The sequence below is a fragment of the Mustela lutreola genome, chromosome 5 (assembly GCF_030435805.1).
Source record: "Mustela lutreola isolate mMusLut2 chromosome 5, mMusLut2.pri, whole genome shotgun sequence".
Classification (NCBI taxonomy): Eukaryota; Metazoa; Chordata; class Mammalia; order Carnivora; family Mustelidae; genus Mustela; species Mustela lutreola.
Window position 1 is genome coordinate 148,356,935 of NC_081294.1, and position 72,089 is coordinate 148,429,023.

Consider the following 72,089-nt stretch of genomic DNA (forward strand, 5'->3'; position numbering starts at 1 on the left):
GTTCTTGGTTTTTTTCCTCTTAGCCCTTGGTTCTGCCCTCTGGGGGCAGGTCACTGAAGGTCATTCTTAGAATGCAGCCTCCCATAGCAATGATATGATTTTTTGTGTAGCCCACACTTCAGCTACCTTGAGGAATTTATGGCAGATACATAGCAACACATGATACCGTGATAAGCGTAATACAACCCAAATGTTTGTAAAGCTGATAAAATGGTCCCCGGGTTTTCAAGCACAGTGATATTAACCACCACATGTCAGATTATGAGTCACTCCCCCAGCAGTGAGCTCATACTCATAAGAAGATGACTTCTTGAAGCAAGAAACTTCCACCAGGAAAGGTCATCTGATAGGTGATTATCTCAAGAACGAAACATGAGGAAATCAAAGCACTTAAAGAGAAGTTTACAGTCAATGCTTTAAACAAAGTCCACTCCCATCTCCTTCAGCCAGGGGTTCTCTAGAGTAGTCAAATCTCATCAATAAGAAAAAGCCAACTGAATCTCATTTGCGTTTGGGTCATTAACTTCCTAATAAAAAATAAGAAATCACCAAGATCTGCTCTAGGCACAGCGTCCCCACGTGGAAGGCTCTTTAGAGGGGAATTTCGGCAGTGGCCATTAGCTTAAATCCTAGAATGTTGGAGAGCACTTCCATGCAGAGCATCTTGGGTGGGACCTTTGGACAAAGTCGTGAGAAGACTGATACAGGCCAAAAAGAGAGAAATTTAAGGATCTGAAGCAGACAGAGTAAAGGGAACCACCTAGTAAGTGAAACGTAGAACATAATCACGATTCTGATTCAGAGGGAATCTTTGAGATTTCTGAATAGAGTAGAGGGGATAATAGTGTTGGAACAGCAGGCCAGAGATCACGTTCGCAACAGAGCAGAAAACGGACTAGTGGACAGAAGGAGGAGAGGACAGAGGGGAGATGTGACAGTGATAATGTGGACATTTCGTTCTTCATAAAACAATGGTCTGGGCCCCCTGTCAGCACAGAATGTTCTCTGGGGCACTTCTCCAGTAGCAGTCGTGGACTGGTGCTAATATAACCATATTTTCTGGTCCAGTCTCTCCTGTGAAGCGGGGGGCAAGCATGACAGTGGGTCATTGTTGCAGCTACGACCATGTGTAAGGTTCTGTGAAGATTCAGCATGTGGTTGGAGACACACACGTATTTAGCCAGCAGGGACAGGACAAGAACTCTGGGTTTGGCCTTCTTAGATAATCGAATGGATACTCTTTATTGAGTTCCTCCTGGGTACAAAACACTACATTGAGTGTTTTGCAAATATTAGCTCGTTCAGTTCTCAAAGCAATCCCTTGGCAGTAGGAACTTTCAGCCCATTGAACAGTTCAGGAAACTGAGGCTCCAAGAGCTATTGCTGTTTGGCCCAAGGACACAGGATTAGTTGGGTGTGGTTGGCTCTATAGCTCTCTGTATACTTTTCTTCATAGCTTGTCCATTAAATCCAAATGATCTGTTACATGTTTGTCACTCACACCAGACTGTCAGGCCCGAGGACTCTGTCTTATTTTGCACCTAGTACCCGCCATACATGGGTGTTGACCTGAACTCTCTGCCTTTGAGGCCTGTGTTCTTGTCATCCGGCAGGTGTGCTAACTCCCCAAACTCAGTAGCCTTAGGAATGTTGTAAAAGTGTGGCAGGGACACAATTTTCAGGCCTGGAGGCAAGGAGAGTGCAGAGTTTTAGAATGCCAGCTAGAAATGACCTATGTTCTCTTCAGAGGAAGTCATTCTCGAAATCCTTCATCCACGCAAATTCTTTTTATTTATTTTTAATTTTTTTTTAATTTTGTAAAAAGATTTCATTTATTTATTTGACAGAGAGAGATCACAAGTAGGCAGAGAGGCAGGCAGAGAAAGAGAGGCCCTGCTGAGCAGAGAGCCCGACGTGGGGCTCAATCCCTGAACATTGGGATCATGACCCAAGCTGAAGGCAGAGGCTTTAACCCACTGAGCCACCCAGGCGTCTCTCTTTTTATTTTTTTAAAGATGTTATTTATCTGTCAGAGAGCACAAGCAGGGGGAGTGGCAAGCAGAGGGAGAAGCAGGCTCCCTGCTGAGCAAGGAGCTCGGTGCAGGACTTGATCCCAGGACCTTGGGATCGTGACCTGAACCAAAGGCAGACTCTTAACCGACTGAGCCACCCAGGTGTCCCCGTTCATGCGAATTCTTGATAAGGAGGAGAAACTGGACTCCATGAACAACACCATTGTTATAGAGACACTGTTACAGAAATTCTTTGTTCTTTTAACATCCTCTCCCCTCCCCCTCCCAGAGCACACAGAATCACAGGAGAAATTGGGCAAATAGTTGTGTCATGTGTCCTGTGTTCTGGCATTCCTGCTCGTCACCAGGTAGCCAAAGGGGATGGGATGCAGGCCCAGGGAACGCGCAGATGAGCAAGACAGTAATGAAGGCCTCCCAGCCACCAGGAGGGCTCCAAATTAGTCTTTCAAGGTAGATAAAATACAGAGGACAATTCAGACCTCCAGGCAGCACGGTGTGAAGTAGGCATTCCCTCTCAAAGCGTGGTGTGTGAGGCCAAGTTCAGAGCAAGAGTGTGTCCGGGAGGCAGGGTCAGGATACCAAGATGGCGGGTCTGAAGGCTTGGAGGAGGAATATGGTAAGAACCAAGGACGGGGGCAGATGGAGGCCAGATTCTGGAGTGCCTTGTCAACCACATTACTCCTTGTAGCTTTCTCCCTAAGAGCAGCGAGAAGCCCCCAAGGAACAGCCTGACCTACGTGCCTTCCTCTCTGGGCAGTGAAGGGAAGTATGAGCTGCAGAGAGCACATAGGGAGTTAGGGGAGGAAAGCCTCCCTCTGTGAAGATTAATAGGACCACCCTGGGAAGCCCTAGGACTGCATTCATCACCGGGTTGATTCTCTGCCTGGCAAGACCTACTTTGCATCCATCATGAGTCTGTCTGGACACTTCCTGAGGTTAGAGTGAGGTGAGTGGCGGGCTGGCTTTGCCTACTCCTGTGGCTTGTGCCATCCAGACTCTCTCCTCCACTATGCTCCACTCACATTGGCATTCTTTGACTTTCCTGAGAGCCTTGGGCTCTTTTTCTCTCTTTCTTTTTTTAAAATTTAAATTCAATTAGCCAACATACAGCACATACTTAGTCTCAGACGTAGTGTTCAATTATTCATCAGTCGCGTACAACACCCAGGGCTCTTCATAGCTTTTCTTTTTGTTTTTAATTTTGCAACAAGCCCTTGATCAATGATGTTTGCTTACCTCCACCCCCACTCTTTCTCTCTGTTCTGCTCCTTCCCACCAGTTAACCCTTGTTTCTCCAGCTTTCTCCCCAGATGTCTTTTCCTTGGGGCAACGCACCCTGACCCCTGAGAACACGTCAGGTCCCATTGTGTGCGCTCACAGACATCCCATGTTTCTCCTTCCTAGGTGCATATCGCTGTTCGTATACATTATGTTTAATTGTTCCTGCTGTTCAAAAACCTTTGAATACCGAATGAATGAAATCTTACTCAAATGGGCTGAAGCCCAACATAAAAGAGGTAGGAGGAGGGAGGCACTGGTTCACAGCACGGGGAAGCTGGGACAGGGACGGCATGACTGGGAGCATCATGGTCCATGGCCCAGAGCTTGGGTTCTGCACTGAGACTGTCTGGATACCGACTCCACCTGCCACTGGCCGACTGCCTGTGTGGTCTCGTCCAAGTTACTTCACCTCTCCATCCCTCAGTTTCCCCCTCCGTGTCCCAGGCCGTCCAGTGTTAGGAAAATCAATCAAGCAACCAGCCTTGAGCTTTTCTGGACAGCCCCTTACACAGAGAAACAAGAGATAAATGCTCACTGTTGGGGCACTTGGGTGGCTCAGTGGGTTAAGCCTCTGCCTTCGGCTCAGGTCATGGTCCCAGGGTCCTGGGATCGAGCCCCGAGTCGGGCTCTCTGCTCTGTGGGGAACCTGCTTCCCTCTTTCTCTCTCTGCCTGCCTCTCTGCCTACTTGTGATCTCTGTCTGTCAAATAAATAAATAGAATCTTAAAAAAAAATTCTTTAAAAAACATGCTCACTGTTTTCATCACTGTGACAGCGTGTCCTAGTACTCATTAATGAGGAAGGAAACTGAGGGATGAATACCTGGTTTCACATTTCTGGAACGTCTTCTCCCATCTCTTCACGAGGCTACAACCTCCCAACCTCCTTTCGGGTCTTGGCTCGCACACCCCTTCCTTGAGGTTGGGGCTCCCCTTCTGAGGAGTAGGTGAAGAGGTGGGGTTCTGCCCGCCCACACATTGGGTTTGGTCTGGAAACTAGGGCAGAGGCTGAGTCTTCCTGCCCACAGTTCCATGTGGGGCCTGATGTAGAAACAGACTCAGACTCAGCGGTGAGTTACATGATCCTAACTAGGGGACCCAGTCTGGTGGTTTTACCCCCCAAAAACCCACACCCTGGATATTGTTGTTTATTCTAAGGGCAGAAGAGACAGAATTTTGATGGGGAAGGGCTCTTGTGGGAAGGAATAATATGGGATTCTAGTCGCAGGACCTACTGAAGAGATCGATGCCTTGGATTAGAGACAGGGTGTGGGTTTGCTTAGCGGCATGTTGTTAGGAAAGTGGAATATGGACAAATCAGGCTTTTGACTCGCTGATCTGCAAGGCAGACCTTGAGACCTGGGTGAAAGACTTGTATTCGGGATAGCCCCCTGGCTGTGGGGCCAGGGACTTAGCCGGGCATTTTTAGCATCCCCTGCTGCTGGCTCTCAGAAGAAACAGAAGTCCATGGTTACTGGGTGGCCCTCAGCCAGCAGAGGCTAACCGCGGCCCTGCCCAGCTTGCTCAGGAAAGCTGCATGGCCATACCATTCAAGTTCAGCTTCGCTTGCGTGGTTTCCTAAGCTGCTTCACACCCTCACTCCTTCCGAACTCCACCTTCACGCCTCACCACTCCTCTGTCTGGATTGTTTCCCAGCCCCGCAGAACTTCTGTCTGTTCCCCAGCACCCAGCCCCCTCTTACCTCTCAGTCATTTACTCTTCCTGGAACTTGCTTCACCTCTTCCTCTGTGACAGCTTCAACCAACCCTGCCTCCGGAAAGCTCTCCCCTGAACCCACGTGAGCTGCTTCCGATGTTCCAGGAGGACACGTGGGAGGTGAACTCGCTCATGCGCACTGTGTCCCAGGTCTCATTGCTGGGCATAGTGCATATCAGCAAAGAGATGCATGTGGAGAGACGAAGAGACCGAGGGAAGCCGTGAATGAATGGATGGGCGAAATATACCCATGCTCCATCAACGACTAATCTGCAGGTTGCTTTCAGTGGGGTGGGACCTAGAAGGTCGGGGTGTGTGGGTGTTGTTGGGCTGGGTGCTCTAGACTAAGGAACTGAAAATTGTCCAAAAGGCTCTGGAGAACCCTTAGGTCAAATAATAAAGTAAAATAAAATAGCAGACTGATTTAGCCAAAATACAGTAAATCCTAGAAAAGTGAGATTGTCATGAGTGGCCCTCAGCTTCAAAGACACATCTGCTAGCCTGCTCCCGAGAATTGGGCCTATACTTCTCAAGGGGAGAACCTTCCACCTAGAACACAGATTTACCACCAATGTCGTCTTCAGACAATTCTCCAAGGGCGCTCTGCTAGAACACTGAGCTCACAAAACTGAAACTTAGGGCCTTCTCCCCTTCTGACCAGCAGCATCATCCAAAATTTGACTATAAGTACAGTGGGCTATTCTGGCCATGCAGGGGCAGGAAGAGAGGCTGAGACTTCGCATGGTGCCTACCGACTAGCATGGGCCAGGCTTTGAAGAACTAACAACTTCACTGCAAATAATGACGGTGGTTCGAAGAGCCAGACGGGACCCACTCTTACAAGGCAACACAACAGTTTTGGTTAACGACTCAGGCAGCCTTTGGCCAGAGGGTTTCTAATCAGAAATATGGGGAGCTCGAAGGTGTGTCCATGAGTGGCTTCAGCAAGTGTCAAAGGAACAGAATCCTCAGCGTCAGGGTTGAGTTCAGGTTTGGGGTTGGCACAAGGTCATGGTGGATCTACCAGTTGGTGGCAGGAGAAAGAAGCAGGAAGTAAGTGGGAGGTGTCAGAGAAAGTGACTCTGTTGTAGCACTGGCCTCTTCAGAGAGAGGTCAGCGTTGAACCAATGCAGGCGCTCACAGGAAGGACCAAAAGATGGGGTGGCTGACCCAGAATCCGTGGACATTCCCTAGATGCTCAGGAAGTCACAGGGATGAGAAATGAGGTGGGACAGAGCTTCAGGGAGAATTGTCTTACAGAATTCTACACTAGGACATAGCGGATTCCACCAGCAGGACAGAGTGTGGCCTGTGGTTTCTAGAGCCGTGAGCATCTGGAAGATGTTGCAGCCACTCTAGAAATCGGGTTGTCCCCTTGGCAGAGAGAGAATCATCTCTAATGCTTGGCGGGTAGGGGATCTTCCAGCTGAGTGTCCAAGGAGGCAACTGGGAGCTTCTGTATCGGGGTGCATCAGGAGGTATGAGAGAAGGCAGCTTTGAAGTAGATTCTGGAACTGAGACAGGATGTGAAAACACCAAAGGGGTGAGGGTTGTGAGAGCCAAATTCATTTCCAGGGTTCTGCATGAACTGAGGCACCAGAAGATCATTTGGGGGCTGAGGGACAGGTGTGGTAGCTCTGTTCCCAGGGCTGAGGGAGCAGGGAGGAATGCCCTGGACCCAAGGCGGGGTGGGGCATGCTACCGGATTAGGAGTGTTCTGACTCCTCCCTCTCTGTAAAAGTGTGGCTCCTGAGACATTGGGTGGAGTCTCATGTGTTCGCAACTGACAAGAACCCAGCCTATGTGACATCAGTCTGGGCAGCGACAGAATTCAGTGCCAGGATTTCTCACTTAAATTGTGGCTCAACAGGGTGTAAACCAGGTTGGTAAATTGACCCATAAGCAATTCTTATTGGCATCATTGGGGTCATCTGTCAGTCATATAGCCAACATCCTTGGGCCTGGGCTGAATTTCTTCTTGGCTAATGGCTATCTTGGGTTTTCTGTCCAGTGAGTCCTACTGAGTAGATGCTAAGGTAATTGGAAAGAAACAGGGCTGGGATGCACACCAGTGATGTCATATTCTTTTCACAAAGTTGGAAGACAAGAAGCCATAAGACCATGTTCTCCACCTTAGAGGATGGAAGAATCATCTCCTGGATTTGTTAAAACCACAGCCTCTTGTGTTTCACATTGAAGCTAGTGAATCTGAATTTCCAAGAATGGATTCCAGGACACTGCCCCTTAAATAACTTTCCTAGGTGGTCCATATTCTTAAGATCTGTGTCCCATTCTCTAGGAAACAATGATGTGGAGGCCCATTTTGCTTCAGGAAGTAGAGATGGATTTTCATCTTATGAGGACTGTATGAAATCCCCCTTCCCCCCGTTTGGCTCAGTCATGATGGCCTGGATGCTGTTGTAAGGTGTCTGAGAGAGAGGTGGTCTTCAGACCTGAGCCAAAATCAAGAGTTGGGTGCTCAACCAACTGTTCCCCCGCAGGCGTCCCTCAGAGTTCACCAATTTTTTTTTTTTTTTTAACATCATCTGTCTGGGCAGGGTGTTTTGTGGCAAATGGAAGACTCCAGTGGGTCAAATTTCCTATTACTAGTCATTTATTTTGAGAACAATCTAAGCATCGTCCCTCTACCCTCATCCCTAACTCTGCATTCTAGTGGAAGACCTCAGCAAAATCAAAGGTCCGTGTGGGTGCATCTGTAATATTTTTCTACCTGCTCCCTTATTCACAGGAGCCAAGACTCATCCTCAGAGCGAGTTTCCAAAAAGTAAACACTTTCTCTGTTCACCAGTCCTTGGTCAGCGTGCATCTGGTCTACCCGTAAATTAGCCAGCCTATCATTTAGGTCATCCCGTACTTTGTAAATCAAGATGTTCTGTATATCCTGCCTTTAAGGACTGGACTTTGGGCTGCTTCCTAAGGAAAACAAATGTAGGTAGGTGGTTATTATTTAGAGTTTAGAAGCCCGTTGTTAGCACCTTGTATTATGATGTCATTTTGCTGAAGATCGCAAGACTCTGTCTGGATCCCTAGAGGACCAGAATGCCTTAGTTTAATTCTGCTTCCTAGCTTGCAAAAAGGGACATATTCAGATATTCAAAAGGAATTAAAAGGCCGACATCTGGAAAAGAAAAAAAGAGATGAGATGGATAAATGTTCAGGGTGGATAATTGCTAGACTCGTCCATGGGACTGGGGCTGAGGCCAGCGAATTCCTGGTGAGGCAGCAGCTATTCCTGGTTGATTAATGGCCACCCACACAGGCATGGTCAGCCAGGCAGGGGCAGGGACAGAGGTCAGGGCAGGAAGAAGGTCAGAGACTAAAGGTCATGAACACACAGGGATCATTGCCAGCTGCCCTTGATGGACAGGACTGTGTTTCTGACTGTGGCTTCATATCTGGGGGTGACTCTGGTCTCTTTCATCTGCCCACACCTGGGAGCCTCCTTGAAGCTCTTCGAGATTCCCAGAGCAGATTTCCTGCTCTGAGTGACCAATTACATCCTCATCTCCTTGAGAAATCTGGGTTGCTGGGTCAGAACTTCTGGACAGCGTTGGGTGGGCTGGGTTGGGATGTATCAGGGGGAGACTATCAGAGGCTGGAAGCCAGTTCTGGAGAATCTGCAGGCTTTTTCTCATATATTGCTTGTAGAGAGCTAGAGTCAGGCCCTGACAACTTCAGGAAATGGGCTTAACAGAGGAAAGAAGCAGATACTTTTACAATGACACAAGATTTCTAGCTTGTGATAATGGGATGAGTAAGATGATGGCACCATACCAGCGAGGGAGACTGTGCCAAGAGAAGATGATCAGAATTTGGTGATCAAGTTGCTGCCTCCTCCTCTTGCATTGTTTCAGGAAGGAAAGAGAGGCTAGACCCAAATACACAGGGAGAATCCAGAAATCTCTGGCTGAAAGAATTCTGCTCTTACTTCTAACACCGTAAGCTTCATCAGAGCTCATGAGTTTCCTTTGGAAAAGGTGAGTACCTCCTGGATGTATTCTTGCTTTAAGTAGATTGCATCCACCCAGCCTAGCTCCTCCAAAAACCTCCCAAGAGGGCCGCCGACCTAGAGAATATCAATTCTGGTGGAGTTGCACAAACTGGAAATGGTGAACTATGATGCACTTTGTGGGAGGTGGGGAGTGAGGGCTTTCCACATTCAGAAGGTTGCCTAGGGTCCCACCCTGTGTCTGGGGGGGGAGTGGGGAAGAAGGGAGGGGCCATCAGCTCCCTGCTTTCTCCATTGGGCTCCCTCCCTTCTCCCACTGCCTTTTGGCTGGGCCTACTCCCACTCATGCTTCAGGATCTGGTTTAACCACACCTCCTTCCCAGACTCGCCCAAGGAGTCTGGGAGCCTTGGCAGCTCCATCCCTTGGGCCCTCGTGGCTGTTTATATACATATCTCATTCACTCAGATCTGTTTATAGCTACATTTCTCCCACAGACCATGAATTCTTTGAAAGCAGGGATCATATATTCACTCAGCCTCCAACAGAATACACAATACGATTCAATAACTATGCATATGATGAGTGGATTTATAACAGTTAAAATCCTTCGCACCCTGGTCAGACACATGTTCGGTGTTGATTAAATAGGTTTCTCAATGGCATGGGGCACCTCTGTGCTATTTTCGTGTTACTTTTCTATTCATTGAAAGAGGTTCCTTTCATGCTTTTCTGAATTAAACTGCTGCCCAGTTTGCCACTAAAAACAAAAGGTATCTTCTTTTGTTCACTCAAATCAGACCAAATTAATGAAGATCATAAAAACCGTGCAAGCGGACTGTTTCATGGAGGTTTCTGGTTTAAGCAGAGGCCAGCAAGAGGTAAACATTCGAAAATCCCCAGGAGAGGGGCGCCTGCCTGCCTCACACTCAGCGAAGTGTGTGACTCTTGATCTCGGGGTCATGAGTTCGAGCCCCACGTTGGGTTGGTTGGTAGCAATTATTTAAAAATAAATAAACTTAAGAAAAAAAAATCTCCAGAAGGAAAACTGTAAAAGGAATACCCTACTAATTACAGGAGATTATATGGACATCCCCCCAAATCACAAGGGTGGCCAGGCAAATTTGGGGAAATTTGATGCATCATTTTCCACATTCTAGCAAGAACTGAAGAAACGTAATCTGTAGTGGGTGCCCGGTTTGGTGATTTCAGCATACTCCTTTGCTGCTGGCCCAACTGTTTGGGAAAGCGGAATGCCAATATATATGAGAAGCCAGAAGGAAATTCCATAATGCAGCCCCTGGAAATTTATCCCAAAATACATGAAAAGAAGAAAACCTATATGCTTGAAATTGTGTGTTGTTCTCATAATAAGGGCGCCCTCCCGCTGCTAGTCCAGTTGGTTGCAATCACCCTTTCAGGCATGGGGTCGTGCTGCCTCTGGGTTCCCAGTGTCCTGGGGGCCTCCTAGGGAGGTACCCTCCCAGGCATTTGTAAAGTGTTGGGTGTCCCACAAGGCCGGTGAATCAGAGCTGTGGGTGCAGGTGACACCAGACTCCCCTCAGAGCAGACCAAGTATTCACCTTGGCTCCTGGCAGTGGCTCCTCATTTTATGCCCCAGCCTTCTGGGTCCCTCCCCATTTTTCCAGTCCGCTGATTCCCACATGCACCATCTGGAGGCTCCTTAGAACTTGAGTCCAGCGTTCTTCTTGGTATATACCCCCCAGAGCATTCTGAGGCTTTTAGGAAGGCAATAATTGCTGATTAAACCAGAATCCAAAGCTTTAGTAACCAAACCAATCCCTATCCAACCAACCCAGCCAAACCAAAAGCTTTTCCTCTCCATTCAGAAAGGGTTGAGAGGAGGCAGGTGTTTCAAAAAAGAATGTAAGATCATTTAACCACGACAAAATAAAGTATTTTAGTTGATGTTCTTTAAGAAAAGTAAAAACTAAAAAAAAAAAAAAATTGAAGAACAAATATTGCTGAAATCTTTAGAAATGGAGACGACCTCCAATAGGGGATTGATGAGTAAAATTAGCGGTCCTTAAACATTTCTGTTTACTATAGGACATACTATTTACTTTCTTGCATATTTTTAGGTTAACATTTAAAACGTTTCATCGGAAGTTTAAGTAGTTGCAAAGAATGCAATTTCCTGCATACTGTAAACATTGACATTTTAAAATGGAATAGTCACTCTCTTGAATGAATCCAATACAATCTAAACACCATAGACATTATGCCTACTACTCCCCGTTTTAAAAATATAAGAAAAACCTCTTCTTTACCTACAGTATATTTTACCTAGTTTATTTTTCTCTTTACACTATAACTCCATTTCACATTCTTGCCCTTCAGGATTATATCCTAATTTCATGCATTTCTGTGTTTGGATGTATTTTTTCTATCACCCTACTATATTTCTCTGCAGTGAGAAAATATATACATTTAAACTTCAGTTTTTGTAATTTTCCTGTGGCTAAAAGACTGTAAGTGCTGAAACACTTTCTTCTAGATTGAGATATCATATTTATTAGTAATAATCAAGTATTCAAAATAATATAAAATATATTACAAAGTTTTAAAATTAGACCTAAGTATTTTTTTTTTTTTTTTACAATTACTGCATGTGTTTGTTGTTGAATACTATTTCTTACAAGAAAGAGATATAGTTTAGCATCAGGGTTTTCTGTTTTTCATTTTTGTAAATTCTAAGAATGTTTTTACCATTAATAAGTAGATGGGATTGTAAGGCGTTTTGAACTTTTCAATTCTTTGAACTCCTTCTAACTTATACAACTCATTTAGTGATCTCTAGGCCATCCTTTATTGAAAGCAACTATTTGGAAATCATATAACTTGTAGAAGAATTTGTTACACAGCCATTAGAAGTACATACTTTCTCCACACAGTCCAGTCTTTTAAAGTCCAGATAGAAAACTGACACAGGTTCCCTGAAGTTTTTACACCCTGGAATAAGGCACCCTTTTAAGATTCTCAGTGAATGAGGGTTAAGCCTTCCTCTCCCCCACTTCCTTTTTTTACAATTTGGAAAATCTATGCCTATGGTGATACAGTTGGGAAAGGAAACAGGCAGACAACTTGACCGCATTCTTTAAAGCAGCAAATCAGTTTCTGGAAGTAATATGGATGCAAGTTGAAGATTGAAAAACAAGCAATCTTAAAATGATCTTAAGTGTGCACTTACCCCTTGAAAATCCCCCAGGGGGAGCACATCCCATTTTGCGGGTCACTTACATCATCTTACTGAATTTGTAAGAGAGACAAATCAGCTCAGGCTAGGTCTTGCTTGGGGTTTGTGACTGGCGTTTATCTGCACCTTGGGAGTATAGAACTGTGACATGCACACTAAGGATAAAACAGCTAGTCCTCTGGGCTGGTTGATTGTTAAAGAAGGCTGCCCTGATCCTTTATATTCTGTTCTTCTATATTTTCTTTTCAATGCTAGTAACCTGAATTTTGGGGTACCAATGTGGAGCCTGTGTACTGACTACCTAAATAAAAAATGATTATTAAGACTGTAAAAACATAAGAAATCTTTAGAGTATGGTAAGGGGAAAAAGCAAAATATGTAGTTGTATGATTTCAGTTATGCACTGAACTACGTCAACTACAACTATAACTACAACTACAACCCAACTACATCAATTACAAAAGTACATAAATTTATCAACAACACTGTGAGTCAGTAAGCAAAAATGAAGCTGTGATTTTCTGTGTGTGTGTGTGTGTGTGAGAGAGAGAGAGAGAGAGAGAAATGTCTGACTTCAAAAATAATGATTACTTTTGTGAGGCTGGGGTCAGATAATCTGTCTAACCTAATATTCTCTTTCCCCTGGTGGTACTCAAGGAACTGGGTTTGAGTTTAAGTTCCCCAAAATAAAGTGTTCAAGAGATTGATGATCAGGTTTTTTTCCCTTTTTTTTTTTAAATTTTTGATCAGTTTTTCAAACCCTATTTACTCATCACGATTCACTACGCTGTCATTCCCAACATGCTTACACTCTTCTTCAAGCTAGTTTCATACATCCCATATCTTAACGTCATAAATGTGATAATTTTCCTCCTGCTGTGTGATAAGACTCTGCACTCATGTGCTGGTTTTACTGTTGTCAGGAGCTCGACCTTGCTGACTTAACACTGCTCTGAAATTTTACCACTTTTCGTAAATTTTGTACCTTTTAGAATCCTTACTTAAAACAAAACAAAACAAAACAAAACAAAACAAATCATGTCTGGCAGCCTCCCCCAACGGATCTTTTTCCTCCTATTTCTGTTTCTAGTGTTTTTCTGGTCTTCTGTTTTTCCGAGATCTGAGAGCTCGGTGTGTTTCTACCCAAAGGAGAGAAAGAGTAGTCCGAGAGCATTGATGGGTGTGAGAGAGGAATAGGAACTGCCACCCTTCTGGAAGTTCTGGCCGTGGGAGCCGAAGGTCCCGCCAACCAGCCTCCCGAGAAACAGGCGCGGGGAAACCCGAGCGGAGAAGCCCGCGACCCGTCAGCACCACCTCCACCGACCCCGGCCCACGCGCGGCGATGGGGCCCCACGGCCCCGCCCCCTCGTGGGGCCACGCCCCCCGGCGTGCCTCACGCCGGAGCGTCTTCCGCCGGACTGGCCGCCCCGCCCCGCCCCTACGCGGTTGCTCGCGGCGGCCGCCGCCCTCCCCCGGCCCAATGGCGCGGCTGCCGCGTCAGTGATGTGAAACCTCGCTCAGGCTTGCCCGGCCCCCGGCCCGCAGCCCATTACACCATCCGCCGCGGCATCCGCTGCAGCTGCTGTAGCCCGCGCGGACGGGGAGGGCGGGAGGCGGCTCGGCGTGGCGGGGCGGGGCGAACGGCGCGGCCGGATTCATTCCTCTGGGGCGCGGGGCATGGAGGAGCTGTGCGGCTGCAGGCGGAGCAGGCCGGCCCGGGCGGCGGCGGGGACAACGGTTTCCATTTAAGGGGGCGGCCCGAGCCCCAGCGGCCGGCGGCGGCGGAGAGGACCAGCCCCCGGGCAGGTAGTGGCTGCGGCCTGAGGCTTCCCGCGGGGAGGCCCGGGCGGGAAGGGGAAGGAGGGCGCCCTCGGGCCGCGGAAGGCGGGCGGCGGGCTGGAGGCCCCGGGCTCGGCGGCCGGCCGGGCGGGGGTCGTGGTCGCTCGGGGAGGACGGGGAGGAGCTGCCCGGGTCTGGAGAAGGTGGCGGTGAAGGTTATGGGGGGAGGGGGCCCCGGGGGTCTGGGGAACCTGCGGTCCCTGGCGGGGGGTGCGGGGACGGATCGAAATGGGGCGGGCGAAGTTCTCTAGAAGGCGGCCGGATTTCCTGAGAGCCTCGAGTAGTTTGTAAGGAAAGCGAACCTTTAGGGCGAGGGCTCTGGCGCCGGCTGGCCGCGGTTTGTGTGTCCGACCTTTTTGTTCCTTCGCGAAACCCAGTCTGGCCACCGCGAGGCCTCGAGCCTGGCGCCCTTGGCTCGCTCTCCTCTGCAGATGTGAGAGAGAGAAACACTGCTGGACCCGCGGCTCTTGCCTCTTTCGGTTGTACTCTCCCTGGGCGTGTGCAAAGCAAAAACTAGAACAAAGCTTGGCTGCTTAGGAGGCGAGAAAACCGGTTGCCTGGAGTGTTCAATTTACCGCATATAGAAGAGAAACTGCCTGCCCCCAGAACATTGGGGTCGGTGTGCACCTTTTTGTGTTCTTTCCCAGCGTGTTTGGGTGGCTTGAGTCGTCCCTAAAGTACGACCACCCCCCCAACCCCTGCCACCTGGGAGTAAGAATTAAGAAAACCCAGTGTTTTTGCCTTCACCTCTGGAAAATTCGAACCTGCTACTTTTCCTCTTCCTTTTCCTTTTTCTAGTTTGGTGCTCTGGTGGTCAGATGTCGGAAGGCAGTAAGGCGACAGACTCTCCGTGGTTTTATATCCGTTTGGGGTGCAGCGGTTGACGTTGAACTTTGGTTCCTGTCACTCTTGCCTGTGTCGATAGAGTTAAGCGGGAGCTTTGCTTTGAGGGATAAAGAAAGCGCAGCCTTTCCACTGGACATAAATGGATCTAAAGACAGCAGTGTTTAACGCAGCTCGGGATGGCAAACTGCGGCTTCTCACCAAGTTGTTGGCCAGCAAATCCAAAGAGGAGGTTTCCTCCTTGATCTCGGAAAAAACAAACGGAGCCACGCCACTCCTGATGGCCGCCAGGTATGGGCACCTTGACATGGTGGAGTTCCTCCTCGAACAGTGCAGTGCCTCCATAGAAGTGGGGGGCTCTGTCAATTTTGATGGCGAAACCATCGAGGGGGCTCCCCCGCTGTGGGCCGCTTCTGCAGCGGGACATCTGAAGGTGGTGCAGTCCCTGTTAAACCATGGAGCATCTGTCAACAACACAACTTTAACCAATTCCACTCCTCTTCGAGCTGCCTGTTTCGATGGCCATCTGGAAATCGTGAAGTACCTTGTGGAACACAAAGCCGACTTGGAGGTGTCCAACCGACACGGGCATACGTGCTTGATGATTTCGTGCTACAAAGGACACAAAGAGATTGCTCAGTATTTGCTTGAAAAGGGGGCAGATGTTAATAGAAAAAGTGTGAAAGGTGAGTCCAACTTCTTCGTTTTGGCTTTCTAAGTGTTTGCCATTATTTTCAGGAAGTCTGGTCCCTAACTATAAACAGCGGCTGCTGAGTCAGCCAGCATTGACAGACCTGTTTTGATGAGGTGTCCCTTCCAGCAAACCTTGTTGGTCGTTTCTCCCGTGTTTGAGAATTCTTTGCGCAAGTGTGGTACAAGGACCTTGGTCACGATGTTAAGGAGCATTTTTTGTCTCTGATTTGGAGGCCCTTCCAATTCCAGGGCTCCCCAGAGTTACAGGACATGTTAGTGGCAGTTGATCAGAGCCCTTAGGCTTGCACTGAATCCACCTGAGAATATACTTCAGTGTAATGTATTTTCTTAGCTTTGATTTTTTTTTTTCCCCCCCTAAGAACACTGGTGGAGTAGAAACTACTATATTTAGTGAGTCATTGTCTTATGTGTCTTAGCTAGGCATTTCGTTTGTTACTCTGCCGGGGAAGGCCAGGCCACACTGACCTGAAAGGATTAATACCAGTGGAAAAGGAGAAAATCCGTTCCCTTATTCTCTATTTATTGTGTGGCCAATAGAAAATTCTTTCACATTAGAACATGTATTAAATATAGCAGGAGAGAAAAGAGATTTTAAAAACTGCTACAATGCTGAGAGCCAGACAAGCGCTAGGTTAGACAGAAGTGGATTTGTTGGCTAGCAACAGTGTAAACACCTCTGTCCAAAAGAAGAGCTCAGGTTTACAGTTGTGTGTAATTTTCAGGGATTGTAATAAGCCTAAAGCAGCAAAATGATAGTTGAGAGACTTTTTTTGAAACTTTTAAAAACAGGTGTTTTGATCGCCTGTTTTGATACTTGGAAAATTTTTTTTTTCCTTCAGCGTATTTATTTATACAACAGCAAAGTAATCCACTGCCCCATTAAAAAAAATCCATTAAAACTTAAAAAGTAGCCTACCTATATGGTAAAAAAACAAAACAAAACAAAACAAAAAACCTCAAACAATATAAATTGATTGACGGTGTTCCCAATGACAAATCTTACCATCTGACTTCTAGACTTCCAACCCACTGGCAGCCACTATTTATAAGCCCTGTTTATGGGGTTTTGTGTGTCCTGGAGATGGTCTGTGCAGAGACTTGTCTTTTTCTTCCCCCTTTCCCTTCTGTTAGTTGATACATACAGTTTCGGTTGCGGTTTTTTTTGTTTTTTTTTTTTTTTTAAACCTTAGATTATCTTGGATGGCATTGAACTCCAGCACACAGAGCTGCCTCATTCAGTTTAGCGGCTGCACAGTATTTCATTGTATGAATCCACATAATTTATCTAGGCCCTTTTGATGGAAAGTTAGGGCATATCCAGTGTAAGCCGTGATTCTGTAAATATTCTTGAACACAAGTGTGTCTTCGCACACTTGGGTGAGAAGAGCAGTAGGGTAGATACCAATAAATGGGATTGCTGACTCAAAGACTCCGGTTGTTGTTGTGATGGTGTCTGATTGCCTTTCAGTGAGGCTCAAGTACATCATTATGGGATAGGACATAGTTATTGGAAGAATTTACTCAAATTAGTAGAATCTTTTTTTTTTCTTTTAAAGTTTTGATATGAAATGATGTGGGCTCATTGTGATTTTCTGTAATTTTTTTTTTTTTTTTTCTGGAGAAAACATAAAAAATCTTACCAAATGCCACTTAGAGAAAAACTGATACATATGTGTAGTTTTATTTTATATGCTCTTCTATAGTCTTTTTTTTAGCTTAATCAGTAATGTCTTTAATGGCATTAATTTTAGCTCCCAATTTCAATAGCCACATACTCTCCCAATGGAGTTCTCTGTTGCTTCTGGCTTTTCAGTAGGAGACAACGAGTTTCCGTAGACATTCTTTCATTTGTTCCTGATCATCTCTTTGAGTGACATTTTTGTTTGTTTTAAACATTCATTCCTTTAAAGAATGCTAGTCTTAAGAGAACGGTTACTATTTACATGACCATGTTAACTATGAGGAATGCTTTGAAATCGTTACTAGTAGAGAAAGCATTAAAAGGTATGGCCGTTTGTTGAGGCTTGTTGGATTTTTTGTTTCTTTGTTTTGGGCTTTTCGTTCATTAGCCTAATAACATACAGATTGTCGAACTTACATATTTAGGTGAAGTTGTTTTAAAAACTCTTAGGTCATTGGAGAGATGAGTAGTGGTACTGTTTCCCTGAACAGTAGTACTACTTCCCTTTCCTCCTCCTCTTTCCCCCTAATGAACTGAATGGTATCTAACTTGACTGATTACCTTTGCTTTTTTGGACGAATGTTCCTTTCATCACCATCCTCATACAGCCTTGTATGTGAGGTTGTGGTCAAACGATCTAATTCTAGAGTCTTTCCACCTCCTCCCCTCCCCCAGCCCCATCAGTGTCTAGTACTTGTGCCTTTCGAAAAAATTACACATAACATGAGAAAACAGTTTTCAAAAATTATTTTCAGATAGTCTCAATTTTATGGACATACAGATATATGATACATACATATGTGTGTGTATGTATATACATACATATGTATATAATTTTGTGTGCAGTGCTTTTACCTGTTATGGTCTCTTTTAATTTCAACAGTGACTTAGTTAAATTGGAGGCAGATTAGGATGTATATGCACCCATCCCCATTCTGATCCCGAAGCTTCCATTCTTTGGTAATCACTCTCTCACTGACTCCAGATTTTTTTTTTTATGGGTTAATGTGTAATAAAAAAGCAGGGACCAGTTAAAACTGAGGCAGGAACACTGGTGAAGGATCAATCTGATAGGGCAGCAGGAAAGGAATCTCCCCTCGCCCCCCCCCCCCCCATTTTGCTCTATCCAAGAAGTAGAAAAGAGTGATGAAATGAGGGATGAAATGGAACCGTTTCTTAGGAAATGGTATATGTCAGCTGTTGGAAATGGTTGTGAAGAAGGAAAACCCCAGTAGATTTTGCTTGGTCTGCTTAAATACTAATTGCACGTGACTTCTACATTCCATTACTTTTTAACAGGCAGTTGGCATTTGAATATACTATTTAACCTTTTTTTCCCCCATGACTTTTTAACAGGCTGTTGGCATTTCGAACAGGTTTTAACCAAAGGTGGAATTCATTCCCTAATTAAGGGAGCACTTCCTGAGTCCCTCAGCGTACCAGGCTCTTAGATTGAGGATAGACAGAGCTGAGTAAGACCACGTAACCAGTCCTTGTTTCCTCGCTCTCCAGCTCACAGCTTTGTCACAGAGACAGGCTCCTCCGCAGGTCCTTGCGCCACAGTATGCAGAGCGTGGCCTCAGTGCTTCCTTGTGTTTGATTTTTGGAATTACCTTATCCCCAACCATCTCGGTACTTGAGGGGACCCTGCTCTCACTCTTTTCCCCTGGCGTTCACAAAGAGGAGAAAACCTTGGAGATGTTTACCAGTACTTCTCCAGTTGAGCACAGTGGTTGATTTGTGAAACAGGAGAGTGGGGTTGCTGTTTAAAACCGTAGACCCCAGGGTCGCCTGGGTGGCGCAGTGGGTTAAAGTTTTTGGCTTCGGCTCAGGTCATGATCCCAGGATCCGGGGATCAAGCCCCACATCGGGCTCTCTGCTCAGCGGGGGAGCCTGCTTCCGTCTCTCTCTCTCTGCCTGACTCTCTGCCTACTTGTGATCTGTCTGTCAAATCTTAAAAAAACAACAACAACAAAAAAACGTAGACCCCAAATGAGAAGTGATTCAGCAAGCTCATCTCAGAGCTTCCACATTGATTTCACCACATCATGGTTACCGTCATCTTCCGCTCGGTTTATTGTTTCGTTTTGTTTTAATGTTGTTGGTGGATTCAGAATAGAATCCGTGGTAAGAGACTTTGGCCCTTCAGTTCTGTTTTTGCACCCAGATTCTGTTGGGAATTGAGCAGCTGAAAGTGATTTGAGTACTAGAGACCAGCAGAAGAGCTGCTCTGGCTTGGGTTGGGAAGACTGACCCTTAGAGAACAGGCTACCCTCCAGCATGGGTTCATCTGTTTAAATATCCAGAGGTTATTAGGGTATTGGTAATAAGACAATCACTGTGCATTTTCTGTAGGCAGGGCACTGTGGTGAGCATTGTGGAGGCTGTGAGAAGGTACAGGACGTCGCGTTTGTTAACTGCTGAAGGAAGAATGTGAACCTGTGCGGGATGGATTTTAGGGTTGTGATCTTTATGGGGATGTTGAACTGGGCCTTGAAAGGATTGTCAGGGTTCAGACCTGTAGAGTGCACTGGATACAGTTTTAAAGGCTTAGGAAATGGTCTAAGGAAAGGCACATTGAGAAATATGCATGGAGGGCCAGGAAGTGGAAAAGTCAGCATATTTGGACCCCAGGGCACTCAGGGCTAGATTATGAAGGACATTGACTTCTAGGTAAAGAAGTTTGATTCTTTTTTTTTTTTTTTTTAAAGATTTTATTTATTTATTTGACAGAGAGAAATCACAAGTAGATGGAGAGGCAGGCAGAGAGAGAGAGAGAGAGGGAAGCAGGCTCCCTGCTGAGCAGAGAGCCCGATGCGGGACTCGATCCCAAGACCCTGAGATCACGACCTGAGCCGAAGGCACTGGCTTAACCCACTGAGCCACCCAGGCGCCCAAAGAAGTTTGATTCTTTAGGCGGGGGGTAAGCTAGTGAAGTTTTCAGCTGAGAAATAATTGGGATCTTTATTTTCTTTCCTCCTTCCTCTCTTTCTTCTTTCTTTCCTTTTTTGTAGGGAAACCCACCTAACTGCATTCTAATTCTTTTACATTGTGAGCTCTTTAAGACTAGAGACCTGGTGTTTGTATCCATGTGTTAGAGTGTCCGGCCATAGTGGGATTTTGGTATATGAGTTTGTTGAATGAAGTAGGTTGGATTTAAGAGAGGAAGGATTATAAGCTCCTTGAAGGCAAGGACTGTTTTGCTCTTCTTTCACTCCAGAAATAAAATCCATACCTGCAGATGTGAAGTTTAAGAAGTTAAGGCCGTAATCGTGAAAAATGAGCATTACTGGTCTTCAGAAATGGAGAATTCATGTAGGCCCATAAGTGGAGCTGGCTTTAAAAGGGTTTGAGAGAGAGCTAGGTCAGGCAGTTTATTTGCCTTTTTATTACAGAAATTTTCTAATTTCTGCATAACTGGAGAGAAGAATATGACTGGAACCACTATGAACTTATCACCTTGCTTTAGTAGTTACCCGCATTTGCCAAAGTTTTTTAAAACTTTGTTTCTAAAAATTTTAAACATATTTAAAAAATACATTTCTCTCTCCTTTCCTTTTGTTTTCTGCAGTCGTTTAAAGCAAACCACAGGCATGTTATATTAGTTGTCTCCCATATTACAGGCATTTTAGGGTATGGATGTATTTCAGTCAAGAAAATGTGAAAAGAAATCCTATTATTACTACTATTTTTTTAATGCACTATAAGTGCAGAGGAATCTCAAGTAAGAAAAATCTCCCCTCTAAATTAAGAACGGTTGTCCCCAATTAGGGATAAAGAAAATGACCTTTGTCCCATTGGTAGGCTTCACTCTACTTGAGGACTCTCTGCGTGTTGGAGGCAGAAGTTGTCCATTCTTTCTTGACTTTCCAGTGTTCTCGGCTGCTGGTCAGCCTCCACACAGTTACTTTCAGAGAACAATTAGGGAGAGGGCCTTAAAACTTCCTTCTCTTCTGTGGCCTGTGTGTGTTTTGTTTTGATAATAATGTTTAAATGACTTACTGGCATCAGGTTGTCCCTCCAAGATGTGCACGTTCGTCTTTTCTGTCTCCCCTGCCATACTTCTCCGTGTCCCCAGGGTAGAAGAGAAGGTGTGTAGACTGGGTGCAGTGGGGAATTACCCTCCATGTCCCACTCGGCCTGGAGATTGGATTTGGAGCTGTGAATCCTCACAAGTGAGCTGGAGTTGGAGAAAGTAAGTAGTTCCTGAGCCCTCCTGCCCTTTCAGCTGCTCGAAGTGTGTTTCACTTACCGTTGGGGACAAGTCGTTCCCTCACCGAGTACATCTTTATCAGATTTTCGTAGATTACAGTTGTTTCTTAAAACAAGTTTTCAGTAAAAGGCAGTTCAGGAAGTCCTTGGCATTCTGGAGGCTAAGTGCTATTGAGTCATTAGGAATGTACGTGGTGGAAGCTGGAGGTGAGGAAAGGCCCAGGTAAAGAAGTCACATGAGGGCAAATCTGCCAGAAACGTGTGTCTTGCCTTTGTCCCCCACGCTTGGGGAAGAATGGCCAGAAAGGGAGTTTTAATGAAGCCTGAATTACAATGTTGATGCTTTGACATTTTGTAATTTTCACCCAATTACACTAAATATTGGTTGCTGTAGTCCGGATCCCTTAGTTCAGTTCCTCTTGGCCTTAAAATTCCACTAGATGTCAAGACCCATCTTCCAGGCGCTTTCTGATTTCTTCAAGTCATAAGAATTCAGCTTACCTCTGGATGCAGATGTTTTTAGCCTTTAACTTTGTTATGAGTGTCAAGGGCCTCAGCTGTTAAATTGCCATATGCTCCCAGCTCACTGCCTTACACAGAGAATGAATGAAGGGAAGGCACGTGGTTACCGTGGCACAGTTCGTATTCGGTTCTGTTCTGATTCCGTTTTCTTTGAACTCCTGTCCTTGAGTGTCTCTGGTGTTAAAATACACCCTAAGTGGAGGAGCCTTCTAGTGCTCCTTAGATATCCGAAGTGTTTCTCTCTCCCCTTTCCCACTTCTTCCCTTAACATGCACCATTTAGTTATTCCAGGAGTAAAATGCTTGGGATCAGGATTTTTCTGTAGTTGAATCGCAGGCCCTCCCCATCTTTAGAAGTGGCCTCTTAGAAGTCCCAGCTAGAGTTGAAGAAGAATGGATGGCAAGCACAGTAGGCTAAAAAGGAGAGATGAGAATTCTTTTTATGCATTTCCAGCAAGTCAGTTACAGTAAGAGACCCTTTAGTGGTTGCTTCTAAAGGTCAAAACTTGCACTTTTACCAGAGACACAGGTATGTTGATTTTTTTTTTTTAATTTATTGGACAGACAGAGAGATCACAAGTAGGCAGAGAGGTAGGCAGAGAGAGGAGGAAATAGGCTCCCCTTTGAGCAGAGAGCCCGATGTGGGGCTCGATCCCAGCACCCTGGGATCACGACCCGAGCCGAAGGCAGAGGCTCAACCTACTGAGCCACCCAGGCGCCCCCAGGTACGTTGATTTTAAAACAGCTTTGAGACACAATTCACATACCCTTCACCCGTTAAAGTGTTCAAATCAGTGTGTATTCACAGGGTTGTGTGGCCATTACCTCAGCCACCTTTTTATCACCCCTTCCCCACAAAACTTATATCCAGTAATACATACTCTCATTTCCCCCACCTCCCCCACCGCGACTGAAGTAACCTCTGGCAACCACTAATCTTTCTGTCCCTCTGCATTTGCCTGTGGTGGACATTTCGTGTAAATGGAAGCACAGTATGTGGTTCGTGGTGTGCTTCTTTCCCTTAGTATGATGTTCTCGGAGCTCACCCATTTTGTAGCATGTGTCAGTACTTGATTTCTTTTTATTGCTTTAGTCTTTTTATTGTATAAGCTCTTGTGTAGATAGACCACATTTATCAGTTAACAGGCATTTGGATTGGTTCTACTTTTTGGCTCATGGGAATAAGGCTGATACAGATATTCATGTGCAAGTTCTTGGGTGGTTGTAAGTTTTCATTTCTCTTGGGTGTACATGGAGGAGTGGAATTGCTGGGTGACATGCAACTCTCTGTGTAACCTTCTAAGGAACAGCTCGGCGGTGCCATTTCACATTCCTGTCAACAGTGTGACAAGTGTCCCAGTTTTTCCACACCCTCACAAACATGGGTTATTACTCTTCTCTGGGAATAGCCGTCTTAGTGGGTGTGAAGTGGTATCATTGTGGTTTTGGTTTGTGTTTCTTCAGGGTTCTGATGTTCAGCATCTCTTCATGTGTTTATTGGCCATTTGTTTATCTTCTCTGGAGAAATGTCTTCTTGTTGATTGCATGCTTTAAAATTGGGTTATTGGGGCACGTAGGTGGCTCAGTGGGTTAAGCCTCTGCCTTCAGCTCAGATCATGATCTCAGGGTCCTGGGATTGAGCCCTGCATCAGGCTCTCTGCTCAGCGGGGAGCCTGCCTTCCCCCTCTCTCTGCCTGCCTCTCTGCCTACTTGTGATCTCTGTCTGTCAAATAAATAAAAATAAAATCTTTAAAATTGGGTTATTGTTTTATTACTGAGTTGTAGGAGTTATTTATATATTCTGACTACAAGTCCTTTATCAGATACATGATTGGTAGGTATTTTCCCCAATCCGTAGATTGTTTTTTCACTTTATTTTTTTTTTTAGTAAATTTAATTTTTTTAAGAAAACGAGGGAAGTTAAGAGTAACAGAGTATCAGATACACCAGTCAAAAGAAGAGGAATGAGTGAAATGGGTACTGGTCACCAACTTAATTTTTTTGGTAAAACCTGACATAATTATGAAATGTTTCTCCCATTTCTTTTCCTTCCTTCCTTTTTATCGAAGTATAGTTGACATACAATATTGTATTAGTTTCAGGTATACAACATAGTAATTTGAGTTAAACATATGCAGTGTTCACCATAGTGAGCGTAGTTACCATCTGTCACCATACCATGTTATTACAGAGTTATTGGCTATATTCCCTCTGCTGTACTGCTGTACTTTTCATCCTCATGACTTCTCTTATAGCTGGAAGTTTTTACTTATTAATCCCCCTCGCCTATTTCACCCATCCTCCCTCACACCCTCCCTCTGGAAACCACCAATTCTTTGTATTTACGAGTTTCTGTTTTGATTTGTTTGTTTGGTTTTGTTTTTTTACAGGCGAAACCTCTATATTTGTTTTTTGCTTGACTGACTTATTTCACTTACCAGATACCTTATGGCCCATCCATTTGTCTCAAATGGCAAGATTTCATTCTTTTTATGTTTGAATATTAATCCATTGTATATATATACACCACATTTTCTTTATCTCTTTATCTGTCAGCAGACTATTAGGTTGTTTCCCTGTGTTGTCTGTTGTAAATAATGCTGCCATAAACATAGGGGTGCATGTATCTTTTTGAGGTAGTGTTTTTGTTTTCTTTGGGTAAATAAATACTCAGAAGTGGAATTACTGGGTTGTGTGGTATTTCTATTTTTAACTTTCTGAGGAACCTCCATACTGTTTTCCCCAGTGGTTGTACCAGTTTACATTGGTTTTTTTCCCCTGCTTTTTTGAAGGTATTGGTTACAACAACTTGGATTTTATTTTACAAGCCGATTTTTTTGAAATATGCAACTGTAGCTCACTTAGATTTGACTTAAACAAGAAAATTGTTAAGAAAACACTGCAGGGTTTATTGCTACCCTTTACTACCTAGATAGGAACGGAACGTTTCTGTGGGTCAAACTGTGGAATCTAGTTGTACAGCACACCCTTTTCATGCTCTGGCATCTGATGTTCTCATTTAGCATAAAAAGGAATGGTGAAGTTTCATTTTCTGTGTGGTGTAAAACAGGCTGTGACCTAACCTTTCTTTAACCTTATTTTCGTATTACATGATATAGCTGTTAGATATTCCTCATCTATTTCCTAGTGCTCCGGGTAACAAAGACCAGCAGCACAGGCGTCCCTTGGACCCAACGTAGATTGGTTGAGTCAGAATCCACATTTTACTGTGATCCTCAGGTGATTGTGTACATTAAAGTTTGAGAAGCACAACTGTATTTAACTAAAACACATACACACAAAACTTGAACTGTGTGAGGACTTTACGAGGTAGCTGAATCTGTTGAATTGATATTTCTAGAAAAAGCAGTTTAAATTATAATAGACATTTTGTATTTGTAAAACATTTTACAGCCCTTGTGAGAACATTTTTGTATCATTAAAAATAGAAATTGGGAGAGGCTTAGAAACTGACTTAATTCTGATCCTGGAGTATCTAAGTAATCTTACCCAAATTGAGATATTTATAAATTATGTGTTGAAATTCTCATAGGATTTAAGTAGTTAGTCGATTGGTAACAATGTTATGCAAACAATCATTTACTTACTATTTAGTCAAACCCAAACATTTGGTTTGGAGCAATGGAACTCTTAGGGCTCCAACTAGTTATTACTCAAAATCCTGGTGTGTTTTTGGATTACTTATTTTAGGAAAATCTTGATTCCCTTGTTAGGCACCTGCATGAATCCCTGTCTGTTATGTGGCTGCTGTCAAAAGATTACAAGTCTCTTTAGAATTAACAGCAACTGAGATTGGCGCTTTCAGAGAAATACTACCATGTTTTTTGTTGGTTTGTTGTTTTACTAAGTATTTTAATTCCAGTATAAACATACAGTATAATATTAGTGATTCAGAACTTTCGTCCATCACCTGGTGCTCATCACAAATGCATGCCTCAATCCCTGTCACCTGTTTCCCCATCCCCCACCCACCTCCCTCTGGTAACCATGAGCACTTGTGTCATTTCCTTCCTTTAGTATCCATCCCAGAAGCATTTCTGTGAATATGGCTACTTTTTATTCTTCCAGATTTTCTTAGCACTATTTCAAGGTTAAGTTACGTAGTTGAAATTAGTATATTTAGATCTTATGATTTTAACTTTCTGTGTAAGTACTTTAACAGAATTAACACTTCATGAACCATTAGCTTGGTTTTTTAAGACATGTCCATTTAACAAGCATGTCTTTTGAGAAATCATGAGAATTTTCCATAATGAATTCAGTGTCAGAAATTTTATTTTTTCTCCAAATGAACATGTTCTGAGTCAGATGCTGAGAATTGTATAAGATAGTGTTTATTTTCTTTCTTTTTTTAAGGGATTAATTAAATTTCAGTGCTAAATAGCCTTAATTTCATCTAAGACGCCTGGTAGTATTTGTTTTTGAAGTTTATGAGTTCAGTTTTTTTTTTTTTAAAGATTTTATTTTATTTATTTGATAGAGAGAGATCACAAGTAGATGGAGAGGCAGGCAGAGAGAGAGAGGGAAGCAGGCTCCCTGCCGAGCAAAGAGCCCGATGTGGGACTCGATCCCAGATCCCTGAGATCATGACCTGAGCCGAAGGCAGTGGCTTAACCCACGGAGCCACCCAGGCGCCCCATGAGTTCAGTTTTTTAATTATCTTTCTCACTCTGAGGATACAAAATTAAGACATTATGAGGTAGAGCTACTGAATCTTCCTTCATATTGTGGAAACATAGAGGCACATAACTGAGGAAAAATGCTTGAGTTGAATATTCAGTAGTATTTGACATATGGTAATATGCACCAAAATTCTAAATCACTGATGTTACCTAGCAAAAATAAATATGATTTTATTGGTCTTTGGCACGTAACTTAGCACAGACTGGTCACAAGAACATAGTAACTTGATTTTTAAATTCATCTTTTTACATTTTTTCACGAGAACTCGCATTTCCTCCTGAAAGCATAGCCCTCTTGAGTGAAATAGTTAATAGAGCAAATATAGCAGACTAATAACTCCAGAAACTGGAACGTAAATAGACTTGTCATAAAAAAAAAAAGTTTGTAAACAAACATGGAAAAATGTCCTATATACCTAGGTACAGAAGTAATATAAATTAAAATTCAAAATTAACTGTAGTGCCAGAAAGAATACTGTAAAAGTGGATTTTTTAAAAGATTGCCTGATTCCTTTGGAATGATTTGGAGATGTATCTTGTGCTGTCATACACTTGTGATTTTATTCTAAATTAGGCATTAATTTTTTTGTCATTTAGTTATTGAAGTATAATTTTATTTTTAAAGATTTTATTTATTTATTTGACAGAGATCACAAGTAGGCAGAGAGAGAGGGAGAAGCAGGCTCTCTGCTGAGCAGAGAGAGCCGATACCTCGATCCCAGGATCCTGGGATCATGACCTGAGCCGAAGGCAGAGACTTTAACCTGCGGAGCCACCCAGGCGCCCCTGAAGTATAATTTATACACAATAGAATCCATCCTTTTTAGTATATAGTTGTGTAAGTTTTGATAAACATATACTGTAGTTTATCCACCAGTGCAACAAAGATGGAGCAGAAAGTTCCTTCATGCCTCTTTGCAGTCAGCCCCTTTTCCTGAATCCACCCCCTGGCAATCACCTGTTATCTGTCATTAAGGTTTTTAAGCATTCATTTTAGTAGTGAAAATTCTGAAGCAGCGCAGATGTCCATTGGCCAGGGGAGTGTTCATGTGAACTTGGCCATGCCTCCTTACTTGAACTTCTACCATAAAGCCATTAAGAATGATGACCTAGTATCTGTGAAGTTCATGGAGACTATGTACTTGTCACTTAACAGGAGAAAATGACCAAGATGTGGGAAAAAAGCAGGTGACAGTCATCTGTGGACTGATTGTAACTTTATCAAAACATCTCTATAGAGAGACTTGGACCTGAGACAAAAGTTATAGTTGCTTTAAAATTAAACTTTTCATTTCATTTTCATAAACTTTTTTTCGCTTGTTTCTGAAGGTTCTCTTTTCTAAACTTTATTTATTTTTATTGACATAATGTATTATTAGCCCCAGGGGTACAGGTCTGTGAATCATCAGGCTTACACAGTTCACAGCACTCACCATAGCACGTACCCTCCTCAGTGTCCATAACCCAACCACCCTCTCCCTCCTCCCCCTCCCTCCAGCAACCCTCAATTTTTTCCTGCGATTAAGAGTCTCTTAACGGTTTGTCTCCCTCCCTGATCCATCTTGTTGCGTTTTTCCCTCCTTACTCTCATGACCCCTTACCTTGCCTCTCAAATTCCTCATATCAGAGATCATATGATAATTGTGTTTCTCTGATTGACTTATTTTGCTAAGCATAATACCCTCTAGTTTCATCCATGTCATTGCAAATGGCAAGATTTCATGGGGTTTTTGATGGCTGCATAGTATTCCACTGTGTGTGTGTGCACATGCATATATATATGCCACATCTTTATCCATTCATCTGTTGATGGGCATCTAGTTTGGCTATTGTGGATCTTGCTGCTATAAACATTTAGGTGCATGTGCCCTTTCAGATCACTATACTTGTATTCAGAAACTTTTTTCAGGCTTTGAGGGTGTGAAAGTGTGATGGTCATATGCTTATTAGAGTAGTTATGATCTCTCTCCTAAGACTTTACTTTTTAAACTTATTTTATTCTCAGAAGCTAAGTTTGAATCACTTTTTGTGATAATGAAGTATTAAAAATTTAAGACTCTTGCCTTAGCCTTAGTAGTATGGTAACTGCTAGTTGGGTATGAAGGACAAACTATATAGGATCTGTGGACTTTCGGACTAGAAGACCAATTTAGGCAAGAAAACTGATGTGTGTGGTAGTAACATTGTACTGTTATAAGGTATTATATAATATCATCATAGTTCATGTATTAGGAATAACTACCAGAATGAGTGACACATTTATTCACTAGGCATCCTCAAAATGCAAGTTTGTGTGCTATAAACAATGAAGTGTCTTGAGGCCGTGGAAGTTGCTTTTGAAACTTGAAGGACAAGAAGTTAAAATGGTGAAGAAGAAAGTTACAGAAAAACAAGAAGAGTGCAGAAAAACGAAGAGCAGAGGCGTGGAGGTGGAAGTGAGCAGGCCTGTCTCCAGTGCTGGGAGGGACACTTAGGATGGAGTAACAGGAAGTGTAAGTAGGGTCTCAGCTGTGTGATTGGCAGGTATTAACGATGTCTCCGAGAAGGTGTTGGCCCAGTAGGGCCCAGGGGCCAAAGCCTGCCCACCTCCTGTTCTTGTTCTGCCTGACTGCTAAGATGTTTTGTATTTTAATGGCTGGGGAAAAAAAATTAATGAAGATGAATACTTTATGACACATGAATATGCCCTGGAGGCCCTATTTCAGTGTCCATAAGTCAAATTTTGTTCGAACAAGGCCATCTCCATTAATTGGATGTATTGCCAATGGATACTCCTGGCCACGGACGGGCTGAGTGGTTACAGCAGGGACATTACAGCCTCCTAAAATACCATCGAGCCCTTCATAGAAAAAGTTGGCCAGCTCCTGGAGAGATTCACAGTGCAGCATTCACTTTGGACACGATGAGACATGAGGCTGGGCAGGTAGGGTAGGCAAATAAGATCTCAGTCTTCTCAAATCCATTTCCGATAGTGTACTTGTGTGTGTTCCCAGTAACTGAGATTAAGCTTTACTCATATAACATTTTCTGAAGCTCTGGCTTTCTTCCTCATCGCCCTCCTGCCTTACAGGGATAATGCTTTGAGAAGCAGTGTTGTAGAATTTTGAAAGCCATCTTGAAGGTTTTCAGTTGTATCTTTAGAGGAAGCATGGAAGCAGTTGAGTTGGAAAGGCACGTGATGGGGGAGTTCCATTATGAGGTTTGCCTTCTATTAGGTAGAACTTACTCATCAGATTCTAGTATGACTAGCATTTAAAATATGACCCCAGGAATGCACAGTACACTACATTGACGATTGGGAGACAGGGGTTTCTGTTTTACTGCCAACTTCCCTGCTTTCTATTTGTATAAGTATTTTCTCTGCTTTGCCTAGTTACGAATATAAGATAACGAGGGGGCAACTGCTGATACGTAAGACTCAGGAAAAGAGAAAAAATGCTGTGCTAACATATGGATACTTTTTTCCTCTCCATTATGTTTGCTTTTATGATTTGCTTCAACTTTCTCTGGGTTTAATTTAATGTTTTTCTCCTTTAGTATCTTGAGATGGAAACTGAGCCATCTTTTTAAAGGGCTTTTTTTTTTTTTTTTTTTTTTTTTTTTTAAGATTTTATTTATTTATTTGTCAGAGAGAGAGAGAGAGCAAGAGTGAGCACAGGCAGAGTGGCAGGCAGAGTCAGAGGGAGAAGCAGGCTCCCTGCGGAGCAAGGAACCCGATGTGGGACTCGATCCCAGGACGCTGGGATCATGACCTGAGCCGAAGGCAGCTGCTTAACCAACTGAGCCACCCAGGCGTCCCTAAAGGGCTTTTTAAAGCCTTTCTTCTCTAGGGTGCACGTTGAAGCACAGGTTGAGCCACGTCACACAGGATTTGTTACTTAAGGTTTTCATTTTCATCTGGTTACAAACATTTTCTCTTTTTCCATTGGGTTTCTTCTTTGACCCATAGGTTATTTAGCAGTATGTATTTAATTTTCAAATCTGTGGAGATTTTTCTAGTGTTTTGTTGTTGCTGCTGTTGGGGTATGTGTGTTTTCTACCTTGCATTGTGGACCTAGAAGAGAATCAGTACTATCAGTCTTTTGCCGTTTCTGTGCGTTTCACTTTGTGGCCAGAATGTGGTCCCTGTGTCTGTTCTTTCATATATCCTAGAAAGAAAATGGCATTCCACAGGTGTTGAGTCCAGTGTTCCTTTATATACCTCAGTTAAATCAAGTTTGTTCATGGTTTCACATCTTCTCTACCGGTATTGGTTTTGTTCTTTGCTACTGAGAAATGTGTGCTCAAGTGTCTGGTGATGGTGGGTTTGCCTCATTCTCCTCATTGTTCTGTTGATTCTTGCTCTGCATAATTCAAACCTGTGTTTTAGGTAAAAACGAATTTGGAAATACTGTATCTTTATATTGTTTTGTATTTTATTTATATCCTTGTAAAATGTTTCCCTATATCTCTAACCATGCCTTTTGCCTTAACGTCTCCTTGTATCAGACAGCTTTCTTATTTATGGTTCACTTCTGCATAGGATCTAATAAGGTATAATTTTTTTCTATTTTGTTCACTTCAGCCTTTTTCTATCCTTGTGTTGAAGGTTTTATCTCCTCTAAGCAGTTGTGCATATTTCTATTTTCAGTCTTAGAATTTGTGTCTTTTTAGGAAGCATTTAGTTTGCTTGCATTTGATGTAATTACTGATCTGTTTGGGTTTTAATCTCTGACTTTCTGATTTTTATTTGTCCTACCTGGTTTGTGTTCTTTGTCTCTGATTTTTTTTTTTTTTGTCTGCCTTTGAATTTTTTTTTCTTATTTCATTTTTTTCTCTGTATTAGAGGGTATGTAGTGATGAGATGCATATCCTCTGTTATTTGAGTGGTTACTGTACTACTTTGAATTACCAAAGGAATAACATAAATTTCTGAGTTTCCTTCTTTAATTCCAATTGCCCTCCTTACCTTGATGCTCTTGCTGTCAAGCATTTGACTTCTCTGTGTATTTCAAGCCCTATGAGACGCTTGTTAATTTTTGAAGTCATTTCTTCTCCAAGATTTACCCCTCTTGTCGATGCGTAGGCCGGTATCTCTGTGCTTCCATGTGCATCCTCATCCTTTTGCCAGTACTAGGTAGGCTGGTAATAAATACCTTGGGTTTTCTTTTTCGTTCTTACCTGAAACAGTACTTCATTCACATTGATTCTTGCTCTGGGTATAAAATTCTCAGTTGGCAGTTATTTTCCTTTAGTGTTTTCAAGTCTGTTGGCCTCTGGCTTCCTGTTCCTGGTGAGAACTTTGCCACTGGCCAAATTGTTTCTCTTGTGTAGGTCATTTCCACCTGTTCTCTGGTTGTAAAGTTTTTCCCTTTGCCTGCCTGAGCGCTGAGCTGTTCTGCTGGAGTGTGCCTTGAGGGGATTTTCATTGTATTTCTCTTTCTTGGTGTGTGTAAAACTTATTAAATTTATATGTTAATACTTTACCAGCTTCAGAAAATTCTCAGACTTTATCTCTTGTGTATTGCTCTGAGCCCATTTTCTTCCTCTAGAATTCTGGTTTACAAGTATTAGCCCTCTGACATCGTTCCCTCTGTCTCTCACTGTCTCTACTTTGCCAGCCTGTCATCTCAATGCTTCTCTCTGTATATTTTCATCTGACGGATTTTTCCAGCCACTCATTTTCTGTTCAGCTGTGCGTAATCTGCTTTTAAAGCCACCCACTGAGGTTTTCAGTTCTAGAACATCCATTTTGTGCCTTTTTGTAGTTTCCAGTGTTCTGCCTAATTCTCAGAATTGTTTTTTAATCTCTTACTTAGCTCAGCATAATTACTGTTTTAAAGTCTGTGTCTGATGACTGTATGATCAGGATCTTCTGTTGGGCTTTTCCATCATTTCTTAACTTCCTTTGATTTTGTGTTGGGGTTCCTTGATTGGGTATCAAACATTAGATAGAATATGAAAAATAATTTGAACCCTAGTAAATACGTACTGTCTAGATAATATTTTCTGCAAGTAGCATTTGTATTTGCTTTTGGCTTTTGTCTATTTTCAACTAGCAATCCTGAATTATTTATTTATTTTTTTAAAGATTATTTATTTATTTATTTAGCAGAGAGAGATACAGTGAGAGAGAGAACACAAGCAGGGGGGGGGGTGGAGAGAGGGAGAAGCAGGCCTCCCAACGAGCAGGGAGCCCAATGTGGGGCTCAATCCGAGGACCCCAGGATCACGACCCAAGCCAAAGGCAGACGCTTAATGACTGAACAATCCAGGTGCCCCCTGAATTTCTTTAGTTCAGTATTGACATGATCTTAAATTGGGTTTTGGTTCCTCCAATAGCTGGTTTGTAATTTGTCTTTAAGGACTAGGGTGCAGTTCTTCAGAGCTCTAACTCAAAGTATATGGGGGGTTTCAAAGTTCCCATTTTAGTGGGTTCTGGACTCTAGTTTTCTCCTCTGGCCCTGCCTACCTGTCAAAAGCTCCACTCAGTGTTTTAGCTGCTGGTTCCAGAATCAGAAGAGGCCATTGGAGGAAGCTTCCCTTAGTTCTGGACTTCTCTGATTTTCTTTCTTCTTCTGTATGTTGTCTTCCTTTTAGCTCTTTACATGCTGACAAACAGATTTTTCAAAATAAAATTTTCAGCTTTTTAAGTTATTTCCGGGGAGGGTGATCATACCGCTTCTGCCATTACTAGATATGAAACTATTCTGTAGGTTTTTTTTTATCTTAAGAGAAACTGTTTCTTTTTTTTTTTTCAGTGTTTGGTGTATTCTAATACAGTAGTTTAAAAAAACTGGCTTCTCTTGCATTCTTACTCTTGATTTTATGTGATTGTACAGAGCAGAATGCCATCTAAACCTCCTGTTTCTCTTATATTGTCTCTTAGAGGAAAAGGGATTCTTAATTTAAAAGAGCCTTAAAAACACATTTCATAATAGCCGTGTTTACTTGAAATTACTTTGAACAAATGAACATTAGTGTTAGTAGGGAGAGGCTCTGGGCTCTTGCAGTGCTTGCTTACAGATGCATGGCTAAAACGTTCCGTCCAACACCATTCCATTATAGAACTATGAAATCCTGAGTCAGAGTAAATGTATGCAGGTAGTGCTATAGTTGTGTAGGTGCTGTGGAAGTCTCCACAGGATGACCCAGGGGAGAGTCAGGTCCCAAGGTGCAGTAACTGGCTCTTGGAAATTTCAGTCACAAATTTGTTATGGGAAGTGGTCAGGTTTCAGCTACTTTCTAGTCCCCTGAGGCCTTCTCTGTCTCTGGAGGTGAGTCAGCTGGTCATGGGAATCGTGGTATGATAGGGACCTGGAGCTGGATCCTAAGGGGAAAGGCACTGTGTGGCTTAGAGGAATCTGCAGGCTTTTTCTGTCCCGGGGGAGACCCATTAGGAGTCTCCGAGCTCAGGGTGGGCACCCTTCCTGGAGATACCCCTGGGAGGAAAGCAGGTATTAAGCACAAACTGTATTGTTTGTACAAACAGTGATTCCCCTTATCCTGGAGGGCAAGTTTTTGGAACAGACCAGCTCTCTGATGTCCACCGAGGGCTGGCTCCGGGCAGGCAGCTCTTTCTAAAGACACCAGTGCCAGCCTGCGAGAACTCTGCTGCACTCAGCCTCTGGTGACTCACTGCAGAAATTTTCTGTAAACACCGTAGGGTGATACCAAAGGTCTATGTGATAGTTTTTGTTACAATAAGTAGTAAGATGTTTGGCATGAAACTTTGGCAGCTAAAATAGTTGTGTGCTCAGAATGTCTTGGTATGTTGCATACGGGCGTTTCCTGATGTGCCAGTGTCTGTTGTCCATTTGAATCCACGTGTGGGAAGAGCTGGACGGCATTGGAACATTTAGTATGGCTTCAGAGAATGTTTAAAAAATTAAATTACAGTGGGAAATTATCCATTACAAAGGACACTTCAGATGGCTCCTTTTAAATTTCCAGTTGAACCACCCACATATTTTTTCACATTTTACTGGACTTGTTTTTCTCCTGGGAGCTTTCTGAGGAAAAGTACTCTGTCACCGAGAATTTTGACTAAGGCAGCTGAAGTTCACTTGGCAATCAGAAATATGGAAAAAACAATTTCTGACTCCTGTTAGAATGAAACTAGAGATTACTTATAAACGTGGACCCTTACCCAGAAAGTTATGTGACAGTCTGCAAAGCTGACTAGCTGGTTAGTTGCATTTCATCACTTTTTAGTCATAGAATATGCACTTGCAAACGCTACTGAAAAAACCCAAGAGGACATGGATTCAAGTTGAATTTCATTAGTGACTTTGATCATCTTTTCATGCCTAATTTGGTCATTTATTCAACAAACTTTATAAGTATTTATTTAAACCTTGCAATGTGTCACGCTAGTCCTGGGGGCTGTGGATCATTTTTTTTTTCCTCATTTGTTTTCAAATTTAAGTCCCATTAGGGGCCCCTGGGTGGCTCAGAAGCCTCTGCCTTAGGCTCAGATGATGATCTCAGGGTCCTGGGATTGAGCCCCGCATCAGGCTCCCTGCTCAGCGAGTAGCCTGCTTCCTCCTTTCTCTCTGCCTGCTGCTCTACTTACTTGTGATCTTTCTCTCTCTATCAAATAAATAAATAAAATCTTTAAAAAAAAAAAAAAATTCCCGTTAAGGTCAGCCTGGAGCTGCCTGCTTTTCATGAGGTTCCTAAGCTACATACATGTATTCCATTGTCTCCTGCTCCCTCAAAATCTGTTATCTCTTTCTTTCCTCTCCTTAAGGTAATACTGCATTGCATGATTGCGCAGAGTCTGGGAGTTTGGACATCATGAAGATGCTGCTTATGTATTGTGCCAAGATGGAAAAGGATGGTTATGGAATGACTCCCCTTCTTTCAGCCAGTGTCACCGGTCACACAAATATTGTGGATTTTCTGACTCACCATGCACAGACCAGCAAGACAGAACGGATCAATGCTCTAGAGCTCCTGGGAGCTACATTTGTGGACAAAAAGAGAGATCTGCTTGGGGCCTTGAAATACTGGAAAAAGGCCATGAACATGAGGTACAGCGATAGGACTAATATCATCAGCAAACCGGTACCGCAGACTCTGATAATGGCTTACGATTATGCCAAGGAAGTGAATAGTGCGGAAGAGCTAGAAGGTCTTATTGCCGACCCCGACGAGATGAGAATGCAGGCACTATTGATCAGAGAACGTATTCTTGGTCCCTCTCATCCCGATACCTCTTATTACATTAGATACAGAGGCGCTGTCTATGCGGACTCTGGAAATTTCAAACGATGCATCAACCTCTGGAAGTATGCTTTGGATATGCAGCAGAACAACTTGGACCCTCTAAGCCCCATGACCGCCAGCAGCTTGCTGTCGTTTGCGGAACTGTTCTCCTTTATGCTCCAGGATAGGGCTAAAGGCCTGCTGGGCACCACTGTTACGTTTGATGATCTTATGGGCATCCTGTGCAAAAGTGTCCTTGAAATAGAGCGAGCTATCAAGCAAACTCAGTGTCCAGCTGACCCATTGCAGTTAAACAAGGCTCTGTCCATTATTTTGCACTTGATTTGCTTGCTAGAGAAAGTTCCTTGTACTGTAGAACAGGACCACTTCAAAAAGCAGACTATCTACAGGTTTCTGAAGCTGCATCCGAGGGGGAAGAATAACTTCAGCCCCCTTCATCTGGCTGTGGACAAGAACACGACCTGCGTAGGGCGCTACCCTGTGTGTAAATTCCCGTCTCTGCAGGTCACGGCCATACTGATCGAGTGTGGCGCCGACGTAAATGTCAGAGACTCTGACGACAACAGCCCCCTGCACATTGCCGCTCTGAACAACCATCCCGACATCATGAATCTCCTTATTAAATCAGGTGCACACTTCGATGCCACAAACTTGCACAAGCAGACTGCTAGTGACTTGCTGGATGAGAAAGAGATCGCGAAAAATTTGATCCAGCCCATCAATCACACCACCCTGCAGTGTCTTGCTGCTCGCGTCATAGTGAATCATAGAATATATTACAAAGGGCATATCCCAGAAAAGCTAGAGACCTTTGTTTCACTTCACAGATGATAATCTGCCTGGCTCGTCGCACTGTCGAAAGCACGGATCGCTGACAGTTGCCTCGTAAGTGAGCACTGTTGTGAGAACACCAGCATTCACTTGGCTTGACACCTCGTGCTCTCATTGGCTAAAGCATTAGAAGCATCAGCTTTCCAGGATTGGTTTCCCAGTATTTAATATAAATACACCATATAATATATTGTTTGTGAATTATTGAGAAATGGAATGTCCTACTCGAATTTCTTAAATTGTCTGCCAAAGGCTTACCTGTTCTGGTTCTGTTTGCTGTTGGGTGTTCGGGACAAAATTCACTGTTCTTCAGTGGTGTCTTTATACTTTACTGGTTTGTGAATTTTATACAATTGAAGGTCTTTTTTTTTTTTTTTCCTTTCCTGCTTCTTCCTTCTCTTGTCCAGGCTTCTTCACTCTTTCCACTTGATTTTTTTTCCTCCCCATTTCTACTTACCATCCTTCCCCCCCCCTTACGGACCCATGCTAGGTTGCACACCCTTTATGGACCTGTTACCATTTGCAATTACCATAAGTGCTTTATCTTCTCTATGCACCGGCTTAAACTTGACTGTTGTATGTTAGCACATTTTTCTATGCAGCAGTTGGTCAACTTCAACTCAAAACCTGTTACATTTGTTACAAAGTTCCTTGTTTTGAAAGTAGTACTCTTTGTAGCATGACAGTTTTTAGAGCTATAGGTCAGCTACCTGAGCTTAGGCTTTTCTGTTTGTTTCTGTGGGGTTTTTTTTTTTGTTTGTTTGTTTTTTTCCTTCTTCTTCTTCTGAGGTTTCTCTCTCTAATCCACTGAAAGTATTGTGTGCTAAATTTGGGAAACAAATCTCTCCTAACTCATTAACCCAGTTGGAATTTAGGTCTGTTGTCTTAATATAACCTGCTGTAAAAGGAAGACTCCTGACAAAGTGACCCACCTTTCATGCCGCCGGCGTTGTCCTGCTCGGGCTGATGATGTGATTAGGTGTAGAGAATTCACATCAATTTAACCTCAGAGTGTATCATGCAGCTTTAACGAGTCACATTGAACTCTTCCGCAGTCAGACCGCAGATCACTTTTAGTTACAAAAAAGAGCTACAGCATGTCAGTGGCACGGTGCTTGCCAAGCCCGATCTAGGCATCTAGGATAATTAAGGTATTTTCGTATGCAATTTACTGCCGTAGTATCCAAGGTCAGTACCAGTGTCCATCCGTCCTTCCAGCTTCGGTATACCTTTCCAAATAACTTGCATGGATTACTTTGGTCTTGGTTATTCGTCACCCTAGTTAAACACAAAAGGTTGCAGTGCTTCCTGTCCCCTTCCTGAAAGTTAGCTTGGCTCTGCTCTTCTTTCCGTACGGTTTTCTGTTTTGTCTTGTTTTTGGTTTGGTTCTGTCGGTTCCTTTCACACAGTTTCGCTAATGCCACAGAAAGGGCTCTTTCAAGAAGAGATTAAGAGAAAAGTACTAAAGAAGATTCAGGTAGTTATCCTTCAGCACTTTATTGTTATTCAGGATAAAATGTATGACGGCACATTTGCCCTGCAAATGTCTTAATGAAATTGTTCTGAATAAAAAGCTCCTTATTAGTTTGAGGAAAAAACAAACTCAAGTGTACCTGTGAGTTGAATGAGCTGGATCCACTTGGGTTTTTGCTCGCATTTTATCCTGAGGGTTGATGTCATGATCTTTACAGAGTCATCACTGCAAAGAATTGCCTTAGGTTTATTTCATCTTTATTCAGTAAAACAAAAAACAAGAAAAAAAAAAACTCATGATGAAAAGTAGTAAATAAAAATCATTAGACTTACTTTCTGATTAAGTAATTGAGGTTTAATTTTTTTTTTTTAAGGTATCCTGTTTTTACTAGGTTCTGAATTGCATTTCACTGTCGAAAAGGGTGAATGGGATGTAACTGATCATGGTTGCTCTCCAGCCTTTTGATGAAGAGCCTTGAAACCCGTGTTTACCGCGGGCAAATTTGGTGGAACGTTTGGGCTGCCACATATATTAACCATTTGTTATTTAGACACACATTCTAGAAATAGCAGACATCAACATTTTGAAATCATTTGCTTCTAACCCTCTGGTACATATGCATGGGCAACCTTTTTTTTTTTTTCTTTAAAGGGAAACTCTGTACGTGCAGTAAATCAACACTAGTGGATCCCAGTAATTTGGGGGTAAAAGATGAGCAATGGAATTTTCCAGTGATTTGGCATTTCCCCTTCCTTTCTCGGGCGGGGAGAAGAGGGCTCACGTGCTCGTTTGGTACTGCACACTTCACACTATCCAACGGGTGAACCGAAATCGTGCGGCTCTAGTGGAACTCAGGATTTCTTCACGTAGCATTTTTCCACCGCTAAAGATGGATCGCTTCAAAGTGTTCTTCAGTCTCGAGAACTGGAATGCCTTATTTCAGTTAGGATACGACTCTCCTCTGTTTGCCATCTCCCCAGATGCTGTTAGGAGCTCTTGACAAATCGAGTGGTTTGATAGCTCAGAGTTGTCTACAGTTTCATTCTGGAGGAGGTTGGTTAATAAAAGGTGACCTCAGACATTGTGAAGGCCTTTGTCAGAAAGTATTCTCAAAATTGTTTTTGACTGAATTGAAAAAGATATGTCCGTTTGTTACTTTTTTTTAACCACAAGTGAGTAATACTTAATGAGCTACTTGCACTGGTGTGAGTGGAACTAAACCACACTGTAGCGAGTGATGTTGGCTGGAGTTTCTAAGTTCTGATTCCCTTTCTGTAAAAATGCCTCGTGAGGCCTGCTGAATTTTAGATGCTCCACTCGTGATCATTCCTGGAAAAGAAATGGTCATTTTGCTCAGTTGAGATACCAGTCTACTTTATAAAGACAAGTGGATTCTAGATTTTTTTTTTTTAAAAAAAGAGTCATTTTCTTACCTGTAAACCTGACAGGGGCATAAAACCCAAATCAGCAAAAAATCAACCTGGTGCCCATTCTGACTTTGAAGTTACGTGCTTATTTGTAAAGTGACTACCTTACTGTATAATATTTTAGAGACCCCCATCTACTGTGACTTGGGAAAATTCTTTAAATTATATATGAAAAGGTCGCTCTTCAAAATCCTGTCACCCAGCTAAAACCTTAGGTTGACTTTTAGAGGAAAAACGATCCTTGTAGTTATCAGAATTGTGGGGGCCAGATGAGATAATAACCATCTTCTCGGACACTGCGACAGCAGCATTATTGCTTGGAACTTTAACCATTTTAGAGTTAGATCCTAAAGAAACTAATTGGTCCTCATCCTTTTTTCATTTTTCTTTTTTCTTTTTATTTTTTCCACCTTCATATATCACTAAACAACTAGTTTCTCCCTTTTGTCACTTCCCATTGTGTATTTTTCAGAAGTACTGTATTCAGATGCCAGCCAATAAATTGTCACATAATGGAAAATGATACGCCACAACATTCATTGTAAGGTCTAATAAAATTAAATTTGCACCAAATACAAGCGTATTTGTATTAACTTTTTTTTTAAAGTTTTTATTTATTTGAAAGCAGTGTGTGGGGGGAGGGGGAAGGGTGGGGGGGCCAAGGGCAGAGGGAGAGAACCTCAAGGAGACTGTGCTGAACGTGGAACCCTACGTGGGGCTTGATCGCATGACCCTGAGGTCATGATCTGAGCTGAAACCAAGAGTCGGGTTTTGGTTGGGCACCCCTTGTATGAATTCATCTTTGATTGATGACGTCTTAATGCTTTGATGGTGTGCTTCTGTTTTAAAAAATACCTACTTGGTAATTTACGGTCCATGAGAAGTGTTAGAGCATTTATTGTTCATACTTATATGTAAAAAAAGATGGTTTTTGTACAGTTTGTTCTGATTTCTTTTCCAGTGAAGACCACAGACACTAAGTTATAGAAAGGCTTCTGTTGTTCAGTGCATGGGAGAGCGGCTGCTTTTAACTCCTACTCTTGTATTTTAACTGGTTTGGTATTCAGTATCAGAAGTATGTCAGAAATACACATTTAAATACAAGTATGTAAATATTTATATTTATAAAGCATTTATAAAATAGTAAATACAATATACCATGAAGGTAAATTTCATCAATTCATTTCCACTTTTTGATGGTCAAATCTGGGTAGTCCTTGTCGTCTTGTATGTAAATTTCCTAATACAAAAAGTTTTAGTAGGTCCAAAAATGCTCCGACTAGAATATTATCTTATATTATATATACAATATATATTATATTATCCAACTAGAGGTTATCTAACCATAAACGGAAATATCCAGCTGTATCAGATTTCCCCGCTTGAATCCTTAAACTGCATTACCAGTTACAAGTACAGACTTGGTCATCTTCCCGACAGAATCCTTTTAAACCTTAGCCTTCCGTCCCCTTGGTTCTATGGACGTCCACCATCAGCGTTCAAGAGGAAATCTTCCAAATGTGTAAGGATAAGAAAATTACATTTTTGAGAATTTGATAAAGAAAAAGTCTTCCGTCCTAAGGATGTTTTTTCTTCAAGATACTTTCTGTTCATTTTTTCCATCTCTGTACTATCAGAATGTCCCTTTTTTTCTTTCTCCTTAATCTTTATCCATTTTGCCCATCCCCCTTACCCCCAGCAACCGCCAGTGTGTTTTTTGCATTTAAGAATCTGTGTGTTTTGTTTAGATATCATGTGGAAATGAAATCATATGGTATTTGTCTTCCTCTGACTAACTCCACTTAGCACAACACCCTCCAGAATGTTCGTGCTTAAGTAATTGATGTGAGGCTCAATCCCAGGACTCTGGAATCATGACCTGAGCTGAAGACAAGAGGCTTTAACACACTGTCACCCAGGCGCCCCGCAAATAAATCTTTTTTAAAAAGTAAAAAACTTAGCAGATACCTGACACCTTGATTATCTTGTTTTTTAAAAATATATTTATTTAACATAGGGGTGCCTGGGTGGCTCAGTTGATTAGGTGGCTGCCTTCAACTCAGGTCATGATCCCAGATTGCCGGGATCGAGTCCCGTATCGCCGGGATCGAGTCCCGTATAGGGCTCCCTGCTCAGCAGAGAGTCTGCTTCCTCCTCTGACCCTCTCCCCTCTCATACTATCTCATTCTCTCAAATAAATAAAATCTTTAAAAAATTATATATATATATTTATTTAATATATTTATTACAAGGGCTGAACTGAAGACTATTAAAAAACCGAAGAGAAAAAATTGCACCACACCTTGAAATAACAGAACATCTAGGGAAAAATACAAAGACAACATAAGGAGTGAGGCAAGACAGCCAGGTTCAAGGCTCTTATAGGGACACCTGCTCTGAGGACGTTTCTTGCAGGTACCTCAAAGTTGTGGGTGTTTCCAGAATTTACCACCCTATGTTCACAAAGGGCTGCCAGTGTTGCAGCACGCTCTGCTTGGAGAGTGGGATGGTTCTTGACATTACAACAGGGCAGTTCTCCTGTCTTCCAGGATGTCCAGGCAGCTGTGACCGTGGTGGTCCTGTGGTGGGGAGTTGCAGGGCGTGGAGGCTCCCCCCACAGGGACGCTGTGACAGCGGCCACTACGGACCCCCAGGGAAAGCTGCTACCTCAGGGCTCCCCAGACTTTTGGGGATGCCTTCCACCCATTTGTAGAGATGAGGCTGAAATCTCCTCCTTGGCAGACTTCATGAGGATCATCAGCTCCCACTGGAGCCTCTGGTCCACAGAGCCTTGATGGCACCCCCACGGGGACCCCATCCTTTATGGCTGGAGGCTGGGGCACAGTTCTGGGAGCCATCTCCGCCTCGATTCTTTAATAGTTCCTGCCATACCAGTGCACTGTTGAGTTGATAATATCGAATTTCTGCTGTACCAGGCACTATGCCAAATGATGATTATATCCATTCACTATGGAAGACTTGGGGAGCTAAGCAAAAAGGAAACCACCCCTCTTGCCTCCCGTTATACACAGTTAATGCTAAGTTGTGTTTTCGATCTCCCGTTCCGTTTTAAATCTCAAAATTCTTTCAGGACAAGCAAATTCTTAAAATAGTGGGTGGTAGCTAAAATTCAGGAGATGCTGAGTAGAGAATTAGGTCAATGAATTTAAGTGAGTGTGACCTGTTTATACTGGAGTGTTAAGGGAGAATTAGGGATAGTCCTCTCAGGGTCTCAGTACGTAGTCGAATTGTGACTTATTTCACAGGCGACGTGTACCAATTAGTAAGGATTATAGGATATTTTTCTTTGCATACTCCGACAAAATGTTTTGGAGTAATTTTGTATTTACAGAAGAGTTGAAAAGGTGGTAGGCAGTATTCCTGTGTGTCCTTATGATGTAGGTTCCCCTAACACTAACATCCGATGTACGCGGTATCTGTTTATGGAAACGTAGATTGTCAACACTAAGAAATTAGTGTTGGTACAATACAGTTAGCCAAATCTATGGACTTAATTTGTACTTCAGTTTTTCCACTGAAGTCCTTTTTCCGGTCCCTGGACTCAGTCTAAGATACCACCTTTCTTTTGGTCATCATGTCTCCTTTGTCCATAACAGTTTCTCAACCTCTGATGGTTTTCCTAGACCTTGACATGATCAAGAGTATGGGTCAGATATCTTGTAGAAAGTGCTTCAGTGTGGATCTATCTGGTATTTTCTCCTGTTTTCCTGGGGGCGTGATTTTCTAGGGAAGACTACCACAGAGGTGCTATACCATTCTTATTACGTCTCATCTGGCATTACGTGATGCCAACATGGTGATATTAACCTTGAACATTTGGTTATGATGGCGTCTGCCAGATTTCTTTCTCTGTTGGACACCTTTCATTTTTCCATTCCATAGGCTATTTTTTGGAAGTGAGTCGCTAAGCTCAAGTCTTGCTCAAGGAGGAAGGGAACTAAGCTCTACTTCCTAGAGGGGGGGGTATCTACATATATTATTTGAAATTCTCTCTCTCTCTCTCTTTTTTTTTTTTTTTAAAGTAAGCTCAATGCCCAGCATGGAGCCCAAAGTGGGGCTTGAACTCATGACCTTAGATCAAGATCTGAGCTTAGATCAAGAGTTGGACACTTAACCAACTGAGCCACCCAGGGTGCCCCTGTTATTTGGAATTCTTAAAAGAAGGGAAATTTGTCCCTTCTCCCTCATTTAGTCATTTTTCACCATAGTCTCATGGATATGTATTTCTGTGTGTTACAATCGCATACTATAATTTATGTTTCATTGCTCAAATCGTTCCAGCTTTGGTCATTGTGAGCCACATCTTTTTGAATTTCTTTTCCTTTTGAGCCTTCCTTTTTTTTTCTTTTTCTTTTTTTAAAATTTTATTTATTAGAGAGAGAGAGAGATCACAAGCAGGCAGAGAGAGAGAGGAGGAAGCAGGCTCCCCTCCAAGGAGAGAGCCCGATGTGGGTCTCGATCCCAGGACCTGGGGACCATGACCTGAGCCGAAGGGAGACACTTAATGCGACTGAGCCACCCAGGCGCCCCAAGGCTTCATTACTTTCTGTCATGACAGAATACACCGGGCTCGTCTTGCATTTGTTCACCCCAGCCCTAAAGAACCTGCTGTTTCTCCAAGGAGCCCCATTCCTTTTATCGGGGAATGGTATTCAGAACCCAAGACTTGATGGTCAGAAGTGCTTGAGTATACATTGTCCCAGGCACACAGCCCGATCTACAGTTACCTCTCCGTCCGTAGTGTTGAAAAATACATCTGAGTTCATGCCTCTGTCCGCACCTGCCCCTGCAGCTCCCCAGAATTCGTCCCAGCTTTCTCCCTTTTGCTTCTTTGCAGCTTTTCTGTCTCTGTCTGTGAGAAACCCGACTCCTATTATCTGTAACGGATTATTTTTTTCAGCCCCGGTGGACGACTAAGGCAGTTTCAGAAATGCTAATCCAGTACCCCCGCAAGAAATCAACCTCCCAGAATACAGGGCTCAAATGCATTTCTCTCTCTTTTTAAAAAATTTCTCCCTGTCCTCGGCCTTGCCGTGTCCAATCCAACGACCCTTCTCCAAGGTTACTTAAGGCTGCGCCCTTCGTGTGCGACAGAACTTGTGTGCGACGGGAGATTCTGCCTGCAAAGCTGTGGCTCACCGTCCAAAACAAGGAAACGGAGAAGAGACATAATGTGCAAAAGTAGAAATATGAGCATTTAACCTGTTGCCAGCCCACGCTGTTCTCCCTGTGCCCGCTGATCGGACTCTGGTATCTTCCCCCTGCTTTTGCCCGTTGCGCCGCTTTTTCCGCGTTAAATTTAGATGCTGTGATTCCTGAAATAGAATCACACGTTCCACTTGCTGAAATTAGTCTGCCGGCCACTTGAATAGGCCTTACAAACGAAGTGATGTTTGAGGATGGTTGGCCGGGGGTTGGGGGCAAGTTTAGGGAGGAGTCTTGCTTTGAATTAGCTTTTCAAGGGTGTTTATTCAAATGATATTATGCTCCCTGATTGCATACTCCAACCCCTTAGGCAATTTGTGCTGAGAGCCCAAATAAGGGAATCGGTAATAATCCTCTCAACACATGGCTTTTCTTTAGGCCTCAACTAAATGTATCGTGCACACATTACACATTACGACACGTGCATACATCACGACACGAAGGGACACTTGGGTCCGACTCGCAGAACTTAAACTCCTCCAGCCTGTCAACATATCAGAAAGTTAAGAGAAAGAGCCTTTATGGTGGAAGGAAAATAAATTGGGGGGCACTTCACACATAAAGTCACACGTTCAGTAAATAAGTTGACCATCAAGCCTGATCCAGTGAGCCAGGGATATAAACAGTCTTCAGGGGAGAGGCAAACAAAGCCAATTTTCAACAGATCTGGAGAGCACAGGAAAGGGGTGGGGGGGTTCTGACTTTCAGGTTTAATAAAAATGGAGATTTTTCTTTTTAAGATTTTACAGATTTGTTTGACAGAGAGAGACAACAGTGAGAAAGGGGACATGAGCAGGGGGAGTGGGAGAGGGAGAAGCAGGCTTCCCACCGAGCAGGGAGCCCAGTGCAGGACTCAATCCCAGGACCCCGAGATCATGACCTGGGCTGAAGGCAGATGTCTAACGACTGAGCCACCCAGGCGCTCCAAAACTGAGAGAGATCTTGAATGAAAACTGCTTCTATATTACTTGTGCTCCTTCCCTCCCCGCTAACCCCCGCCACCCCCCCCACCCCCCATCAAACCCTAGTTCACACGGTTAGGATCGGTTCTTTCCTTTTTTGATTGAAATGAGGTTTAGAGGAAAAGTACACAGTGCAGCTGAATTTCTTCATCTTTTTGACATCATTATTGTGCTAAAATTTGTACTTTATATCTTATTTGAAACGTGTACTTTTTCTTACATAAAATCGTGGGAGCTGTCCTTTGAATGTGTGTGTGTGTGCATGGAAGTGACCTTTTTTGTATTCCGAACTCGTTAAATCTGGCCCATACTGTGCATTCAGAATGTGTGCTCACCACGATTGAAAATCAGAGTCTACCCGGCTCAGTAACAAGATCTGTTCTCTGTAGTCTGGAATTTCAGAGTTTTTTTTTTTTTTCTCTTAACTAAGATGTGGAATTGGAAGAAGAATAAAGATGAGTGAAGGATCAAAAAATAAATCTCGCAGCTTGAACCTTTTGTTAATCTTTTAAGCCATCTAAAACTACTTTTAAACAATCCTGAAACTGATCCAGAAAAAGTGACTTCTTAGCTACCATGAGAATGGGGGGAAGCAGTGTTGAAAGCAGTGTTTTTCCTTTTTTTCTATTCTGTAGCCTCTGTTTCTAGTCTGTTCTTCTTTTTTTTTTTTTTTTTTTTAATGATTTATTATTTGAGAAAGAGACAGTGTGCAGGGGAAGGGACAGAGGGAGAGGGAAAATCTCAAGCAGACTGTGTGCTGAGCAGAGAGCCTGATGCAGGGCTCAATCACGACTTTGATACCACCATCTGAGCTGAAGGCAAGAGTCAGACGCTTATCCAACTCTGCTTCTCGGGTGCCCTTATAGTCTGTTCTACATGTTGACCCAGGTAAAAATGCTTCCAGGACCTTAATCCAATGAGAATGTAGTACTTCTGTGAAGCTATGGTGCCAACAAGATAGTAAAGAGAATATTACCCAGGTCTGTAAATATTTTCATCGGCAGTGGTATATGTTGTTTTGGGTTTCTTTCATTTTTAACCAAATCTGAATCTGTCTTTTTAATATTTGCGTCTCAACTTATTTACCTTTAAAGTAATTTCTCATTCATCTGGATTTCTACCATCATCTTTTGCCCAACTTTTACTTGGTCTTTTTGTCTCCTTTCATACCTTCAGGGAGATTGTTCTCTTTATTTCTTATTCTATTTGTTTAGAATTTTTACGTTATGCTTAAAACAAAACAGAACAAAACTTAGTTAGTGACTGCTTTTACATTTTTTTAAACATGTATACCGGGTTGAATTGTAGTCCGCAAACATATGTCCACTCAGAACCTCAGAATGTGACCTTGTTTGGAATAAGGGTCTTTGCAGATATATTTATAGGGCAAGGATTTCAAGATGAGATCATCCTGGATTAGAATGGGCTCTAAATCCAAAGAAGAGTGTCCTTTTGAGAGACAGGAAGCCAGGGGAAGCCTTGTGAAGTCAGAGCCACACGCAAAGGTCATACGAAAATGGGGGCAGAGATCAGAGAGTGGTAGCTATAGGTTAAGGCTTGCCAAGGGCTGGGAGCAGCCCACCAGAGCTGGGACAGGGGCACGGAAACAGATTCTTCCTCGGATCTTCCAGAAGGAACTAATCCTCTTGACATTTTGATTTTGGACTCTGCCTGCCACAACTGTGGTGGTGGTGGTGGGGGTGGTCTATTGCTGTGGTTGGAAGCCAAGCTTGTGGTTAATCACTAGCAGCCTGAGAAAACCCATATGACATGCACGCTGGCTTAACAGAGCTCTGCACACCCTTGGATGTTTGCACACCTGTCCCCTCCCTCTGGAATTTCCGGTCATTGCCCACCTCCAAGGACGGGTCAGCTGGGATTTAACATTCCTCCCATACACATGAATCACTTTCTTGTTCTCCTTTATATTCGAACGTGCTTATTTGCCAGTCTTGCAAACTACTATTCATTACCTGCAGCCCATTTTTTTCCTTTTGGGGAAAATTCTTTCTAGCTTACAGGAGACACTTTTTTTTTTTTGGAAGATTTTATTTATTTATAAGAGAGTATGCACGTGTGAGAGAGAGCAGGAGAAGGGGCAGAGGGAGAGGGAGAAGCAGACTCCCTGTTGAGCAGGGAGGCCAGTATGGGGCTGGATCCCAGGACCCTGGGATCATGACCTCAGCCGAAGGCAGACACCTAACCGACTGAGCCACCCAGGCACCCCATGCAGAAACACTTTAAAGATGTATATTAACAGCTTTTCCATGGACAGCGTTTCCCCTCCTCTGCATTTCTAAGACACTCTTCCATTGTCTTCTGGCCTCTAAAGTTGGGAGAAGTGCGGTCATTCTTTGTTCCACTGTGGGTGATGGATTTGGTGTCTTTTTCTCTCACATTTACCCTGTTATTTTCTGTCTTCAGCATTTTGCAGTTTCTTGACAATGTGACCAGGTTGGGATTTATGTATTTATCCTGCTTGGGACTCAGTGTGATTCTTCAACCTGTGGACTCGTATCTTTCTTCAGTTCTAGAAGATTATCCCCTGTTCTATCTTTGTGTGTTGACTCTTCCTCATTCTCTGCCGTTTTCCCTTCTGGAACGCCTACGGGACCTGTTTGACTTTTGTGATCTCTTCTTTGTCTCTTTTCTTACCTCTTCACCGTCTCTGTACTAGACTCTCGTTTTCCTGAACCGTTCCTCCCTTCACTACTTCCAAGGTCTCCTACATACATCTGCTGTCCAGCCTGTCCAGTTCTTAAATTTCACTGCATCTCTTTTTGTTTCTAGAAGTTCCCTTTTGTTCAAGTATCCTTGTTCCTTTTTCAGTTTCTCCTGAGCCCTGTGTTAACATTCCTACTTCATGATTCCTTTTCGTTAAACTGTCTCAAGTTCGTGGGCGAATTCTCCTGTCTATGGTGCTTTCTCTTGGTAATGCCTTGTTCCTTCTGAAGAGGGTAATGTTATTTTTACAGCTGTCCTCAGCAGGTGATAGTTTTTCAGGTGTGAGAGCTCTGCATCTAGGAAATATCCCTACAGAGCTACCAGGGCCCCAGGGGTTCCAGAATTCATTTTCACACTGAAGTTTCAGTGGAGCTGGAGCGCCCTCTAAGAAGAGGGTGAAACTAATTTGAATCCTGTGCACAGTGGATTGGCTTCAAGTTAGTTTCACGGGAGAACCTTTTGTTATTTAACCTGATGTGGAGTAATGAACATACCACAAAGGCTCCTTGAGGCTGAGGTTTTCTTGGTCCCCTATACTTAAGGACTAGTCTTCCAGGGCTCTGGACATGATGTGAAGAATTCAGATCCAGCTCCCGGTCTGAATGGACTCATGGAGCTGCCTTCTGTGGGTGTGGAACCCTCAGTCCCCAGCCATGAGAACCCCCTACCACCATCCATGTTGGTATTAGCTTGTGCATTTAATCTCTGGCTTTGCATCCCCTCTTCATTTCTGAAACTTAAAGAGTTTTCCTTCTTCTCTTCCTCCTCCTCCTCCTTCTTCTTCTCTTTTAAAAATTTTATTTATTTATTTGAGAGAGAGAGTACACAAGCAGGGGGGGTGGCAGGGAGAAGGAGAAGCAGGCTCCCAGCAAAGCAGGGAGCCCAGTCCATGTAGGACTTGATCCCAGGACCCTGGGATCATAACCTGAGCCATAGGCAGACACTTAATTGACTGAGCCACCTAGACACCCCGAGAGTTTTTCTTTCCTTCCAGCTTGGCTATATATTAAAAAACAAAAAAATTTTTTGAGGTGGGGAGGGGTGGTGGGTTTATCTGCCATCTATCTCTAGGTGCTTGTAATTAGAGAACACCTGGAGTAAGCAAGACCACCCGCCTTATTTTCAGTCTAATGGGTGGCAAGTCTGAGGGTGATCAGCGGGGGTCCCATTTTGTAAGTTAGAGGTGAGTCAAGGTCATTCTTATATTGATATTCTCCCTGGAAGTCAGTTACACTTGGTCAATGGATCAAAAAAGCACGGAATTATTCTAGACGACCTTGGGCATGCCCACGGGACTCACTTCTGAATGAGAACATCATTTTCCCTCCTCCGCCATAGAAAACGAAGCTGCTTAGGGCAACCTGTAATGAGGCCAAGATCTGGGGCTGAGAATCTGTTGACCCACAGAGAGGTACTAGGTCTTCATTTTGTCGTCACAGCCCGTAGACTTCATTCCTGTGAGCCTGCCTGCAACGTCCAGGCAAAAAGAGGGGGTGAATGTTTCCCATAGCACATTTTCTCTCCTTTACTAGAAAAATTCACTTGTGGGCTGTTTGGGTGTTCAAAGTACAAGTTCTGTTTTTATTCTGATTTACATGTCTGTGAAACACTGAGCATTTCATGACCCTCTAAGAGAGTGTCATACACCTCTAACAGTGGGCTGATATCTCAGGGTAGCTAAAAGAAGAAGAAATGTGTATTTAATGGATCTTGCATCATTCCACTGTGCCAGAATACTGGAATTCTGGCATTCCATTTTATATAATATATATATATATATAATATAATGTATATATATAATTATATACAATTATAATCTCATACAATAATATATAAATGTATAATATTTATATAAATATATAATGTATATTGTATATGATATAATATAAATACATATATAAATAAATGTATAAATTATGTACTATGTTAAATATATACACAAATATATTAATATAATAAGTATATAAATATGTATTTATATATGATATATACTATATACACACATGTTTTTGTTTTTTAAAGATTTTATTTATTCATTTGACGGACAGAGATCACAAGTAGGCAGAGAGGCAGGCAGAAAGAGGAGGAAGCAGGCTCCTTACTGACCAGGGAGTCCGATGTGGGGCTTAATCCCAGAACCCTGGGATCATGACCTGAGCCGAAGGCACAGGCTTTAACCCACTGAGCCACCCAGGTGCCCCTACATACATGTTTTATATATTAGAGATCTACAGATATATCTATACACACACACACACACACACATACATACACCCACACACACACACACATAAATAGGGAGAGAGAGCCCTCTCAAGACACTATTGAACGCAGAGCGAAATGGTAACGTGCTTGTTGCCCTGGGTCGACAGCAATCAGAGAGTGTATTTGCTGGTGTATTTGTGCTGAAGTTAAGGATGGCTTATTAAATGATAATCACAAGGCTGTTTTTAGTCGTAGAATATGATAGCCATTCAAACGTCAGGTGTCTAAGAGAAAATTAGACCCATCAGATGGGAACACACTTTAAATAATCGTGACCACATTTGTTTTGCCGGTCTCCTAGCTACCCAGGGGACATGACAGAATCGCAGACACGGAGAAGACATAGTAAATTACCCTGATCCTCAAACAGTTGGGAAAAACGCCTTGGCGCTGGTGGCCGAGAAGCTGGTCAGTTCAGAAAATAAGGCAGAGCCATTGGAATTTCTTGTTATGTCGGCTGGTTGTTTCCTGGGTGGGATTCATTCAGTATATCCTCTTGGTTGCGTCCAAGTGCAGCGTCAAAGGGTTGAGTGATTACTACAGATGTGTTCACGTGCCCTTAGCGTGTACAACGGAACACTGCCTTTTCTAGAAATGTAAAAGTCGCACGTGGGTCTATTTATTCCCTCGATTGGATGTCGCAGACTAGGTCAAAGGCAGCGATGAGCAGAACACAAAATCACAAAGGGAACTGATGAGTAAAATACAGGAGAGTAAAGATTAACGTCATCACTTAAGTGAATGAGTCTCCTACGTGCTGGGTGATACTTAACTTTTGGAAGCCTCAGATCTACAGTTAATGAGAATTGATAATACTGATCTCACACGGATCTTAGGAGGAGGAAATGAAGCCCTTAAGGAGCTAAATAGAGAACGTCTGGGACATAATAATTTGCTCATATGTAGAAGCTAATATCACCAGCTGGTGGGGAAGTAGGTGAGAAGATAAATACTAGATTTGCTCGAATTTTAACCTTCTGGCGAACTGGACATGCACCACGAACTTATCCTATACTTGATTGCAAGTGTAAAATTTTTATTTTCTGAAATCCAGACTCTAAAACTGAAGAGGGCTGCCGATATCGGCCGCTAAGAAAGCTGTTCTACTTTCCTGGAAGATGGACTTGGAGGTAGTAATGGGAAAGAGCTCAGCTCCAGAAAAGCTTCATTCTTAATTCTGAATCAGGCAGAACAAGGCTCAAACTCGTACACTAAAATTCTGTAATCCTTCTAAAAATCAGCCCCTTAGCAACAGGGACCAGGATGAGAAATGTGCTAAGCTTTTCAGAAGCTTTCCTTTGAAGGGTCTCCGCTGTATTCTTTCAAAGGTGGCTGATTTCTGATTCTGCCTCGAAGGGGAGATTGGCCACATTTTCCCTATTATGAGCTGACTCCCAATGCCCAGAGGGAATTATGTTCCGTCTTCCCCGGCCTGTGGGAGGGGTGTTGCTAAGAAACAGAATTCCTGATACATTCTGAGGCAAGCAGCTTGCACTGAGGATAAAATGCAGCAGAGGCAATGTGTTTGCACAATCGAAAGCTGTTACTATCCAGAGAAGACCACATCTCTGGCTGATTAGGCATAACTCATCTGATTATGTGAAGCTAAGAAAACAAACTTGAAAAGCCTAGATATCGATGAGAAAGCATGGAGGGCATGCTGCCAGATCCTTCTTTCTCGAGCGTCTGAAGGACAGAGGGAAAAGAGCTACGGGGTCTGAAGGATGACAAGGCACTTTCGTGTGCTGAGCTCTTGGGCTCCGGCCGTGGGCTGGGCTCCCCCCGCAGCCAGATCCTGCCGGCGCCCCCGCAGAACCTGCAACAGGGGTGGCATCATCTCTTCTGCCTGGTGAAGGGAATAAGCTCATCAGACGTTTGGCCAAAGTCACCAGGCTGGGGGTGTCAGTGCTCATGACTTCAAACCTAGATTTTCTGACCCACAATGCAGAGTTCCTGCCGTGGTCCTTCCCGCATGATGGGCTCCTGTTTGTAGAGTTTGTAGGGTCAGGGTGACCTGAGTAGGTCAGGTCAGGGTGAGTTTGCGGACAGAGTCTGTGACGTCCGAGCTCGGGCCTGGAGTTCTGGTTTCCCTCGAGGAAGAGCAGGTGCTCCTGGTTTGGGGTGTTCTTGAGTGAGTGTGCGTTCTTGCCAAAGACCATTAGGGCACAGGCAGCAGGGAATTGCTGGAATGGTCACCATCTCAGTCACCTTGCAAGTCTGGTACGACAGAGGAGCCTCGGTGACACGATTGGGACCTCCAGGGCCCCTCCCCATTAGACACCCCTCCTCACCTTTCAGCCTTCAAGAGTCTCCTCTGGGAGGACGCCTGGACTCCTAAGTAGCTCACAGGAGGAAACCCTTGTCCTCAGAAATCGGAGAATCCGTTCGTCCCACACATCTTGACCAAGAGCATACCGTGTGACGGGCAGCCGCAGCGATTCCCCAGAGCTCCCGATCTTGGGGCGCTTGTCTTCTGGAGACTGACACCCATACAGTAATTTCAGCTAGATTACATGCTCTGCAGGAAACATTAAGAGCGACGTGGAGGGATGGAGAGTGAGTAGGAATGGGACGGTGGTGGCAGCTCAGGATGCGAGTTCACTGCAACCGCAGACCAAAGAGAGGGAGAAGGAGAGACGGAGAGACAATGGGGAAAGCTGTCCTGCCTTCAGGAGCCAGCATAGCCAGGCCCTGAGGGGGCTCTGGCTTGTTTATTTAAGGAATGGCAAAGATCCAGCCCATGAGTGGGAGAGGTGGTCAGGTGCTCTGTATCCAGACTTGGTGGCCGTTTTGGTGGGGTAGGAGGAGGAAGGAGTAGGTTTGGATTTTATTCTGCTGTGATGGGACACCCTTAGAGGGGGCTGTCCCCCAGTTGACAGGCTGGGTGTGATTGAAAGAGAACTCAGCTGCTGCCCGGAGCAGTGGTGGTTGACAGCGGCGCTGGAGAACTTAGAAGGCTCTTGCCACAGTCCAGGTGGGAGACGGTGGCAGCTGCGCGGCAGGATGCGGGTCACGGAGTGCGGGTCCCGGTGGTGGCTGCGCCCAGAGTGCCGGTCCCAGTGGCGGATGGGCCCAGGGTGCCAGTCGCAGTGGTGGGTGCCTGCAAGGTGCGGGTCAGATGCGTCCAGGAGGCCGGTCACTGTGGCAGATGCGCCCAGGGTGCGGGGCACGGCTGTGGCTGCGCGCAGGGTGCTGGTCCCGGAGAGGGAAGTAGGAGGGTGCAGGCGGGCGTTCACACAGAGCCCCTAAAGGGTTGCTGATGGGTTGGATGATGAGTAGGCGGGGAAGAGGACTCGCTCGGGGACTCTAAACATAGTGCTTGGCGACTTGTCACTTCCTTAGCAGTTACGAAACCAAACCCACCCTCGCGGATGATTCCCTCCCATTTGTGCTCCTCGCACCGCTGAAGCACAGCCCCAGCGACTGGCGGGGCGCACAGGGGCGCACAGGGCGGCTCTGCAGGACGATGGGATTTTAAACATCCCAGCTTGACACTGTTTTCTCTTAAAATTACCACTGTAGTCTTGTCTCAAAAAGGGAAGAGCAACTATTCCCTCAGCTGTCAGAATCTCTAAAAAGAAAGAAAGAAAAAGAAAGAAAGAAAGAAAGAAACCCAAAGGCACAAATACCTGAGCCCTACAAATGCCCTTGGCTAATAAGGAGAATAAAAATAAAACCCACAAGGAAAAAGCCAATTTAAAGAATTGTTGGCCCTGGGGCGCCTGTGTGGTTCAGCCAGTTGAGTATCCCTGCTCTTGATCTCAGCTCAGGTCCTGACCTCAGGGTTGTGGGTTCAAGCCCCGCATGGGGCTCCTTGCTGGGTGTGGAGCCTGTTTAATAAGTAAATAAGTAAACAAACAAACAAATAAAAAAAAATGGCCTACTGAGAGACTCACGGGAGACTAACGATCCACATGTGGAGTACGTCTTCTTCCTAAAATAACAATAGTGCCAAGGGGGGAGGGGAGTAACTATAGTCAACCTAGGGGTGTCTAAGGAGCACGTGCATGAGATACACCTGAATCATAAAACAGAAAAAGAGAAGCACAAGTGCAGTATGCGGTATGCATAGCATTAGAAGTCAACGAAGAGAATTTTCCAGGTAATGAGAGGGGGTGGGGGAGGACAGTATCTTCAGCAGCACCCAGCTTATTCTGTCCAGTACAAATTCAGGACAGTCCCCGAGCGGAGCAGCTGTTCCTGACTGCTAAGCCAAGGCATCACGCAAGAGGCTTTTCTTAATGTATTAAATGAGTCACTGTCCTGAAATTAATACCTAAAAACTACCTGATTAAGTTGAAAACATCCTCCATCCGTAAAGTCCCTTGGGGCTCTGGAGTGGACCTTTATGCACCTCTCCCCCACCCGTATCTCCCACGGCTTGTCTTTTGGTGGCAGCCTCCTGATGACATTGGGTAGACCCCCCTGTCCCTCCTAGTGGGACTGTCGCACTGACCATTCCCTAAAGGAGGGCGATCGGATGCTCTGTCCCCATAGACTGAATACAGAGGAGAAATGACTAGAACACGCTGCACTCAGTCACATCGATTCCCAGAATAGCCTCATTCCTGTGCCCATTGCCGAGATCTAGCGTCTCCTTCCTGAGTATCGGCTCCCTTAGCCTTGTTACCTCTTTAGTAACAAGTCCTGGTTTGAGTCAAAGCTGGGCTTGACCACCAAGCGGAAGAAAGATAGAAAAACTCTCGGGCTCCTCAGCCGCTCTGCTAGAGGTGAGGCTCCGGACGGGGATGGTGTTAAGAACCCCTGTGTTTAGAAATGGCTTGAGATGGCACGTCGGTTCCCAGGATGTCCTCAGGCAGACGTATCCTCACTCCACATAAGGCTGCTTTCTTTCCCACATGTTTTCATCACATGTGCTTTAAAGCGGCAACTCCCTGCCTTGTGCACTTTTTGGAAGACCCGTCTTCAGTTTGTGTTGCTCTTTCTGTCTTCGAACGTGTGCACGGTGCGTTAAAATGCCCCCTCCGACCTGTGATTTGCTGTCGGGAGACAGGTGGAGATCTGGAGCAAACGCAGGGCACCCATCAGGCGAGGGTGACCCCGGCCCTGCAGAGCCACTGAGCAGGGCCCAGCATCGCGTTCAGGACTGGGAGCAGGATGAAGGTGCATTGGGGAGGATGGAAGAAGGAGAAGGCGTTTTGTTTTCTTCTTTTTCCTTTTTTTTTTTTTTTAATTTTTTTATTAGCACCTCCAACATGGTACCGTTCAGCCCAGTAAGTTGTTGCTTCCATCTTGCTTCCTTGGTTGCAGTCACAACCTATAGTTTCCGCGAGGCATTCAAAGAGGTGCAGAAGGATAATAAAGCCATGGAAGAGAAAGGCAAGTTAATTTGTGAGTGACATGAAAGACAGGAGGAGTAGGAAGATCATTAGCTTATGTAACCAAATTCCTGTAAAAGAGGTGTTGGGGGTGAGGGAGGGCATGGTGCGCTCTCACCCGCCATGGGTCAGGCATGCCGCCACCCAGCCTGCATGCCTTCCAGCACCGAGTCATGATAGAACGCTGTTGTGGAGATAAACTAGTCAACTTAGCCAACTTACTTGCTTTTCAGCCTGTTACCTCGAACAGTATTTCTTTCTTTCTTTCTTTCTTTCTTTTTTTTTTTTTTTTTAAGTACCTTTAATTGAGGGCTCCCTCCTCCCCTGGCCTCAGGTTTCCGTGAAGGATCTGTCACTAGCCGACCTTTTCTCCATCCCTTACTCCCAACAAAAGATAGTCTCTGATTATAGAGTTGGTTAGGCTTGCCCCCTCCACCTTGGCCAGCCTGCCCTTAAGATGGGGACACTTTGCTTTCACTCCTGTCCCCGTGCAGCAAGCATGCCTGGGTCAGGCCTTCTGGAGACCCATGTCCCCTTGCCCTTCCTGTCGAGGTGTGGAAGGGCTACGAGGCAGCCATTTCCCATGGTGCTCCCTGGATGAGTTTGGGGTGGTCTGGAAAACCCGTCTCTTCTACAGGTGGGTCCCCAGATCAGGACGTCAGCCTGGTTCAGGCCAAGTATAAGTGCTGTGGAGAAATGAAAGCAGTGTTTTGGGGTGGAAGGTGGGGGAAGAAATGGGGACTGACCCTGCATTAGGGAAGACCTCTAAGGAGACAACAGCGAAGCTAAGGCACGAATGCTGGGAAGGAGAAAACCATCATGAAGGTTTGGGGACAGGGGCGCCTGGGTGGCTCAGTGGGTTAAAGCCTCTGCCTTCGGCTCAGGTCATGATCCCAGGATCCTGGGATCGAGCCCCACATCAGGCTCTCTGCTCAGCAGGGAGCCTGCTTCCCCCTCTCTCTGTGCCTGCCTCTCTGCCTATTTGTGATTTCTGTCTGTCAAATAAATAAATAAAATCTTTAAAAAAAAAAAAAAAGAGGGGGAAGGAGTCAAGATGGCGGAGAAGTAGCAGGCTGAGACGACTTCACGACTTCACGTAGCAGGAGATAAGCTAGATAACTTATCTAAAGATTGCAAACACCTACAAATCCATCAGCAGAGAAGAAGAAGAACAAGAGAAGAAGAACAGCAATTCTGGAAACAGAAAAACAACCATTTTCTGAAAGGTAGGACCGGCGGAGAAGTGAATCCAAAGCGACGGGAAGATAGACCCCCGGGGGAGGGGCCGGCTCCAGGCAAGCGGCGGAGCAACGGCACACAAAATCAGGACTTTTAAAAGTCTGTTCCGCTGAGGGACATCGATCCAGAGGCTAAACCGGGGCGAAGCCCACACGGGGTCAGCATGGCCTCAGGTCCCGCAGGGTCACAGAAGGATCGGGGGTGTCTGAGTGTCGCAGAGCTTACAGGTATTAGAACGGGGAAGCCGGCTACAGAGACAGAGCCGAGGAGTGAGCTCCCAGCTCGGGGTGACCTTGAACCGGTCGCAGGATCGGTGAGCTCGGAGCCCGGCCAGAGGTCAGGCAGATGGGAGTTACTGGGCGCTGTTCTCTGAGGGCGCACTGAGGAGTGGGGCTCTGGGCTCTCGGGTCCTCCGGGCCAGAGACCAGGAGGCCGCCATTTGTATTCCCGCCCTCCGGAACTCTACGGAAAGCGCTCAGGGAACAAAAGCTCCTGAAAGCAAACCCGAGCGGATTACTCACCCCGGCCCCTGATAAGGGCGGTGCAATTCCGCCTGGGGCAAAGACACTTGAGAATCACTACACCAGGCCCCTCCCCCAGAAGATCAACAAGAAATCCAGCCAAGACCAAGTTCACCTACCAAGGAGTGCGGTTTCAATACCAAGGAGAGCAGCAGAATTCCAGAGGAGGAGAAAGCAAAGCACGGAATTCATGGCTATCTCCCTATGATTCTTTAGTCTTGCAGTTAATTTAATTTTTTTTTCTTTTTCATTTTTTTGTCTCTTCTTCTGCTAATTTTTTTTTAACTTTTACCCTTTTCTTTTTTAACGTTTTTTAACTAGTTTATCTAATATATATATATTTTCTTTTTTATACTTTTCTTTACTCATTTTCTTTTTTAAATTCTTTTCTTTCTTTCCTTTTTTTTTTCTTTCTTTCTTTCTGAACCTCTTGTTATCCCCTTTCTCCCCCCTCACAATTTGGGATCTCTTCTGATTTGGTTAAAGCATATTTTCCTGGGGTTGTTGCCACCCATTTAGTATTTTACTTGCTCCTTCATATACTCTTATCTGGACAAAATGACAAGGTGGAAAAATTCACCACAAAAAAAAAAGAACAAGAGGCAGTACCAAAGGCTAGGGACCTAATCAATACAGACATTGGTAATATGTCAGATCTAGAGTTCAGAATGACAATTCTCAAGGTTCTAGCCGGGCTCGAAAAAGGCATGGAAGATATTAGAGAAACCCTCTCGGGAGAGATAAAAGCCCTTTCTGGAGAAATAAAAGAACTAAAATCTAACCAAGTTGAAATTTAAAAAGCTATTAATGAGGTGCAATAAAAAATGGACGCTCTCACTGCTAGGATAAATGAGGCAGAAGAAAGAATTAGCAATATAGAAGACCAAATGACAGAGAATAAAGAAGCTGAGCAAAAGAGGGACAAACAGCTACTGGACCACGAGGGGAGAATTCGAGAGATAAGCAACACGATAAGACAAAACAACATTAGAATAATTGGGATTCCAGAAGAAGAAGAAAGAGAAAGGGGAACAGAAGTTATATTGGAGAGAATTTCCCCAATATGGCAAAGGGAACAAGCATCAAAATTCAGGAGGTTCAGAGAACGCCCCTCAAAATCAATAAGAATAGGCCCACACCCTGTCACCTAATAGTAAAATTTACAAGTCTTAGTGACAAAGAGAAAATCCTGACAGCAGCTCGGGAAAAGAAGTCTGTAACATACAATGGTAAAAATATTAGATTGGCAGCAGACTTATCCACAGAGACCTGGCAGGCTAGAAAGAGCTGGCATGATATATTCAGAGCACTAAACGAGAAAAACATGCAGCCAAGAATACTGTATCCAGCTAGGCTATCATTGAAAATAGAAGGAGAGATTAAAAGCTTCTGGGACAAACAAAAACTGAAAGAATTTGCAAACACCAAACCAGCTCTACAGGAAATATTGAAAAGGGTCATCTAAGCAAAGAGAGAGCCTACAAGTGGTAGATCAGAAAGGAACAGAGACAATATACAGTAACAGTCACCTTACAGGCAATACAATGGCACTAAATTCATATCTCTCAATAGTTACCCTGAATGTTAATGGGCTAAATGCCCCAGTCAAAAGACACAGGGTATCAGAATGGATAAAAAAAACAAAACCCATCTATATGTTGCCTCCAAGAAACTCATTTTAAGCCCAAAGACACCTCCAGATTTAAGGTGAGGGGGTGGAAAAGAATTTACCATCAGAAGAAAGCAGGAGTGGCAATCCTTATATCAGACCAATTAGATTTTAGGCCAAAGACTATAATAAGAGATGAGGAAGAACACTATATCATACTCAAAGGGTCTGTCCAACAAGAAGATCTAACAATTTTAAATGTCTATGCCCCCAATGTGGAAGCAGCCAACTATATAAACCAATTAATAACAAAATCAAAGAAACACATCAACAATAATACAATAGTAGTAGGGGACTTTAACACTCCCCTCACTGAAATGGACAGATCATCCAAGCAAAAGGTAAACAAGGAAATAAAGGCCTCAAATGACACACTGGACCAGATGGACATCACAGATATATTCAGAACATTTCATCCCAAAGCAACAGAATACACATTCTTCTCTAGTGCACATGGAACATTCTCCAGAATAGATCACACCCTCGGTCCTAAATCAGGACTCAACCGGTATCAAAAGATTGGGATCATTCCCTGCATATTTTCAGAACACAATGCTCTGAAGCTAGAACTCAACCACAAGAGGAAGTTTGGAAAGAACCCACATACATGGACACTAAACAGCATCCTTCTAAAGAATGAATGGGTCAACCAGGAAATTAAAGAAGAATTGAAAAAAATCATGGAAACAAATGATAATGAAAACACAATGGTTCAAAATCTATGGGACACAACAAAGGCAGTCCAGAGAGGAAAATATATAGTGGTACAAGCCTTTCTCAAGAAACAAGAAAGGTCTCAGGTACACACCCTAACCCTACGCCTAAAGGAGCTGGAGAAAGAACAAGAAAGAAACCCTAAACCCAGCAGGAGAAGAGAAATCATAAAGATCAGAGCAGAAATCAATGAAATAGAAACCAAAAAAACAATAAAACAAATCAACGAAACTAGGAGCTGGTTCTTTGAAAGAATTAATAAAACTGATAACCCCCTGGCCAGACTTATCAAAAAGAAAAGAGAAAGGACCCAAATAAATAGAATAATGAATGAAAGAGGAGAGATCATAGCTAACACCAAAGAAATACAAACAATTATAAGAACATACTATGAGCAACTCTACGCCAACAAATTTGACAATCTGGAAGAAATGGATGCATTCCTAGAGACATATAAACTACCACAACTGAACCAGGAAGAAATAGAAAGCCTGAACAGACCCATAACCAGTAAGGAGATTGAAACAGTCATTAAAAATCTCCAAACAAACAAAAGCCCAGGGCCAGATGGCTTCCCGGGGGAATTCTACCAAACATTAAAAGAAGAACTAATTCCTATTCTCCTGAAACTGTTCCAAAAAATAGAAATGGAAGGAAAACGTACAAACTCATTTTATGAGGCCAGCATCACCTTGATCCCAAAACCAGACAAGGACCCCATCAAAAAAGAGAGCTATAGACCAACATCCTTGATGAACACAGATGCAAAAATTCTCACCAAAATACTAGCCAATAGGATTCAACAGTACATTAAAAGGATTATTCACCACGACCAAGTGGGATTTATTCCAGGGCTGCAAGGTTGGTTCAACATCCACAAATCAATGTGATACAACACATCAATAAAACAAAGAACAAGAACCATATGATACTCTCAATAGATGCTGAAAAAGCATTTGACAAAGTACAACATCCCTTCCTGATCAAAACTCTTCAAAGTGTAGGGATAGAAGGCACATACCTCAATATTATCAAAGCCATTTATGAAAAACCCACCGCAGATATCATTCTCAATGGTGAAAAACTGAAAGCTTTTCCGCTAAGGTCAGGAACATGGCAGGGATGTCCATTATCACCACTGCTATTCAACATAGTACTAGAGGTCCTAGCCTCAGCAATCAGACAACAAAAGGAAATTAAAGGCATCCAAATCGTCAAAGAAGAAGTCAAACTATCACTCTTCGCAGATGATATGATACTATATGTGGAAAACCCAAAAGACTCCACTCCAAAACTGCTAGAACTTGTACAGGAATTCAGTAAAGTGGCAGGATATAAAATCAATGCACAGAAATCAGTTGCATTTCTCTACACCAACAACAAGACAGAAGAAAGAGAAATTAAGGAGTCCATCCCATTTACAATTGCACCCAAAACCATAAGATACCCAGGAATAAACCTAACCAAAGAGGCACAGAATCTATACTCAGAAAACTATAAAGTACTCATGAAAGAAATTGAGGAAGACACAAAGAAATGGAAAAATGTTCCATGCTCCTGGATTCGAAGAATAAATATTGTGAAAATGTCTATGCTACCTAAAGCAATCTACACATTTAATGCAATTCCTATCAAAGTACCATCCATCTTTTTCAAGGAAATGGAACAAATAATCCTGAAATTTAATGGAACCAGAAAAGACCTCGAATAGCCAAAAGAATATTGAAAAAGAAAGCCAAAGTTGGTGGCATCACAATTCCGGACTTCAAGCTCTATTACAAAGCTGTCATCATCAAGATGGCATGGTACTGGCACAAAAACAGACACATAGATCAATGGAACAGAATAGAAAGCCCAGAAATAGACCCTCAACTCTATGGTCAACTAATCTTCGATAAAGCAGAAAAGAATGTCCAATGGAAAAAAGACAGCCTCTTCAATAAATGGTGTTGGGAAAATTGGACAGCTACATGCAGAAAAATGAAATTGGACCATTTCCTTACACCAAACACAAAAATAGACTCAAAATGGATGAAGGACCTCAATGTGAGAAAGGAATCCATCAAAATCCTTGAGGAGAACACAGGCAGCAACCTCTTCGACCTCAACCGCAGTAACATCTTCCTAGGAACATCGCCAAAGGCAAGGAAAGCAAGGGCAAAAATGAACTATTGGGATTTCATCAAGATCAAAAGCTTTTGCACAGCAAAGGAAACAGTTAACAAAACCAAAAGACAACTGACAGAATGGGAGAAGATATTTGCAAATGACATATCAGATAAAGGGCTAGTGTCCAAAATCTATAAAGAACTTATCAAACTCAACACCCAAAGAACAAATAATCCAATCAAGAAATGGGCAGAGGACATGAACAGACATTTCTGCAAAGAAGACATCCAGATGGCCAACAGACACATGAAAAAGTGCTCCATATCTCTCAGCATCAGGGAAATACGAATCAAAACCACAATGAGATACCACCTCACACCAATCAGAATGGCTAAAATTAACAAGTCAGGAAATGACAGGTGTTGGAGAGGATGCGGAGAAAGGGGAACCCTCCTACACTGTTGGTGGGAATGCAAGCTGGTGCAACCTCTCTGGAAAACAACATGGAGGTTCCTCAAAATGTTGAAAATAGAACTACCCTATGACCCAGCAATCGCACTACTGGGTATTTACCCTAAAGATACAAACGTAGTGATCCGAAGGGGCACGTGCACCCGAATGTTTATAGCAGCAATGTCCACAATAGCCAAACTATGGAAAGAACCTAGATGTCCATCAACATATGAATGGATAAAGAAGAGGTGGTATATATACACAATGGAATACTATGAAGCCATCAAAAGAAACGAAATCTTGCTATTTGCAACAACGTGGATGGAACTAAAGCGTATTATGCTTAGCGAAATAAGTCAAGCAGAGAAAGACAACTATCATATGATCTCCCTGATATGAGGAAGTGGTGATGCAACATGGGCGCTTAAGAGGGTAGGAGAAGAATAAATGAAACAAGATGGGATTGGGAGGGAGACAAACCATAAGTGACTCTTAATCTCACAAAACAAACTGAGGGTTGCTGGGGGGGAGGGGAGGTCAGGAGAGGGGTTATGGGCATTGGGGAGGGTATGTGCTTTGGTGAGTGCTGTGAAGTGTGTAAACCTGGTGATTCACAGGCCTGTGCCCCTGGGGATAAAAATATATTATATGACTATAAAAAATAAAAAATTAAAAAAAAAATTGGGGACAGAGTGTTTCAGGCACAGGACATGGCACAGTAAATGCCTCATGGTGGGGATAAGCTTGAGTGTTCCAGGAACAGCAGGAAGGTCAGGGTGGGAGAGCCAGAGGACATAACGTCAGGGGAGAGGAGTGGAGGCACCCTTTGAGGCCCTGGGAAGGAGTTGGGATTTTATTTTGAGAGAAACAGGAAACCATGGGAGGGTCTTGCCTACAGAGGTCGTGTGATCATTTTCATGTTTTAAAAAATGGTGCCACAGCCCCAAGGAGAAGAATGGGAGGGAACAAAGAGTAGAAGCAGAGCTTGATAGTAAGGATGATGGGAAGTGGCTAGAAGTGGTGACTATTTTAGAATGGCTCATAGGTCTTGCTAAAGTTTGGAGGTTGCGTATGAAGGAGAAAGAAGGCCTCAAGTATGCCTTCTAGGTTTTCCGCCTTGGCAGCTGAGTGAATGGTGGTGCTGTTAATTAAGATGGGGGAGTGAAGGAAGAGAGGGGTGGTGGAGGGTCGAGTTCTGTTTTGGATATGCTAAATTCGAGATCTTTCTGGACATCCAAGGAGAAACACAAAGTGTTGTCTGGTCTGCAACTCCAGGGGGAGGTTGGGGCTGGCTATAAAACCAATGGCTTGTAGAGGATGATACTTAAATCCATGGCCTGGCTGGTCTCATCTCTGGAGAAATGTCCCTAGGGAAGATTACCGAGGACTGACCTTTGGAATGCTTCAAGGTTTAGAGATTGGAAAGCAGGGACTGAGTCAGCACAGGAGACTGATAAGGCAGGTTATATTCCTAAGGGTTTTCCAGAGAGACAGAACTCTGTCTCTGTCTCCAGTAGGACGTTTATAAGGAATTGGCTTTCACAATTATGGAAGGTGACAAGCCCAGTTAAAGATCCAGGAGAGTAAATAGCGCAGATGAGGTCCAAAGGCAGTCTGCTGGAGAGTTCTCCTTCACTTGGAGGAGGGTCAGTCTCTCTGTGCTAGTCAGGCCTTCAACTGATTGGATGAGGCCCACCCACATTATGGAGAGCAATCTGCTTTAATCTACAGATGAAAATTTTAATCAGTTGTTAAAAGTCTACAGATAGAAATCCTAATTTCATCCCTGGGCATCCCGTGGCCTAGTCAAGTTGACACAGAATTAACTGTCCCCACAATGCAGTGAGGTATGAAGGTTGATTTCTTGGCATGCTCTCAACACTTTCTCACACTCAGGGCTGAACAGACTTAGCAAATAAAAATGGCCCCTTCTAGCCCACTTTTCAGCTAGAGCCATAGGTGCCCAGAAGGGACCTCAGAGGTGGGCCTGGTGCTCTCCATCTAGTGCTGGTCTTCCAGTCTCTACTCAAATGCTTCCAGCACTAGGGAGCTTGCCTCTTGGCAAGATTAAACAGTTCTGTGGATGTTACTCTCTATCTACTAAACAAAAAAGCAAACAAGTCTTCATATATTGAACCAAAGTCTTTCTCATGAATCCTATCTAACTCTCAGCCTCCCCTAGCATGTAATAAGAAAGCCAACTCGGGTACACCATCTCCCCTACCCCTCGGAGAGTTCTGGTTCATTGTAGGGTCTGAGTGAGGGGGAGAGCTTTGTCAGTCCTGATACACAAGGGTTTTCCTTTCTGGAGCACAGATATGCCTCCCAAGTAGCTGGATGCAGAAGGGTTCAAGTGTTGTCTCTCTGCAACCGCTTACCCCTTGATGATCAGGCCTTATTCCGGAGTCTGCAGGGCCGCTGCTAAATTGTGAATCTGCTCTCAGAGGCTTCTCTGACCCTGAAAGCTAGCTCCTCTCAGAGCCTGGGGATCCGTCAGCACTCTCTGTGTATGTCTGAACCCAACTGTAAACATGCTTCCTATTTTTTTTTTTTTTTTTTGGTCAACCTATGTTTAGATCAGTAGATATAAACTCCATGTAGTTAGTATTAAGTAAGTAACTTAACGTGATTAAGTTGCAACCTAGCCGTAGGTGATTGGGACTCTTTCCTTGTGAATGCATCTCCTGAATGCAAACCCCATTCCAGGGGCTGCCACGGACAAATGTTCCCAGCGCTGGTGGAGAGATGGGTTTCAGGATGCTGTGTAGACAAGCACTCTGCCCAGCCTCTTTGACTAGAAATGGACCACAGGCCTGGGAGGGAATATTCGCGTTCATCTAAAGAAAGAGTGATGAGTACGTGGCTTGTCCCCACCTCTAAATGGTGCAACGCTTAATAGACAAAGTAGTTCTGGAGGGTGATGGTATCCACTCATGGCTGGACAAGCACTATCTCTTTGGCCTGCTGCTCACCAATCCTGGGACGTAACACTTCATATAGACTGGATGTTTGTGTCCCCCTAAAATCCATATGCTGCAACCCAATCCACCTCATTCCTAAGGCGGTATCTGGAGGTGGGGCCTTTGGGAAGTGGTTCAGTCTTGAGGAGCAGGATTTAGTGCCTCATCCCTCATCCCTTCCCCCCAGTGAGGATGCAGGGAAAAGATGGCCATCAGTCTCTCACTGGGAAATGGGTTCTCCCCAGACATTGAATCTGCCAGCTCCTTGATCTTGGACTTCCAGCCGCCAGAGCCATGAGAAGTAAATGTCCGTCGTGCTTAAGCTATCAGGCCTGGTGGTGATTTGTTTGAGTAGCCCAAATAACATCTTTCGTCCCAATTCATTGCATTAGGGGATTCAGTGACCATGGCATTTCTGATGTGTTTCAAGCCCGGAGAGGACTTGGTTACACAAGCACGCACAAATGGTATTTTTGGTCACGGGATTCTATTAAGAAATCAGGGACACCGCTGAACCGCGATTCTCAGCATACATTACTTGCTCTGTGTGCACGGCTTTGCTTTTGTGTTTTGTTTCCCTATGATGCAATGCGCTTCTGTCACCTCTTCCCCAAACCCTCAGCCCCTCTCTGAGTAACAAAGTCCGTGCATCCAAGGATCACATGTGTGAACCAGCATTCACATGGCTTTCCTCACCAAATGAATAGCTTCTGTTACCATAAATATCTCTAAGAACACTTGATGCTTTCTGGAGTACTTGCAATGACGTCATTTGTTACTAAACTGTGCTCATCCTATTGTGAGCTTCTTGAGAAAAGGATCATATCTCGAACATCTTTGGGGGCCTCTGTGTCTTAGATATCATCCTGGGCTTAATGAGCTACAAATATTTACCAAAGGGGTAGAAATTTAAAATTAAAAAAGAATTATCTGTGTACGGATACATTGTTTGAGAGTAAATAGTTCTGGTTTTTAAAAGGATTGAGTACAGGGGTGCCTGGGTGGCTCCGTCGGTTAAGTGTCCGGCTCTAGGTTTCAGCTCAGGTCATGATCTCATGGGTCATGAGATCAAGCCCTTTGTGAGGCTCTCTGCCCTCCACGGGGAGTCCACCCCTCCCCCCATTTGCGCTCTTTCTGTCTCTGAAATAAATAAATTAATCTTTAAAAAAGGTTAAATACATAGTATATGCATAATTTTGAAAATTTGGAAAGAGCAAATGCCTTTGCCATTCTGCTATCCAGATATAACAACTACCAACATTTTGGTGCATTTACTTGGGTCTCTGATTACAGGAACTAGCCCATCAAGTAACTTTTATTTAAGGCAAACTTTCCTTATATAAGTGTGCTCTCTCCAGCTCTTACCTCAAAGCAATGATCATGATTTTTTTTTTTTTTTAGAGAGAGAGGGAGAGGAGAGGAGGGCAGAGGGAGAAGGACAATCTTTTTTTAAATTTTTAATAACTTATGAAGCTTTTTTTTTTAAGATTTTATTTATTTATTTGACAGAGATCTCAAGTAGGCAGAGAGGCAGGCAGAGGGGAGGGAAGCAGGCTCCCCACTGAGCAGAGAGCCCGATGTGGGGCTCGATCCCAGGACCCTGGGATCATGACCTGAGCCGAAGGCAGAGGCTTTAACCCACTGAGCCACCCAGGCGCCCCAGGAGAGGGACAATCTTAAGCAGGTTCCACATCCAGCATGCAGCCAGCGCAAGGCTCGATCTCACCACCCTGAGCTCATGACCTGAGCTGAAATCAAGAGTCAGACGCTTAACTGACTGAGCGCCTCTGAGAGCCGCGTGGAGAAGCCAACGTGTGCCTAGAAGAAGCAGCTCCCAGCCCACCCTCCCCAAGTCCACGGCTTAAAGATATGTCTGCACGTGCCAAGAATGACTGAAGCCATTATTTGCATTGTGAGGCTCTTTGTTCGTTTCTCCCCTTTTGCCTTAGTGATCAGGTGAAGTTGTTTTGAGATCTGAGTTACATGGATAATTATTTCCCAGTTCTCCACTTTTCTATGTGTGTGGCTTTCACCCACCTGGTGAGGGGCTACCCTTCTTCCAAGAAATGTGGTTATGCTAGAGATCCTCAGTTCAGAGCCCCCCATCCTCTGGAGTAGCCTGGACGGGTGTGGAGGTAACGGTGAAGAGCTCTGGAGCTCAGGATTCCCCTGGAAGGTGCCGTTCCCGGGCTCACTCAGCCCCCATTCGTTCTCCTTCTGTCTTGACTTGCCGTTCAGCGTGGCTGGAGGGTTAAACATTCATTTCTCCACCTGCCTCGCAGGGAGGGTCCCGAGAGTGACCTCGTTTCAGCCAACCCTGGGATTCCATGCAAGGCTCGGAGGAGCTCGGAGTAAAGGCGATTCCTGGGCACTGGAGGGGGAAGGGGAGAGTTCTTTGGACAGGCGTGGTGCTAGAGGCCTGTTCTCCAGGGGCAAGGCGAGGCAGTTCCTGGCATTCCGCCCCTGCTAACATAGGTGGAGTGCAGCAGACCGGAGGGGTGCCCGTGAGCCGCCCAGACAGTCCCATGGGGTGCGGTGGCTTTTTCCTGATGCTTAGTTCCCCGGACCTCCCTGATTCTGTCAACTTCGAACGTCCCCTGCTTTCCCAAGATAGAAAGGGCTCTCTCGACTGGAAATGAGAACCTGGCTGTCGAATGAGGTGGGTGTGTAGGATAGCACCGTAGTCTTTTCTCAGCTGTCTGGATTTCTTGGAGAGGAAAAATGTCCAAAATATATCTTGGCACTTGATTAACGGTGCCCACTTTTGTTGTTCTAAGAAAGCATTTAACACTACAAAATCAATTTATCATCACTAGCATTTATGTGAAGAAATGTTTTGATGATCAAAAAACTAGGAAGGACAGATACTCAGAAAAAAAAGAAAGGACAGGTGGGGGTACCTGGGTGGCTCAGTTGGTTAAGCATTTGACTCTTGATCTCTGCTCAGATCTCGATCTCAGGGTCATGAGTTCGGGCCCCTTGTTGGGGTCCACCGTGGGTGTGGAGCCTATTTTAAAAAATACATATGGGTATGTATATATAATTTACATATAAGTTAAAAATAAAAAAGTTTTTTAAATTTTTAAAAAGACGGTTTTTAAGTTGAAAAAAATTTAGCTTTATAAAGAGCCTCAGAGTAACATCCTTATATGTCCTTCAATTGTCCAAAAAGTAAGACGTATTCTTAGAAAGCCATTTGGACACCGTGGGTTTGTAAGGGGTCAGCAGACTTCAGCCTGTCACAGACTGTTATTTTTTATTTTTCTTTTTCCTGGTTCTTAACTTCCTTATGTGTTTTTTTTTTTTTTAACTTACTTATTTATTTATTATTGGAGTATATTCGACCAATAGTCATATGAGCTTCAAGCTTACAAAATGCTGACTCAGCAGCTCTGTACATTCCTCAGTGCTCACCGCGATAAGTGGTCACCACACTCCGTTATTACCGTCTGAAAACTGTATTCCTCGGGCTGCGCTTTTCATCTCTGTGGCTTATTGACTTTATCACTGCAAGTTTGTACCTCTTCCTCCCCTTCCATCTCTCGCTGCATCCCCTCCCCGGCCTCCCCTCTGGCAATCACCAGTTTGTTCTCTGTATCAGGAGTCTGTTTTTTAGTTTGTTTTGTTCTTTAGATTTCACATGTAAAGTGTCTTTTTCAGGTTGAACTTATTTCACGGAGGACTATACCTTCTAGACTCATCCTTGTCGCCAATGACAAGATTTCATTCTTGTTTATGGCTGAGTAATATTCCGTTGTGCAATATATATGTGTGTATATATTATATATTATATATACATATATCTATATACACATATAATATGCATATACATATAATACATATATATCACACATATATGATAACATATATACATATATGTTATGTATATATGATATATACATATATCACATCTTCTTTATCTGTTCAACTATCAGCAGGCACTTGCGTTGCTACCGATCTTGGCTACCGTACATAATGCTGAATAAACATAGGGGTGCAGATGTCTTCGAATTGTGCCGCCAACCACTTTTGTCCACACGGCTTCGTTGGAACCCAGCATGCCCATTCATGTACATAGTGTCTCTGGTCCTTCCTGCTATCATGGCAGACTTGAGTAATCATCGCACAGACATGTGACCCACAAAGCCTAAAATATTTACTCTTTGGTCCTTCTACACAAATTTGCCAACTCTGAATGGCCTAGGAGATTCCTTCTGTCTACAAGACTCTAAAGTTCTCACGGGCCATCTTGAGGGATTCGCTCCTAGACCCACTGTTTGTACTTTCCAAAGTCATTAGGGCCTTCCTCCCTTCGGCAAACATTTATCGAATCTCCATTATGTGCCAGGCTCTCTTCTAGGTGGTTGGGGGCACAGGAATGAATTAGAAATACATGTTTCCTGATGTCATGGGAAGCCCATCGAAGTAAAAAGAGACAGGCAGTGAACAAGGAAGCAAATCAATGAGCTAGATCGTTTCCTACAGTAATGAATGTTTCCCTGAAAACAAAGTAAAACAGAACTTGTTCTGTGATGAAGACTGACCCGTGGAGGGAGGGTGTCTGCGTACTCATTTAGGATGGGTGGTCTGGGATAATTATCAGCTCTGCATTTCTCCTTGTACTTGAATGGGTTTGACCATACAGGGACTAGATGGTAATCATGTGTAACTACTCACACCTGGGCTATCGTGTCATCGTGAGCAGGGGCAGAGAAGAAAACAAAGAGGGTTCCCTGGCCGGCTCAGTCAGTGAGGCGTCCAACTCTTGGTTTTGGCTCAAGTCAGAATTTCAGGGTCGGGAGATCAAGCCCCACACTGGACTCCGGGCTGGGCATGGCACCTGCTTGGAATTCTCACCCTCTCTCTCTCTCTCTGCCCCTCCCCACCTGCTAGCTCGCTCTCTCTCAAAAGAAAAAAAAAGGTACAGAGACACATAACTCCAAGTGTGTAGTCCCAGGTTACCAATCTGTCCTTAATCTGGGGGGAGTAGATCATATAGTGGAAAGTTATACAAATACATCCTACATCCTAGCTTGAGGGTTTAGACTTTTTTCTACATCAGGACATAAAAACAAGTTAAAAAAATATCTTACCCCACATAGAACATTGCGATACAGTTTTGGCGTTGGAAGGGACTCATGCTTGTGTTTATTTTTATGCTTTGTACCTTTCTGTGAAACGGCAGTGGCGGAGGTGAGGACATTCTCTCGAAAGACTCTTAAACAGGAAATCGAAGGCGGAGAGGAAGATTACAGAAACCTCGTTCTCAGGATGACGGCTGGGAATATAGCCCAGTGTGAGCAATTTTGTTTATTTTTGTTTGATTTCCCATTAGGTAAATAATACAGCATGACTCTCTCTGCTTTAGTGTTTGGCACCCATTCTTTTTTTTCTTTTTTTAAGATTTTATTTACTGATTTGACAGAGAGAGAGTGAACACAAGCAGGGGGAGCAGCAGAGGGAGAGGGAGAAGCAGGATCCCCGCTGAACAGGGAGCCCCATGCAGGACTCGATCCCAGGACCCCAAGATCATGACCTGAGCCAAAGACAGACGCTTAACTGACTGAGCCACCCAGATGCCCCAACCAATGTTGAAAGTAGACTAGAAGTGTCAGATCGTTTTGCTTGTTTTGCGACAGGGAGCCCTATACTGTAAAAATGGCAGAGCGTTTACAGTCCCTGCGTTGAGCAGAGCGAATTCCTGATCCGTGGGAGCATGTTTGTATTGCAATGATCCTAATTTACCCATAAATAAATTATTCTCCTCTGAAGCCCATCATAAATACAGTTTTAATTGCCTGCCAACTGTTAGACCCTAAAATTAGACAGCTTCAGTCCTCCTTTGCCAACGGGAGGAGGTGTTCTGGAATATTTGAGCCGAGATCTGCTGAGGCTCCAGAGGCACTTTCGGGGGGAGAAGAGGCAGAGATTTTTTTTGACGAGCATCTGAACAGATTTCGGTTGTAGAAGCCCGGTTTCTGGGTCAGACGGAAGCCATGTTCCCAGGTCTGCAACCCACTGGAGGGTAAGCGCCCGAGCCATGCCTTTCGTCGTCTCTCTTCTCGGCAATCTCCAGGGTCCATTTTCATGGACGGAGCCAAAGACGGTGAGTCAGAGACTGCCCTCCTGCTTTTTCCAGTCTCCCCAAATTAGCAGAAACAGTACACACTTAGAAAAGATGTTTGTGCCCTTGTGACGAAGAGCCTTCAAATAGAGTCACTGTCTAAAAAAAAAAAAGTA

General features: G+C 43.8%; 1 protein-coding gene across 1 annotated transcript; it reads left to right on the forward strand.

Annotated features, from left to right (window-relative positions):
• The first annotated feature begins 13,662 nt into the window (after nt 1-13,662).
• FEM1C (fem-1 homolog C) lies at nt 13,663-40,264 on the forward strand. The gene is made up of 3 exons (XM_059175828.1): nt 13,663-14,019; nt 14,851-15,581; nt 35,458-40,264. Exons 2-3 carry the CDS (start codon nt 15,038-15,040, stop codon nt 36,765-36,767), a joined length of 1,854 nt encoding a protein of 617 aa, XP_059031811.1. The 5' UTR covers nt 13,663-14,019; nt 14,851-15,037; the 3' UTR covers nt 36,768-40,264.
• The last annotated feature ends 31,825 nt before the right edge of the window (nt 40,265-72,089 follow it).

Coding starts and splice junctions, on each gene's coding strand:
- FEM1C (XM_059175828.1), top strand. CDS start 15,038: ATGGATCTAAAGACAGCAGTGTTTAACGCAGCTCGGGATGGCAAACTG. Junction 15,582..35,457: donor TAATAGAAAAAGTGTGAAAG/GTGAGTCCAACT, acceptor CCTCTCCTTAAG/GTAATACTGCATTGCATGAT.